Here is a 72089-nt window from a genome sequence, read left to right on the forward strand (position 1 = left end):
TGGACTTATTAGACAAAGACTTTAAATCAGATATTTTATAGATGTTCAAAGAAAATTTTAGGAAAGCATGTATGACTCATACTAAAGAAAAGGATGAGAATATTGTCACTAAATAAAGAATTTCAATAAAGAGATAGAATTTTAAAAAGAACAAAATAGAAACTCAAAAAGTTAAAATAATTGAAATGAAAAATTCATTAGAGAGGCTATAAAATAATTTTAAGCTGGCAGAATAAAGAAGTAAAAAGTTGTAGAACAGGTCAATTGAGATTATCTAATCAGAAGAATGGAAAGAAAAAGAATTATTTAAAATAAACAGTACCTCAGAGGCCTATGGGAAGTCATCATGTATACCAAAATATGCATAATAATGAGAGTCACAGAAGATGAAGAAAGAAAGTATCAGAAGGAATATTTGGAAAAAATGTTTCTAAAATTTGATGAAAAATATTAATCTATATTTCCAAGAAGCTAATGAATACCAAGTATAATAAACTCAAAGAGATCTTTACCTGGACATGCATAACTAATCTGTCAAAATCCATAGACAAAGAGAAACATTTTGAGCAGAAAAAAGAGAAGCTATGAATCATGTATAAGAACTCCTCATGAGATTAACAGCTGAAATTCATCAGAATCTATGGAGACTAGATGTAGATAGTGTGATGACATATTCAAAGTGCTGAAAGAAAAAAATTATCAACCAAGAATTCTATATCCAGAAAAACTATCTTTCAGAAATAAAGAATAAATAAGACATTCCTACATAAACAAAAACTTAATTTTTATTAACAGTATAAGAAATACTAAAGGGCATCCTTAAAACTGATATAACAGAATACAAATCAAATTCACATGAATAAACAAAGAGTACTAGAAAAGGTACTGCATGAGTAAGTATAAAAGACAGTATAAACACTTTTTGTTGTAATATTTTTTCTCCTATATTATTGAAAAGGCAACTACATTAAGCACTAATTATAAATGTGTTGAGGGCCACGCAATACATAAATATGCAATTTGAATGAAAATAATAGCATAAAAGAAAGGGAGAGAATGGAACTGTAAGGGGCAAAGTTTTATATAACATTGAAATTAAGTTGATATTAATTTGAATAAGATTGTTAAAAGTTAACGTGTTAATTGTAATGCTTGAAAAGAAAATAACCCAAAAGAATATAAGTAAAATAAATGGTAAGAGAATGAAAATGGAGTTGGATGAAGTTGGCAGTAATGGAGAAACAGAGGAACAAAAGTCATAAGACATAACAAAACAAAAAGTAAAAAGGCAAATATAAATCCAACTATATCAATAATAGCATTAAGTGCAAATGGACTAACAATCCAATCAAAAGTCAGAGACTGGAAAAATGTATTTAAAAATGATCCAACAATGTGTTGTATAAAAGAGACAAACTTTAGTTTCAAAGACACAAATGACTTAAAAGTAAATGAATGGAAAAAGATATAACCAACTGAAACCTGAGGTGGCAATACAAATACAAAGTGAAATAGACTTTAAGACAAGCACTGTTAATAGCGACAAAGAAGGACATTTTATGATGATAAAAGAGTCAATCATAACTTTGGGTGGTAAACAATACACATGTGACATATTATTGACTTATACACTTGAAACTTGTATAATTGTATTAACTAATGTCACCCCAATAAATTTAATTTAAAAACAGTCATATTTTTAAGCTCTAGCAAAAATAAACATATATTCACCTAATAACAAAGACCCAAAATACATGAAGCAAAAATGGAAAGAATTGAAGAAAAAATAGACAAATAAAAAACAATATTCAGAGACTTCAATACCTCATTTTCAATAATAGATATAACAAATAGGTGGAAGTTTAGTAAGGAAATAGAAGGCTTAAACAACACTATAAAGCAATTAAATTTAATATAATACTCTACCCCAAAACAGCACAATATAGATTCTCAAGTATGCATGAAACATTCTCCAAGATAGACCACCTACCAGTAATAAAATAAGTCTCAGTAATTTAAAGATATGGAAATCATACAATATATGTTCTCTGACCATAATGAAATAAAATTAGAAATTAATAATAGAAAAAAATCAAAAAATTTATAAATATGTGGAAATTAAAAAACACACTTCTAAAAAACAAATGGGTCAGATAATAAATAATCATAAGATAAATTGGAAATTACTTTGAGATAAATGAAATAAAAAACACAATATATTAAAACTTACAGGATGGTGCTAAGCAGTTTTAAAGAAAATTTTATAGCTATAAACATCTATAGTAAAAAAGAAGAAAGATATTCAATTGATTACCTTCCACTTTAAGAATACAAAAAATGTAAAGCTAAGTAAACTCAAGGAAGGCAGAAGGAAAAAAATACTAAAGCATAAGTAAATGAAATAGAGAATAGAAAATCAGTAGAGAAAAATCAGTGGAACAAAATATTGGCTCTTTGAGAAGATCAATGAAATTGACTTTTAGGTAAACCATCCAAGAAAAAAGAGGGGACTAAAATCACTAAAAATCAGAAATGAAACGGGATAGTACTACTAACTTCCCTGAAATTAGAAAGGATTAAAAGGAAGTACTATAAATAATTGTGTGCCAATATACTGAATAGTCTAAACAAAATGCACAAATTTCTAGAAGAACAAACTACTAAAAATGGTTCAAGAAGAAATGAAAATCTGAATAGATCTATAAAACATAAAGAGATTAAATTAGTAAACAAAAAATTTACAATGAAAAGCTCAGTACCAGTTTTCTTCATCGGTGAATTGTACCAAATATTTAAAGGAGAATTAACACCAATTCTTCACAAATTCTTCTAAAATATGTAAGAGGAGAGAATATTGCCCAACAACACATCCTTTAAGGTCATCATTACCTTGATTCCAAAGCCAGACAAAGATATCACACACACACACACACACACACACACACACACACACACACACCCACCCCTTATAGACCAACATGCTTTATGAATAAAGATGCAAAAATCTTCAACAAAACACTAGTAAAATAAATCCAGCAATATATTAAAAGAATTACATATCATGACCAATTGAGAATTATCCCAAGAAAACAAACATCAGTTAACCGAAGAAATTCAATCAGTGTAATACACCGTAATAACAGAATAAAGAACAAAATACTACATGATCATCTCAACAGATACAAAGAAAAAAAAAAAAACCTTTGAAAAATGCCAACACACTTTCTTAAAAAAAATACTCAACAAACTAGAAATAGAATGGAACTTCTCTACATGATATGGGTCAGCTCTTTAAAAAGCAAACATTTAACATCATATTTAAGATGAAAAACTAAAGGTTTCCCTTTAAGATCAAGAACTTGAGAAAGATGCCTGCTTTCACTACTTCTATTAAAAAATATGGTGGAGATTTTTACCAGGGAAATTGGGCAAGAAAAAGAAAAGACAATAATTTTGGAAAAGATGAAATAAAACTCTCTATTTCAAGATGACATGCTCTTATCTATAAAAATTCTAAGGAATTAACAAAAATACTGCTAGTGCAAACAAATGAGTTTAGCAAGCTTCCAATATAAGTCCAATATACAAAAATCAATTGTATTTCCATATAATTTTAGTGAACAATCTCAAAACAAAATTAAGAAAGCAATTCCTTTTTCAATAGCATCAAAAAGAATAAATATATTGAAAAAATTTAATAAAGAAAACTGCAAGACTTATACACTAAAAACTACAAAACATTGTTGAAGGAAAATAACAAGAACTAAATAAACGGTGCTGAGAAAACTGGAAAGCCATTTGCAAAAGAATGAAACCAGACTTATCTATTACCACACGCTAAAATAAACTCAAAATGGATTAAGGACCTGAATATAAGACCTGAAACAATAAAATGCATAGAAGAAAACATAGGCACTACTCAAGGACCTTGGATTTAAAGAGGATTTTATGGATTTGACCTCAAAGGTAAGGAAAGTAAAAGCTAAAATAAATGAATGGGACTACACCAAACTAAAAAGCCTCTGCTTAGCAAAAGAAATCGTCAACAAGGTAAAGAGACAAACAATCGAATGAGAAAATACATTTTCTAGCAAAGCCTCTGATAAGGGCCTAATATCCAAAATACACAAAGAACTTATACAACGCAATAATAACAAAAAACAAACGATCCAATCAAAAAATCGGCAGAAGACTTGAACAGACACTCCTCCCTAGAGGACATACATATGACCAACAAATATTTGAAAAGATGCTCACCATCACTAGCTATTAGGGAAATACAAATCAAAACCACAATGAGATACCATCTCACACCTGTTAGAATAGCTATAATCAACAGGACAAGTAATAACAAATGTTGGAGAGGATGTGGAGAAAAAGGAACCCTCATACACTGCTGGTGGGACTGCAAATTGGTACAACCACTACTCTACTGAGTATTTACCCCAAAGACTTGAAAACCCGTATCCTAAAAGACATTTGCACACCAATGTTCATAGCAGCATTATTCACAGTGGCCAGGACATAGAAGCAACCAAAGTGTCCTATGATAGATGATTGGATAAAGAAGCTGTGGTACATATATACAATGGAATATTACTCAGCCTTAAGAAGTTATCTAGATCTCTAATTGCTATGCTGTACAACTGAAACTAATATATTATTGTATGCCAACTGTAATTTAAAAAAACTCATTGAATTGTACAATGTAAATACAGGCAACTAATTGTCTATTACATTTCAATAAAGCTGGTAAAATAGAATTGAAAACAATGTGTACATAAATACTGGTACATTAATATTCATAGCAGCATTATTTATAATAGCCATTAGGTAGAAACAACTAAAATGTCCACAAACTGATAAATGGGTAAACAACATATTCATACAATAGAATATTATTCAGCAATAAAAGGGAATAAATTACTGATACATGCTAAAACATGAATGTACATTGAAAAAATATAGTATGTGAAAAAGTCTTTCAAATTTATTATTTTTTTCAAAAATTATGATAAAAAATTATAATAAGAGCCAGACACAGACAGCCATATATTGTAGGATTCCATTGATATGAAATGTTCAAAATAGGCAAAGTAGATTACCAGGGGTTGGGGGTAGGAGGAATAGGAAAAGATTGCTAATAGGCAAGGAGTTTCTTTGTTGAGTGATGGAAATGTTTTGAAATTAGATAGTAGTGATGGTCTCAAAATATAGTAAAAATCACTGAGTTTTTATTTTAAAACTATAAACATTATTGTATGTGAATTATATCTCAATACAAAACATCATGTTACAAAAGCTTCATGATCTTGCTATATACTAATCTTGACCCTCAACTGTAATCTTGCATTAAAAAGCAAGAGCTTTATGAGCTATTTTATGTTTCTTGTTTCTTAAATTCTACCCCAGTGCCCATAGTATGGGATCTAACAATTCATTCTCCCAGTAGATTCACTTCTCTTATACTATTGGAAGACCAATAGTAAGTGAAAAAGTCTTTCACTTTTTAAAGTCTTTCTATTCTTTTCACTAGACCACACATTCTGCACAAGGCAACCCAAAATACTCTGCCTTCTCATATCTTTCTGCTACCATATAACCTTAAAATCAAACAATTGGGTGTGAACCTCCATTTACGCAATCACTTGAAGCTCATGGTCAGAAGAAAACCATGCCTGTGATTTGCCTTGCACTGCTGGCACAGTCCCTGGGATACCAAGCTCCTCAACTTGCTTTCTAAATGCCACTGATCTCTTAAAAACTATCTTTTACAACAATGCTTTGGGCTCTCCTTTGAGGAGAATTCAAAGGGCCTGTTAACTGCTTTGCAGGCTTAATTGCAACCCATCCTCATTAGACAGGTAGGAGAATAAGGCATGAGATACCAGGTCAATCATTTTGGAATCAAAAAACTTTAGGTCTTGGGATAATATCTTGTCCTTTATCTTATTTTACAGATGACAAGACTGGCATATGAAAAGTCAAGGACCATGCAGGCAATTGTGTGCCCTACGACTCAGGGTAGAATCTCATTTTCTACCATGGCTTACCAGGTCCTGCACTAACTGCACCCTGGACACTTGTTCTGTCTCATTTTCCTCCACTATTCTTTGGTTCCTTCTATTTTAGCTCCACTGGTTTCATTGCTGGTCCTTGAACATGCAAAAGAGGCTTTCACTTCAGGACCTTTGCATATGCTGTTTTCTCTGCCTGAAATGCTCTCCACCCAAATATTCACATTATCTGGTCCCTGTTTCTATGTCACTTCATAAGGGGGACCTTAACCTAAAATTGCTCCCTCTAGTCCAATGTTCTACATCCCTTTAGCCTGCTTTATTCTTAGTCTTGGCTATTACCTAAGACCACACCCCCGCTTGGCTTCTTCTCCTTCCTTGTCTTGCTTCACACCCTCATGAATTCCCTTCTCCTGAGAGCCCTTTCCAAATAAATTCCAGGCATCTGAATGTCTCTCTCTGGCACTGTTTCTATGAGCTAACTTAAGATGCTGTGCATGAGGGAGGCAGAGTGTATATTTAACAGTATTACCTGGTAAAGCTCTGTACATATAGACTTGCCCATTGAGATTGAATGTTTGTGAAATAATACCCAATAAAACTGTTAAGAAGTAATAAGCAAACCCTTGAAAATAAAATCAGAGCCTTAGTTGGTCACTTTAGTAATTATACAATCTTTGGTTAGCAATGCCAAATGTCTAGTTCCGGAGAAATGTTGGGCATCTGTGCATCATGTTTACCTAACTAAATGTGCAAGGCGATGGTATCAAACTCGGGAGATCACATGGGCAACAGCAAACAGTCAGCAGATGCATGCTATTTATTTTGTTTTTTTAGTCTTTTCATATGTTTTCATAAACCACCAGTTATTTTGCTTATGATTATCCCAAATTGATCTTCACTGAGGCATGTTTCCTAAGTTGCTGACTATATCATCTTCAACTCAAGGTACACTTATTATAGGCAAGAATCTTAACTATGTCATGCCTTTTGATAGCAATGCACACTGATGTTCACAAGTTGTTGCTTACTACACTACACTATATCTCCAGGGCATTTTATTTGGTCTTCCCAGAAACTTCAAAATATGTTATTGCCAATTTCTTCTGAAATCTCTTTAGAAATGTAACTATTACTTAAAAAGTCAAACACAGTTATATTTAAAATCGCTTCTGTTTTTCTCTCCTCTCTGTTCAAAAGCCTAAGAAAGATATCTGATAAATCATAGAGTACATACACGATCTCAGAAAAGTAATTTAAAGAAAATTCCAAAAAGAAGCTTCTTTAGTGAAAAAGCTGATTTTCAGTTAAGTTGAGAGTTCCTCCATGTTAAGAATTTCTATCCACACATAGATCTATCATTTGAGATTCCACAGACCTGCAGCCACACAACTGAAACAGAATGCAATGTCTAGATCCTACCAATATTTCTGTGGAAATTTAGTTTTGAACTTAAGGATGACCATGACACACTAAACATGTGAAAATAAAAATGAAACAGATGTTACATCCTTCAAGGTAAGATTGCACTGTGGTCTAGAAATGCATACGCATTTATTTTCCCCAAAGCATGTTTTCTGCAATGGGAGTACCACAACAGGCTAGGTGGGGAAAGAGACATTAAAAATTATTTGGCCAATGTGTGTGGGGAATATTGTCACCCAAGACCCCCTTTTGTGTAGTCACAAGGAGTGTTAGCAGATTGCTGGTTCTGAGCAGTCATAGTGCAGGAAAGGAACCCTTTTCATCTTGTTTAACATCAAGAGCCCCAAGCTTACTCACCACAAAACTTTTTTTTTTTTAAGGAATAGGTTTTAGCATCTTGGGAATGAGTGTTCTAAAAATCATATTTTGGTATTCACAGTCATAGAGAGCTTAAGGATTTTGCCTTCATCTGTTTAAACAAAAACTCGACATGTTGGACAGCAGCAGCATACAGACAGATATTGAATTCATTTTCAGAACAGGACACTTTTCCACTTTTGCTACTTTTCCAGGAATAAATAATCATGTTCATTAAAAATGGAGAATGTTAAAAAACATCACTTTTGTCGGTACTTTTGAGTTGAGACTCAGTAACTTCAAGCAAAGCTGGATTTAACACATTTGTGGTACAGATGGTTCAAATACACTATTTGGCCTTTCTCACATTAAATAAAACTCTTTGAAAAAGAGGAGAAAATTATTCAAGAATTTATCAATGACTAAAGAGAAAAAACAGTGATATATATTCCTAAATTTCACATTTTCACCTTTAGGTGCCAAGAATATTGTTGATATTTTTCTCAACTTTTGTTGAAATGGCATATTATTATGTTAACAAAAATATACTTTATATAAAAAATGATTATTTAAGTCTACTTGGTATCTAGATCTCAAGAAGAATATGTGGATTTTTAATTGCTCATAGTCTCTAAATCAAATGTGGGAGATCTTTAGTAAGGCATGGACCTCGCAGCACATTCTCCTATTTGAAGTTTCATTTGGCTTCTTTGCATCTGAGTTATCAGGTCAACCGTTAACATGAATAGTGTCATGTAAACCTCAAATTTCCACAGCTCCAGCACTTAAGCCTCATCACGTAGCTTTTAGTTTTAATCCTCTCTGATAAAGGCCCTTTTGGTCAACCAAAGAAAATGAATACCACAGCATGAATTTTACTATGACTAAAAACTGAGCAAGGTTTACAGAAAAAGAGGGCAAAATCTGAGGAATCACACACTTAGTATTTTTTTCCTTTTCATTTCCTGTGTACTACTCGGCAAAACCTACTCCTAGACTTTTGTTGACTGTTTTACAAGATCAATAATATACATAAAATTACAGTGTTTATAGTGAGTTAAAAATGAATGTTTGAGAAACAAATATTTAAGAATATAGTCACAAAAGAAACATAATAACCAGATAAAACACCAAAACCTTCATGATGTCAAAGCATTTTACCAGACTGCATTTTCTCTTTAGCCACATCCAGTCACCCCCAAAGTTAGGAGTGACCCAAACAAACAGCAGCACCATGAGTGGCAGGTGGCAGGACCCATCTGGCCTTTCTGCAGTGTGTATATTCACACCCCAGCCCCTGCCAAATGTACCCGTGCTTTATTTGACTGTGCCATGCCAGCACTGATTTCAGCATGCAGAGCTGAGGGACAACAAATAATTACAATGAGGATTTGTGGGGAGAAGAGACAGAAACACAGCAGGCTGCCTTCTTGGGGATTTTACATTAAAGAGGACCCAGATTAAGACAGAAAACCCTTCCATAAACCCCAACTCCAAATGTAAATGTCATTTTATTTTTCTTCTATATCTTTACACAATTATATGTAAATTTATAGGATGAAAGAACATTTCCTAGATTAGTAATAAAATCTCAGAACAGGCTACCTTGACCTTCACTCTACAGCTATGTCTTAGTCATCTCAGACTGTTCAAGTGGCCAATCAGACCATCAAATGATGCTATTTGTTTATTTGTATATGGAACAAATGGTTAACTTATTATTTTAGTCATCCAGACAATAAGTTTATTTCAGTGTAGTACATTAAACTACATAGTGGAGGATGAGAGAAGTAATTTCTTATGATCAGGGAAAAAAACCTGAATTGGCCATCAGAATATTTAGCTCAATTGACTCTTAAATCACTGCCTATCAGCTAATATAACAATAAGCTAATCAATCCTAGAAATTAGAAAATAACAGATAGATATAGATATAAAAGATATGTACACACATATATACTTTATATAAAACAAACATGTAGATATATGTGTGTGTATCTCATTGGTAACTTTTCATCTTGGAGGGTTATTCAAATTGTTTGTGATGAAGGAAATATTTCCAGTCTAGCACCATTAACAACTACATTAGCATAAAAATGCCATGGGTGACACATTTTATAAATACATAAGAAGTGGGAAACTGATGATGTTTAGAAGGTCAAGACAGAAATATTTTATTAGTTCTAAAAGTGAAATAGGAAGCACATGACATCTACACATAAAATGAAACAATCAGGAAGGATCAAGGGAAAGAAGCGGGTGCAGCCACACCACCCATTTAGGACAACCTGTACATAGCATCTCCTTCCTGATAACCTCCGGACAAATGGAGAGAGGGAGCCCTGTGCTATTTTATAAAATTGGCACATTATTGATAAGTATAACTCAGTAATCTACCCATTCCATTGTTCCATCCTCTGACAAATGGAAAGTTGTTCTCTGTAAAAAGCTCTTTTGCTCTAATTAAAACTCATTTATCTAGACTCTTTTTTTTTTGATATATACACAAACTCTGTCTCCTCTACAGAGTATTAAAGTTTTATTAAATGCAGCAAAGAGACGATGGCTCATTTCCTCATAGGCCCTCTCCATCCAGCCCCTGGAGAGACAGCAACAAACAAGACACAACAAGCTGACCTCAGGGAGGCCGCAGTCTGTAGGAAGGCAGCAATTTTCTGCGCTTGTCTAAAATTCTCTGGTTCTTTATTCTTCCTCATAAGAACAAATAGAGGTAGGTTTTTAAAAGTTTAAGGAATAGAAAAGGGTAAAGAGGATCAAACACATGGCGGTGGAAAGAGATTTGACTTTGGGTAGTGAACACACAATGCAATATAAAGATGATGTATTATAAAATTGTACACTTGAAACCTATATAATTTTGTTAACCAATGTCACCCCAATAAATTTAATAAAAGTTTAAAGAAAATCCCATCTTAAATAAATAAAAATTTTATATATAATAATGCATCTCTTCTCTAGTCCTTCCCTTCCCTTTGTTTTTCTCCAGCAAACCCAATTAAAGGAAAATTATTTGGACTGGTGTAACTCCATGTAACTATAAAATAGTACATAATTTTTTTTCCCCCAAAATCATTTTCATAAAATGGAGTCCCTATGACTTGACAGGGCAGAAATACAAATGTCAAGGGTAGGTTCTGATTTGACAGGCCAAATGAGTTTTGGGTGATTCAAATCTCCCAGACCCTCCCCACTTGATTTTTGAGGAGTCATTTAAATGTGTGAGCAACACACTGCACTTGTGCTTTATCCAGATCATTAAATCCTCTGAAAATATTGTTCATGAATTAAGAATAGCTATTAGGTGGTGAATCTAATTAGCAAAGATTCAACTATAGAGTTCTTCAAATAGCTGAGTAAATATTTTCCAGTGTAATTGTGATAATTCCCTCTTATGCCTTCTCATACATGGTTAGTGTTGTGGAGATAACTTCACAGACCAGAGAAACTTCTGTTCAAAACAAAGAACATCATTTCTTTGAATACCATTTCCTGATGCTAGGCTGTGAGGAAGGTTGTCTGCTTACAACACAAATCTCCATTTGAGCTGTTTATGTTCATACATGTTGCACACACTTGTTGAAAATCTGAGTCCCCAAAATTCTTAAGCATTTATTTTGAAAGTTTATGTCCTTCTAAACAAGGCTTAAAGTTGCATGTTAATTGCTTTCCTATTTGTGTTTAATCAGAAACATTTAGAAGAGATTAAGTGATCCTTAGTTCTCTACTACTTTTTGATTTTATAGGTAGGGTTAAACTGAAGTCTTCTCTGAGATCATTTCTTAGGATGGAATAAAAAAATTTTTGAAATAAACTTTTCCTTTCTGTTTGTTTAGGTGAATCTTATATCAGCTCCATATTTTAGGATTTTAAAATTCATTTAAAATTTTAAAGCCAGTTCTTCAGGGTCAGCTTATTATCCAGGGGTTGTTCTTCTAGCCTTCCTCAACCACCTGGCCATTAACACCTCTATTAGCTCTGGAGTAGTAGGACAAGAAACAAGTAGAAGAGAATGCCACTCCCACCCCACAGCACTGGGTGCACATATGCTCTGTTACTGTGTTGCTGGGAAACAAACTTGAATCTGCAGGCTACCATAGCCTCCCTCGACCCCCTCAGTGGTCTCTTGTGGGTGAGGACTGGAATAGAGATCCCACCCTCATTCATGCTGCCTTCTGTCAGCAGAAACCCCCTCATGTTTCCAGGAAAGCAGTTGCACTGTCCTCACTCCCTGCTTTCCCTCTCCCTAAGGCAGAGAAATGTGGCTCCAGCATAACCTTTGGGTAACTGTACTCTGCCATGTAGATGAAGGATCAAAGGGTCAAGATCAGCCAAGAACACCCTGAAAAAGAGGTTCCAGCTTTTGAGACTTATGATACAGACAAAACAATTGAAATTCTAAGTATTGCCACAGGGTTAATAAAGGAGGCAAAAAGAGCTAATAGAGCCTAGATATTAAGCCACTCATATATGGAAACTTGACATGAGAAACAAGTGCAGCTATGAGATCTCAAAAGAATAGCAGTAAACACTAACTGAAGCACTTACTGTACTCCATGTGCTGGTCTAATGCTCTCCACATACTAACTCTTTGAATCCTCACAAAAAGCCTATGAACCTGTGTGGTAGACAGCATCTAAGGAGGCTCCCAATTATGCCAGCCTCCTTCTATTCACTTCCTTGTGGGATCACTTTTCCCTGAATGGGGACTGGACTTATTGAGGAAGAGATTATGGCCTTTAAGGAATAGAATATGGCAGAAGTAATAAGATGTCACTTCCAAGGTTAGGTTATAGAAGGACTGTAAGTGCCATCTGGGGTGACCTCTTTCACTCTCTTACTCACTTGCTTTGAAGGAAGCCACTGTGAGGTGACGTGTGGAGAGAGCTGGATGGCAAAGAAATGAGGGATGCTTCTTGCCAATAGGTAGAAAGGAATAGAAGCCTTTAGTCCAACTGCCCATTGAGGAACTATACACTGCCAACAACTACATGAGTGAGCTTGGACAAGGACCCTTCCCTAATGACCCTTCATTTGACACTGCAGTCCTCATCAATATACCTTGTTTGCAGTCGTGAAAGAGAACCTGAGCCAGAGCAACCAGATTCCTCATGCACAGAATCTATGAGAGAATAAATGCTGTTTTAAGCTACAAGATTTGGAGTAATTTGTTACATAGAAATAGATAACAAATATAGACAGGTCCTAGTATCATACTCATTTTACAGACAGTAAAACTGGTCACTCACCATTGGATTATTTAATAAATGGACTTAGAAAATTGTATATCAATTTAGGCAAAAAAAAAAAAAAGGTTTCCTACCACACACTACTCACAAAAATTAATTATAGCTGGATTAAATATCTAGATGAGAATAATAAAATTTTAAATTATTGAGAAGAAGCTATAAAAGAAGATATAACTACAAAATATGAGATTTCTGGAGCAAGGTACAAAAAGTATAAATCACTAAAAAAAGTTAGATGACTTCAAATACATTAAAGTTTAGTATTTCTCTGTATACCAAAATAACCTGCCAACTGAGAAAAGATATTTGCAACATATATAATTGACAGAGAAGAGTATCTAGAATATTTAAATTAATAAACTAAAACACAACTTAATAGAAAAAGAGGCCAAAGACATGAATAGACATCTCTGAAAAGAATAGAAAAAGCTAATAAGCATATTAAAGAAAAGATACTCAGGTTAATTAGTAATAAGAGAAGTAAAAGTTAAAACCATAATAAAATAAGATTTATGCCCAACCAATTGATAAAAATTTAAATTTCTGAGATTTCTGAGTCCTGGCAAGATGGAGAAGCAGTGGCTCTCTCCTACTCTGGTAGTGGGAATGTAAATCAGTGCAACACTCCAGAAGTTGGTTTGTCTAGTTCTCAGACCCTAAAAACCATTCGAAGAAGTTTATGCCCTAGATCCCAGTAAGTCCACTTTTAGTTAAATACCCTGAAAAAACTCATATAAGAATGTTTGCTGTGGCATTAGTAATAAAAGCAAAAAATATGGAAACCCAAAGGTCCATGGAATGGAGAATGGAGAATGAATTGAGGTAAATTCATACAATGTGATACTATACAGCAATGGAAATAAACAGAAATAGACACATCAATGTGAATGATTGAAGTATTAAACAAAGTGTTAAAGAATCACTTCTAGAAGGATATATATGGTATGATTGTGTTTTGATAAAGTCAAAACCAGCACAAAAGTAAGCTGTAGATGAACTACAATTTCTGTGGTGCTCTTCATGGGGAGGGGTGCAATGGATGGCAAAGAGTGGGGTCTCTAAAGTATCAATGATGCTCTGTTTCTTAACCTGTGTGGTGAGTAGATAGGACTTGGTATTGCTATTACATTTTTAATCACATATTTACATTACATACATTCTTTTGTATATATGACATCTTTGATTTAAAATGAATAAACCAAAAAGGGAAAAAGGAAGCTCTTCTATCTTCCTGCTGGATTTGATCCAAAGAGGAGGTTAGCCGAATAACATCTTACTTTCATAACCAGGATTGAAGGAGAGAGGACATAGAGGAAATACTGCTAAGAGATACAAAAGAATGTAGGGAGAGGAGAGGGAAAACAAAAGCGGAGGAAGAGAGAGCTGTGTTCTGGTTGCTGCATTCTCATTTCTGAATCGTGTCTTATCAACAGCCAGATCTACCTTTGTGGACATTTCGGTCACCTGAGCCATCATTTGCTTGAACTAAATTATGAGGAGAAAGTTACTTACACACACACAGAGGCCTAATTGATCCAGAATTTCATTTTTCCTGCTAAACTAGCTGTTATTAACCTTGGTAGTACCAGAGAATCATTTGTGGAACTTCAAAAACCCCAGTGCTAAGGTCGAATCCCAGACCTATGAAATCAGAGGCTCTGGGGGTAAGCCAAGCAAGAGTCTGTTTAAAGCTCACCAGTTTGTATCACGATGCAGCCATGTGAATCACCAGGCTCTATGCAATGCTCTCACCATGCAAATTTGATCTATGATGTGCCAGGAACTACTGTCTGTAAGATAGAAATCCCCATATTGTGAGTCCAAAATACCTACTAAAGAAGACATAAAGTGGAATTGCAGGCCGCTGTCACAAGGACTGCTATTATCAACCAAAATCCATTTGCTCTTTTTCCAACAGTAATGGAAGTGTGACTGGCATTGTGGATGCCTATCTGACTACATTTCCCAGCCTCCCTTGCAGCTATGTGTGGCCATGTTCAGAGTAAAATGTGAGTGGAGGAGTGCACCATTCTGGGTCTGGGCCTTAGGACCATGAGCTTTACCCCTCTAAACTTTTTCTTTTCCACTGTCTGAAACCTGACCATAGCTGCAGCAGAGCTTTGACCATGGAGCAGTTGACAGTGACCTTGGGGATGGCACAGAAACAAGATGGAAAAACCCTGGGCTCCCTCCTGCCACCTAGACAAATTCCATACAGACTGTTTTACGAGAGAGAAATGTACTTCTGTTCAGTTCTTAGCTAAGCTGCTATAACAAATACGCTCATAGAACTATGCAGTCCAAGATCATGGCCATTTCCAGGGAGACCCAGTGACAGATGGCCAAAGGGATTCAAAGGGCTAGCCCTCCTGAACCTAGATAATCTGAATGGTCATTCTATCCCAAGTAGTTGCCATAAGGTTGGCTGAGCCTGCATCATAGCTCAATCACTTCCTCTGCCTACTTCTGATTCCTCGCCTCCCTTTCACAGGTGGTCAGTCCTAAGGTGCTCCTTAATGAGCATCATGTGATAAACTCAGTCTCAGACTTGTTTCCTGAAAAAGCCAACCTACAACTCATGGAAAATGCTCAATACATACTTGCCCAATGAAAGAACATATAAATGAATGAAGCAAGCCTGGATTTTCATTGTGCCAAAGAGAAAGCTGAATGTAAAAAAGTAAAAATCACAACAAAAGGTTGCTGATTACTTATTTCTAACAGAAACTATTTTGAGGAAATTCTAGTATTAAATCCCTTTATAGGTTTGCATATGATAAATAAAATTCCAAGTTATTACTACTTCATATTAAGTATTAAATATCCCAAACTAGCAAAGTTAATAAACATAAAAAAGTATCTGTATGTTGGTTTTATTTTGGCAAAACTATTTCCAAGCATGTCTTTTTTTTTCTTGCCACTCTCGAGGTTCAAAGAGAGATAGAGAGAGAGCTCATAGGTCCCTGAGTTCTCAAACATCCAACTCAGGCTCTTCTGTCAGATGTCCCCAACCTATAGCTGTGGCTCCCTCTCCATTCTCTATGGGGCCTCCTACAACATGGGCATTAAAATAGTGAGACATGGAGCTGGAGCACCAGCATTCTTGATTATTCAATTAGTGGAGACTAGGAAAATAAATGCAAAGAGATTAAAATAAGGCTTTGAAATTTTTTGTATATTTCAATCAATAATTATTTTTAAATCAAATTTTCTGACAGGTGTCGAAAGTGAGTGATATTCCATCTCAAATTTTCTTATACTTTTGAATATCCAATAGAGAAGAGACAGCAGGTTGTCTTTCTAATATCCATTTCCTGGCCTTACTTAGTAAAGTATCCGTTTTTATCTGTGCACATTGGCACTCAGTCCAAAGCTACATGCCCAAAACTCCTTAACAGCCAGCAGTGACCATGCAAGTAATTTTAGTTTAATAAAGTATGAATAGATGTGTTACATGAGGGTTGAGTCTTTCTTTCCCCTTCTTGTTGCCTAGAATGGCAAGGGGGCACCATCCAGAATTGTGAGTACAAGACCACCCACCAGGGTTGGTGGAGAGCCCGCTGGTAGAAACCTGGGCCCAGGATGACATTATGAAATTCCCATACCACACTTGAATGGTCTGGATCTAGAAATTGTTTCACATGAGAAACTTACAACATTGATATCTAGGCCATTGTTTTGAAGAGTCTTTGCTACTCAAAATTTATGGCAATTACCAACTGGTACACCTCAGAACACAAAAATATAATATTTTTTATGTGAAAAGTGAATGAAAATTTACTTACAAAAGTAATACAAGATAATTTAGGTATCTTTGAAAAAGAATAAATTTATATTGTGGCATTTCATAATTTATCATAAAACTGAATTATTTTTAATATTGTTTAGTTAACACCAGTGTTTCTTGGAGCACAGTTTTAGAAATCTAAAAGCATTCTTTATATGTAGGAAAATACAGAAGTTCAAAGGGCCCATTAAAATTTGACAAATGGTTTCATGTTATGACATGTATATAAAATGGTCCTATATTGAATAATACAATTTTATTTATACGAAGAAACACACGCATAGGAAAAATGGATTGAGTGGACATTCATCAAAGTGAAAATGATGTCACTCTGGGTTAAGTGATTATTGGTGATATTTAATTATTTTTCTTTGGCCTAGTTCTGTTTTTAAATTTTTGAACAATCAACTCATATTTCTTGTGTCATTTGAAATGTTTCACAACATATAGTCCTTCTCTCTTAACCTCGCTCTTTCCTGTTATCCTGTGGAAAATGCAGAGTGTCCAGTAGTTTGACCAAAGTCCAGTGTCTATTCCACCTGAAGCAGGAAAACAGGTTGGGGAGGATAAACTCTCAGCTCTCCAAAAGCCACCTCCTCCTTTTCTTAGGTTAAAATGTTCAGATAATTTTGTCATTTTGCTCCTTTTCACTTAAGGTTAGCATTCTGCATCCTGCTTTTAACTACGTGGGCAGCTTCAGCGTCCTGAGCCCTAGAAAGAATATTTGTGGTTTGTCTGACCCAGACAGAATCTGCAGGGAAAAATCTCCAAGTTTGTATGTAGAGAGATTTGCTACATCTCTAAGTTAATAGAGGCAAATAAAAGCTGATGAGCCAGAATCAGACAGACCGGGTGCAGCCCTGAGCAGGCGAGTGTGTGGGAGTATTGCTGCCAGCCCCAGAGGTACATCTGGTGTATGGCGAAGACCAAGCTGGCTGGTGTCTGACAGTGATTTAATACACAGCTCTGTACACTAAGAGACTTCAATAAATGTTGTTGACTGACTGCCCAACTGGCTTTGACCTCTCCTGAAAAGGGAGTGGGGATGTTAAATAAACTCAAGGTATTATCATAATAATACCTGCTGACCAAGAATGTTGTCCAGATGAATGTGTTCCTTTGGAAGGGTGAAGTGTGCTTCTCTGAAGAATGACACTGGGTGAATACTAAATTCAACCTCATTCCAAAAGAACTTGATGTTGCTTCAACTCTGCCTTGATTACAATACCAGCTAGAGGTCTCTTGATAATGCAAACACTGTCTTGTTGATACAGTTCAGCCAAAATGTGGCCTATCTGGGCACTAGAGATTTGCTCTGTCTTTATTATCTTGGAAACCTAGGGTGAAATGGATCTTAGAGGATTGAAAACTTCATCATCCACTAAGGCAAGATTGCACTGAAAACATCTAGAGGTGAGTCCCCCTCTCTCTACCCCTCACCCCAAACCCAGCCCCAGGAAGAGAAATTCCCCAGCTCTCCTAGGTAACCGTTTCTAGTATTTGCACCATATCCACTATTAGGATGACCCCTGTGTGTTGAACATAATCCTCTGAGAAATGATTTGTCAATTATTGTTTTATCTTTAGTGGAAATAAAGAAAACTTGATACTCTGTGTTTCTGTTGAGATCCAGACAGACTTAAACCAGACACACAGACACACACACACACACTCTCATAATTCATCAAGTTGGGGCTTTAAAAAATTAATTTTGTCATTAATTCAAGATAAATGCTAGCTCTTCTCTGTGCATTTATCTTTTTCTAATCTCCCTTGTGCTCTTATTACCTACACAGTTTTCAACTCAAGCCAGAACCTGGTATTTATTGCAAAAAAACTAACACTTAAAAAAGTTACATATAACACAAAATAAATATCTTTTATGCAGTATTGGGGTCTTTCTCTTTTTGTTTGAGATTGCAGACATGAAGGAGAATTCTCCTGCCCTGTGATAGAGTTATTTGCTGAGTAAGTAGATTCTGTGTCACCTTTGCTGAGAAGTCCACAACTTTGTGGCTCTCTACAGAGCCCCAAGAAAACAGCTGAAAAAGGAAAATAAGTTAATCAAGTATTTTATATAACTGGAAGCCCAATATCTTTCATCGAATAAAAATTTTGTTTTGTATTAGAGTAGTTCAGTGTAAAAAGAGTGAAAATCTACCCAGACATCAGTGATTTTCCTTTGATTTCTATTTGCTTATACTTACCTCATCCGTCCTGTGTGTCATTGGTATGTTATATATGGAACAGAATCGACCAGCTAACATTATCTCTTGTAATGCCCTTAAAATCTAATCTAGAAAGAACGATTGAACACCTGGTCAACAGACAAAGATTGTGATGATTTAAAGAGACTTAGGCAAAACTGAGTTTGCTTCATTTTTTTTTTTTAATGGCTTTCTGGAAGAAGCTTGTCTTGAAGTATGTAAGCAATATTGTATTAAATTACAGAAAGCTAATTTTATTTGCATGACGAATATGCTTGGGATTATGTCAGGGAAAGAATAATTTTTTTAACATCCTGATTCACAACTCTCAAACGTTGATGTGTGTGAGTGATGAACAAGAAGACCCTTTTCTTCTCCCAGCTCAGTGTGCCACTGAGCAAAGGTTCCCTGGGACATTTTAATGACTAGGTTATAGAAGTAAAAACAAAAATATATCAACAACTCAATGGTTTCCCTTACTTGCAAGAGACTTCCACAGAGAGTAAAAATTAGTCGTTTGTGTGATTTTTTACTAAATTGTCCTGCTAAGCATTTCTGGAACTTTCTATTAGTATCTTCTGCTTTCTGTACTCTTCATAGTCTTTTCAGAAGAATTTAAAATGTTTCTTTTATAGCTCTTAAATCAGTCTGGTTTATGCATTCAGGTTCTTTATTGAAATATATCTTCTCAAATGTGGATTGAAAGAGCTGCACATCCCAACTCCTATAGCAGCTCCCTCCAGACCAGGAATTCAGATCATTTGTGCTTTCCTAAATGCATTCTGAACTAAAAAGAAAAGAAGATGAGGAAGGAGAAAAAAAGCTATACATACAACAATGAAAATGTAAGTTATTTCCACATAGCCCCAATGCTTGTTTTTTGGAAACTGTGCAGCCACCCAGATCATGAGTGCAGTCTCAGAGAAATTGTCTGGGTTCATATTCTAATCCCAGCTGGCCTCCCACTAATTCAATATAAACTCTAGCAAGCTATCTACCCTTTCCGAGCTTCATCTGTCAAATGGGGATAATACTAATAGTCTTGAGAATTAAATGAGTTAATGAATGCAAAGCACTTAGTACAATCATGGGACTAGAGTATATGCCTTCAGGGGGTTCATGGTTTGTAGAGAATTTAAAAGCTACAACAACCTAAAATTATCATCACCATTCATTGGCAATTCTAAACATTGTTTGGAATAAAATATACCTCCCTGAAAAAAAAATGCTGGTCTGAAATATGTTCTAAACAATTGCTGTGTTACTGTTGAGTTTTAACATGATCATACATATATAAGCTTCAAATTGCACATATTTATTACCCAGTCTTTCTTAAATGGCTTATTTTACATGGAAATTATACAGTCGGCCAATTATACCATTGACCCTGGACATAGACAGACTCAGCTACATGTACTCATTTCTAGAGGAAGATCATTAGGGTTCAGAATTATTTGAGCTTAGTTTACTCACAATATTGCATTTGTATAGTGGATGGGCGGGAGATTATTGATAACAAATTGTATAACTGAAAGCTTTGTGTATAAATCATTCCCTGAAACTTACAGAATTTATTTGTTTGTATTTTTCCTAGAATACGGTAATGTAATTAAAAAATATTAATTGATTTCTTGTTTCCTTTTTTGAATTTAATTGTTTTTATTTTTGTTATTATTATTTTGGCTGGCATGATTATATATACAAAGTTTAATAAAAAGTGTTCAATGTCTGTTTCTTTTCTGATCATTAGTATTACTTGTTTTATTTCAAGATTATACCAAAAATAATTGCATCATAATGAGTTATTAAAAAATGACCTGCTTGTGGTGTCAAATCCACCATGTATTCCACTGCCTGGAATAGACTAAGCTTTCAATAACTGCTAGTTACTATTATGATTAATATTGTTAGTGTACAGTACTGCATGATGATATCCAGGAAAGGTTTTATTCATAAGAGCCCAGGGTAGGTATCAAAAATATGTCACCATCTACCTTCTTATCAAGGCTTCACCTTTGGTTTAAACTCCCCACCAGATACCATTCAGCACACCACGTTTGTCAAGTACTTTACCAACAGCTATGAGCTCTGCCAAGAAGCAGCCCTGGGAAGGAAGGCCAATTTGGTGGTGCCTGTTGTAGAGATAAGGAAACAGAACTCTACAGGGAGAAGGTCAGTAGCTTGCCAGGTATCAACTATGTGGCCCAGGAACAGACATCAGCTTCCTGGTGCAAATTATTTGTGTACACTTGGCATCTGATACCTTCAGAGACATCAATCCAAATTTACATTTGGGGAAACAGAGGCACAAAAGGATTAATGGATTTAACCTAAAGCAAAAGAAACCGTAGAGGAACAACAACAAAAACAGTCAATAGTATGAATTATTGGGCTGCAATTTCCTTGAAGATATTATTTAGTGCATATTTAGAGTAACCGCCTCTTGGCTTTTACCTCATTTTGTCCTCGTAACAAGCCTACAAGGTAAGTCGTAATAGTATTAACTCCATTTTACATAGGAAGAAGGACAGCCTGCTAAGGAGTGAAAGAACTAGGTTTTAAACCCTAGTTTATTTTATTGAAGTCACTGCCTTCCAAATACCACACGCTAATATCAGGGAGCCATTTAGAGTATGAAAGCTAATTTCTTTAGCTTGGATTTCCATGTTTTTAATAGACTAGCATATTGTACCTCTAAGCCAGGTGTTTTCACAAGATGCAGGGAAATAAACCAACACTGATGTGCAATCACCGTGTTCTGGGGACTGTGCTCTCTACTTCGTTCAGTTTTGAAGTTGTATGTCTACAAATTTCTTTTGTCCTGTTCTTTCTCCAGGTCTGAAGCACCTTCTGTCACAAGCATCCCATAAACTCTAAATCTTATGAACTCCTAATATTTGTATTTATTGGTGTTTCAATTCAAACTTATTTTTGCATTATCTTTTCTCCTCAGTGACATTTCCCTGTTTTCTGATTATCTGCTCAAATCTAGAACATATCAATTATGTATCTTATAAAATGCCTAAAACATTGTGATTGACATTAAGATTACAAAAGAGAACAGTAAGAACAATCACTATTTCCAATCTTAGTGTTTTATTCATGTTGGAATGTGCAACACAGTAATATTTATCACATCTCAAAATATGTAAGGTATTATTTTTAATCACCTGTTCTTCTAACATTTTTAGCTATAAAACACATGCTTACTTTAAAATTTCTGAATTTTTAAAATTCAGAGCACCATAAAGAATCCACCAAAATTCTACAAAACTAAACAACCAGTATTATAGGTTGGTAAACACCATCTAAGACATCCATCTCTGCATATAGACAGACAGAAAAATAGACAATCAGAAATATAGATAGACAAACAGGCAGAGAGACAGACAAATAGATAGGGAGAAAGACAAAGAGATAGCCAGACAGAGAGAAATAGATGATTTTATAAAAACTGTGTCATATTATTTATGACATTTTAATTGGATTAAGTAAAGTATTTTTACTTTAACCAGAGAAAAAGATAGTAAAGTAAAATTTGAGGAATCGCTAAAATTCAAATATTTTCCCACTGCAGAAAGTGATAATTTCTAAATAATCCTCCTAAAAGTTAGAATAAAATTAATATAAGAATACTACTGAGATTATAGAAATTATTTTTGTAATTACATTTCAACTTTGGGCACTGACTACTATTATGAAAGATGAAGAAATTAGCAAAGTTTTATATATGTTTTTGTCCTCTACATCTATAATGTTTCTATTAATGAGAGGATAGTTAAGAGAGGAGAGGAGCACTGCCTTGCATTGTTCTCCATTTCCTGCCTTTTAATGTCCTGCAAGGATATGATGCTTTGACCTCCTGCAGTAATTGAAGAATCCCAATCTGGATTCTTCATCTCACCTGTACTCTTGCATGTTGAGGAGACAGAATGTCCTGCAAGGATATTATGCTTTGACCTCCTGCAGTAATTTTGCAATCATGAGGGAAAAGCTGAGAGAATTTCAGAGATGTTGACCCAGAGCCTTGATGTCAGGGAGCCCTAAAGTAAGCCAAGTAGCTACCTACCTCCAGACTTTTTATATGAGCAAATTTGTTTAAGGTATCCTTAGCCAAATGTTTTGATAATTGCAGTTGGACATATCCTAGTAGACGGAGTATGCTATATCTCTTTATTTTTCTTTTATGTTCAAGTTTATTTGTATAGTTGCTTTGACACTATTCATCTTGCTCATGCTTACAGTATTTCTAGCCAGACATTTTACTTTCCCTGACCTAATATAACTAAATTTTTCTTGACCTCTTTGCCACTCTTATTTGAATTCTGAGTGTCCTCCCCTTTGAATTATAATTTAAAAGCTGAGAAAGTCAATCTACATTTCTGCAGAGATTCTATTCTGAATTCAATGGGAAGTCATTGGAGGGATTCAAGATGGAAGAGATATGATCAGATTTAAACATTTCAAGAATTCCTCTGTTTGTTGTGAGTTGGGGAGAAGCATAGAAGGAGAATGCCCACTAAGCAGTTCCTGAAGTAGTCCAGAGAACTAACAAAGATATCATGGTGATTTGGACCAGGGGGTCAACAGTGGAGGTGATAAGGGGTGTTTGAAGGTAGAAACAAAGGGTCTTGAATGTGTTGGAAGGTAAGAAAGCAAGGACAAGACTTGGTTCGGAGTCTGAGCACCTACATGAATGGAGATTACTCTTAGTAAAAATAAACCCTGAGGAAGAAGGAAAATTGGACAAAGGAAGGGTGGAATGGGAAAGCAAGAATTTCTTAAGCAAAAATGAGAGAGAAGTATAACATGAAGGACTCACAATAGAGAATTCTTTTCTTTGAATTAGGCTTTTTCCCAATCTGGATTCTTCATCTCACCTGTACTCTTGCATGTTGAGGAGACACTGTGGTTGTCTACACACTGGGCAACATCCTTACTTGTTTTCCTTACTGGCAGAACTTCAGCTGTATTTGAGTCATAAGGAGCAGCACTGGTCTACATTAGAAGTTTGTGGGAGGTCATGAAGACAGGACAGGAAGGACCGCACTTCACTTACTTTGTGCCAAGGAGTGGTGTTATGTATGAATTTGTTCAGTAAATATTAAGCCTCAAAGACCTAGTGAGATCGCCATTTTATTTTATCCTCAATTTATAGGCAAGGTTATTGGTGTTCAAGAAGTTAAAAAAACAGCCCTTTCTTATATGGCCCAGAAATGCAAGTCTGTCCCACCTCACTCCAGAGTCTATATTGTTCTAACATGCATCACTCACTTCCTCTAAGGACCTACCAAGTCTATGGAAATGTTTCAGTTAAGTTACCTGAAGCAGGGTCTAATTACCCCATCTGCATGACCATCTGAGATGTCCCGGTAAAGTAGCAAAAATATTCCTTCTGTATACTTGCCATACCTGTGTCCAGGACAAGTCTCTTTGGGAATGGTGTTGGGCAATGACATTCTCTTCTTCATTAGAAGGACATGTAAGATTCACCCCCCACTTCCTCTGCTCTCACCTTCCTGCCTACAATAGTCCAGAGCAGGAACACAAATATTAAAAGAGAGCATTGATTTTTCAGAGTAGACTCTGGAGAGGAGACCAATGAAAAGGTACAATAGAAAAACAGACCTTAAAATTTGATGTAAAATGTTCATTCCTATGAATGGGAAAGAAGTTGATCAAAGGCAAAAAGCACCGACCAGCTCAAAGGAAACCTGTAAGTGTGAACTTTTAACAAGTCCCAAGTACTCTGAAATGCCTTTGTTTGAATGTGTCTTCTTATTACAGTAATAAGAAAGGTGTTGCCTTAATGACTAATCTAATGCAAAAATTAGTGGTAAAATTAAATTTTGAATAAACACTATGAAAAATCAAATATTAGAAATCCATTTCTTAAAAGCTTATAATAGTGACTTGTCAGTGTACTATGTGAGCTTAAGTAAGATCATTTCAGATTATGTGTACAGTGTTGAGCTATTTCAGTCTAATTAGGGTAAAATCATGTTTTCATTAAGCTTTATTCCTAATGCAAGAATGCTATTAAAATTATTTTCATTGACATTCTCCTAATAAACTGGTTTAGAAACTGCATTTACATTTGAACAGGCAGTTGTTTTTAGAAGTGCTGAGGCCGTAGCGGGAAAGAATACTCTCTCACTTTTTTGTTTTCAGTTTTGCTACATTTTAGTAGTAGGTTTTTTGAGGGATAAGTTTTTAGGTCTTGTCAGCAACAGCAAACAAAAGTCATCAGGTACTTTAAGTCTATTCTTGTATATGGTGTAAGAAGGTGGTCCTTTTTTTTTTTGCATGTATCTGTCCAATTTTCCCAGCACCATTTATTGAAGAGACAGTCTTTACCCCATTGTATATGCTTGCCTCCTTTGTTATATATTATGTGATAGTATAGGTGTGGATTTATTTCTGGGCTCTCTATTCTGTTCCATTGATCAATGTATCTGTTTTTATGCCAGTACCATGCTGTTTTGATTGCTGTAGGCTTGTAGTATAGTTTGATATCAAGTAGTGTGACACCTCCAACTTTATTCTTTCTTAAGATTGTCGTTGTTATTCAGGGTCTTTTATGGTTCCATATAAATTTTAGGATTATTTGTTCTAGCTCTCTGAAAAATGCCATTGGTATTTTGATAGGGATTGCATTGAATCTATAGATTGCTTTGGGTAGTGTAGCCATTTTAATGATGTTGATTCTTCAACGACTTACAATTTTCTGAGAACAGTGAGTACTTTGCAGTACACAGAGTGCTGCCAAGAACCTTAGAAATTTTACGTAACATGGAGAAAATATGGCTCTTGACCCTTGAGAAGCTTACAGTCTGGGGGGCTGACAACTCACAGTCTAAGAGTTGAGGGAACAACACAGTAGTTAAAGGCAAAGTCCTCATCCTCTTGTGCTATTGTGGATTGAATCATTTTGGAATTAATGTAATCGAAATGAAAGACAAGATTAGGTTTGATTGAGAATTCTTTCAGGCTCATATAGTTTTTAACATCCATCTTGGTAAAAAGAATTGATCTAATGAACAAGTGAAAGTAAAGACTAGATCTCCTTAAGTACAAGGCAAAAATAACTTAATCGTGGTTACTTATTTTTTTTGATCTTCCTCATTCATTTTAATGATTGCCTTGAATCCAAGTGTATGTGTATAATTTATTTAACCAGTTCTTATTGATTGACTTTAGATTCTTTCCTCTTTTTGTTTTTTGTTTTTTGGTTTTTTTACCTTTTTTTTCCTTTTCACTATTCTAAACAAGGTTGCAATGAATAGGATATTTCCTAGTTTAAGCAATACCTTATTTCTTTTTTTCTTTTTTTTTAAATTAAGTTTATTGGAGTAACATCAGGACAAGTAATAACAAATGATAGAGAGGATGTGGAGAAAAAAACCCCTCATACACTGCTGGTGGGACTGAAAATTGGTACAGCCACTATGGAAAACAGTACGGAGGTTCCTCAAAAAACTATGAATTGATCTACCACATGATCCAGCAATCTCTCTACTGGTATTTACACCAAAGACTTGAAAAATCATATCCATAAAGATATTTGCACACCAATGTTCATAGCCTCATTATTCACAGTGGCCAGGACATGGAAGCAACTGAAATGTCCTATGATAGATGATTGGCTAAAGAAGCTGTGGTAAATATATACAACGGAATTACTCAGCCATAAGAAGAGATGAAATACCGCCATTTGCAACAACATGGATGGACCTTGAAATAATCATACTAAGCGAAATTTTCTTTTTTTTTAAATTAAGTTTATTGGAGTAACATCAGGACAAGTAATAACAAATGATAGAGAGGATGTGGAGAAAAAAACCCCTCATACACTGCTGGTGGGACTGAAAATTGGTACAGCCACTATGGAAAACAGTACGGAGGTTCCTCAAAAAACTATGAATTGATCTACCACATGATCCAGCAATCTCTCTACTGGTATTTACACCAAAGACTTGAAAAATCATATCCATAAAGATATTTGCACACCAATGTTCATAGCCTCATTATTCACAGTGGCCAGAATATGGAAGCATGGTGGTTACTTATTTTAAAAAGCAAGCATTGAACAGTATTACACTAGTTTAAAAATAGGCCAAGTACTGGCTCTGAATTCCACTCATACTAGCATTGGTCATTTAAAATAGTGAATGTTAAATATGTGGGCTCTACATCTAACCCCTAGAAATCCCACCCCAGATTTTAATGTTCTGTGTATCAGATAGACATCTTGTATGTACTATAAAAGTTTTATTTATGCCCCAGTAAATCAAAAGTAATGTAAATAGTCAAATTATAATAAGCTAATGACCTGCAGATTTCCATGCGGATGAATGTTGATATATCTAATAAATGGCAATTTTATCTGCCTATGTAAAAAAAAAAATAGAACATCTTCAAATTTTGAATACTCATCACTTTAAGAAGTACACGTTTTCAGGTTTTACAGTCAGTTATCAGAAAAGCAGCAGGTATTCCTGTAGTATCTCATTAGCATCTAACTCAAAATTATTTTAGATTACATGATTTAGAATACATTATAAACCCATCTAAAAATTTTCAATTATTCTGAAATGGTTCCACATTAACCCTAGAATCACTATTGGAAAGACTAACAAAGTAAAGTAGAAGAATAGTGAATCGACATGACTAAAAATATGCTCACTTTAAGAAAAACAATCTGGTCATCAGGAAAAATCACTACTACAACCTGGAAACACTCCCAAATGGATACTGATTCAGCCAAGGCACACACTTAGCAGGAAAACTACGAGATCAAGGTGAATTAAGGCCATCCCTGAGAAACAGCCTATAAATTTCTAGACTGACCATCTTGGACAGTGTAATTGGTCCAATCTCTCTCAAAGCAATTTCATACTATTCTACCCATATTGACCCAAAGTTTGATATTAACTCAAACCAACAAAAGAGCATAGTGGAGCAGAAATTAACAGATGTGTAAACTCTAGCACATTCTTATTGCCGCATTAATTTTGAAGATGAGCACATTCTACCCACAACAGTGTTGTTCCAGGAAGCAGGGCTGGAGTAGTGGTAAATTGGAAGAGACTATTAATTGCACAATCGATAGAAAAGTAAAAATATGTTTAAAAACCTACAATAAACCTGTATCCAAAGGAGTCTTACATGCTAGTAATGTTCTGGACTTTGAATTCTGTGCTACAGGTTTGCAATAGACACACTTTGGCGTGGGTGTGTCTTGCTTCCTATCTGTCAAATGGTGAATATGCTTCACAGAGCTATGATGGTTTCTAGTGAGTGGTAAAATTCACAGAAGTTCCAGGTTACTCATGTAAGGGTCATTCCTTGTGCAAAGTTTGATATAGATAAAGTGGTTTCTTGGTCAATAATTGTAATTTCCTTCTTTTAAAGTCAGTGGGTTTCTTGTATAGTTCTGCTACAATTAGCTCAGGTTTAATTTCATCCATTTCCGTGAAAGCAACACTTTGTACTGGTAAACCTTTTTTAAGCTTGTAGCATTTGAATTCAAAGAAGATAGCTGCAACTTTTGTTAATTTTACAGACTACCTCTGGAAATTAATGTCCACATTAAAATAAGCATATGTATCTTCTTTTCATGAAGCCACAGGAGTATCTTGCACAGGAGTTAAATTTATGCCATTCAGATCCTTTACACCAACTGTGATATAGGGATCAAAGCACTGCCCAGCATCTTTCAGACCAACGTTCTTAATTCTGATAGAGAATAACATTATTCCTGGCTCTGATGACAACCTTGGTAATAATGTACCAAGAACTCTAGCAGGAGAGAAACCAGGAGACCCTACTCCAGCACCACCCTCTTCTTCATCTTCTTCACCAGGTGCTACAATTCTTCTTAAGTGAACAGGCTGAACGTCTAATGGGAATTCTTTATTATAGAATATTATTAAGAATGTTCTTTAGGATTGGTTCTAGCTTCTCCAAGTCTTCCAGCTTAAATTTATGGGACTACGTGGACTATAAAGATGCACTTCATAAGTCTAAGCATGTTGCAATTTTGCCTATGGTTTTATTTTGTCCTTCTGTGAACTTAGAATTATTGTGTTGAGCTTGGGCCTTGTTTTGTAGATGTCTTGCTAATATCTGATACTTGTATATTGCCTCCACCAGCTGGCCCTAAAAGTCAAAGTTGGAGCTTCTCCTAAAACTGGATCGCCAACACTGCAGCAGACTCTAAGTTACCAACAAAATGGCTGGTCCCCTTCCTGTGCCCTCTCTCCCTTACCCAAGTAAGTCTTGGCTCTAGAGCACCATCCTCCTCGGGGTTGGCCCCGACATTAACAGGGCCAAGAGGGACTGCTAAGGCCACCACCTCCACCTGCCGAGGACATCATCTCCCATTTTTGATGGGGCTGCTGTGATGATTAAAGGAGACACTACTACAGATAAAGCACACAGCTGAGAGTCTGAGGTACATCAAGCACTTTAAAAAAGTTAACTCTTATTATTGTTGCCATTATCATCTTCCATCTATAATTATGTCATCTGCTGCAACAATAATGCAGGTAAAGAGCAGCAGTTGTTGAGCCCCAAATTTTGCAAGTATTTCTTATCATGGATCAACATCTGGCAGCCACTGACCAACAAAAATACGAGAAGCACCTTCCAGATGCCGCCTACCCTGTGGGCTGAGTTACTGGAGTATGTTTTAATCCAGACATTGTAGTGCTCAATGATTGCTGAGGAGAGAGTGAGGATGAGGAATGCTTATATATTACCAGGATGGCAAAGTTCAGGTTCACAGGCATTGAGCACCTAGAAAAACCAAGAGAAATGACCATTTAAGCCAGGGCAGCAGTGGTGCTTCCTCCACATAGAGGATTCATAGGCCACATTGATTATGCACTGACTAATCTAATTTTTAATTTCACACATACTTGTTAAATGCTTCTCTTGTGCCAGGAGCCATCCCGTGTCCTGGAGATACTTCACTGAACAAGGGAAAATAAGAATCCTGTACCCCAGCATCTAACCTTCTTGGGGAGAAGCAGATAATAAACAAGAAAAAAAATAATCCAGAGAGCTTCCAATGGTGATTACCCTTATGAAGAAAATAAAGGAGAAAATGTGACATGTAGTGAGTAGCAGAGCAGGGCCACAGTAGGCTAACTGCTGGTGGGTAGTAAAAAGGTGGTACTTGAGCTCGGAACCAGAGCCCAGAAGAGTCAGGATTACTTAATTGTTATATAGTCCTATCCCTAGGGCTCCTAAGTCACTTCTCCACAACTCTCAGGACTAGAAGTGAGAGACACAAATAAGGAAAGAATGGAATTGATCTTTAAATACAGATTGACATTATCATACAAAACCCAGATGGAAAGAAGATATTGGAATGGGCACAGGATGGGAAGAAGTTGTTCTGGAAAGAGCTCAGGGAAGTTGTAAGTAACCGGAAAGATAAGGAGACTGTTAGGAAAAATTATCTATGGTTATAAGACCTTCCTTATGGAATTCCTTTTAAGCTACCCAAATGTCAATCAGACAAGTTTATGACTATGCTGGCTCTTAGGTGGTCTCCTACGACCCCAACTCCTGGTATTTGTGCCCTTGTATATCCATCTTCCCTTGAATGTGGGCAGGACTTTTGACTTGTTTCTAACCAATAGATGAGTGATGAGCTATCACTGCCATGATTACATTACAAGAGAAGTAGACACTCTCTTCACTGGCTTTAGTGAAGAAAGGGAACTGAGACAGCCTCCAGCCAAGAATCAGCTAGAAACTGAGGCCCTCAATCCGATAGGTTGCAAGGAACCAAATTCTGCCAACAACATCATGAGCTTAGAAGGTAATCCTTTCCTGATTGAGCCTTGAGATTAGATCACAGCCCCAAACAACACCTTGAATTCAGTCTTGTGAGACATCCTAAAGGATCAGGTAAGCTGTACCAGGACTCTTGACCACAGACATTGTGAGGTAATAAATGTATGTTGTATTAAGCCACCAAGTTTGTGATATTTTATTATACAGCAATAGAAAACCAATACACTGACATTAATGAAAATGGACAGGACTGCTAAAGTGTTTATAGAACCCACAAAAAAATCACTTGGAAATGAAGAAGTCAGGAGTATAATCATTCCCTTAATGTTCCACAGAACACTTATGTGACAGGTAAGACCTGAGCACAGGAACACTGAGAGTTAAGACTTGTCCTCCGTGCTTAAGGAACTCGGCCAAAAAGAGGTTGTCAGACAAATTGAGATGAGGGTGGGGAACATCCATGGTGGTAAACAGAAAGTAGTCTGCATTAATTTAGGAGATGTAGAATTATGGTCACAGCTGGACTTTTTTGCTTATCAAAAAATTAAATAAACTTGATTATAATTTTAAAAAATCAATACATAATGATTGTTTTTAAAATGAAAGTAATACAGAAGGGTATAAAATAAAAAGTAAGTTCTCCCTCTTCTCCTCTCAGATCCCCATTTCCATACCTAAAAAAGTACCAGTCATTACAGTCATTACAATTTCTTATTTGTCCTTTGAGAAATTGTCTGCAAATGTACAATGCACAGGTATACTCTTTACTATAAATTAGATTAAACTATGCATACTATTCTGTCTCTTACTTTTTTCAAGCCAATAATTTGTCATTCTTTCAATATCTGCACATTCCAATTAGCTTGTCTTTTTACATGGCTGCATAATATTCCTTTGTATAAATATACCTTAGTTTACGTAAAGAGTCCCCTGTTGCTTAGCATAGAAGTTGTTTCTATGTTTTTGCTATCATAATAGATACAATATGTGGATCTTTGCTCACTTCTATAGCTGTAGGAAAAATAACTAGTTGTGGGGTAGAATGTGCTGCCAATCTATCCTCAGAAATTACCCCCATTTTACTTTCACACTCAATCTAAATAGCCCTTTTAGCCATACTTTGGTCAATGCTACATCTTAAGAATTTTTAAAATATTTTCCAATTGAATGGGTTAAAATTGTATCTAGTTTTCTTTATATTGTTTACATCTGAATTTTTACAAACTCTGCAGGTTGAATCTACTTAAAGAATGTAGGGTCATAAATAGAGGTTAGACATGAGGAATGAAACAGAGATGGTTGGGAAAAAAAAGTTGTTGTCATGTAAGAACATTTACTATAGGGCATTGTACCCAAAACCCCACACATGGTCATGATCTTGGCACCCAGCCATCAAAGTTTAGAGCCTACCTTTTTTTCTCTAAATTTCCACATAGTTTGTTTAGGGTAAAATTAGGACATTATAAAAAAAGCAATATGAATCAGGCACAATTAAAATGTATATTGAGTAGTTAATGAACATCAGAAATTACTGGTGACTGGAATGTCCTTCTACAGAAATCTTCAAGAAAGGAGAGCTTAAGTTTCTGGGGAAATTGTTATCCTATGTGTGGTCATGCTTAAAGATTGCAAGAGCTCACACATTTTCTCTCTACTTTCTAGTTCTTGAAAGCTAAAGAAAATTACTTAACAGGAACCTCCCTACAAACGAATAGATATTATTAGGAGAATAAACCTCATAGATTTATAAGAGGAAAAAAAAAGAAATGCTTAGTTAACATGTATTAATATTCTGTTTCAACTGTATTCAACAGCTTTGAAGTACCTATGAGCTCACTAGGCTATGGGCTCGCTGCAATGGCAAACACACTGAAAGTAAAGAGGCTACTCAGGTCGCTCCATCTTGGAAGAGACTTTGCCAAAGACTGGATTATTTTTTAAGTCTATTTTTGCAGCGAAAGGAAGCCACAGGCATCTGAACGCTGGCTCCCCAGTTCAACACCTAATTTCTGCCAGGACATGAAGAGCACCTTCTGAAACTGCACCTCTGGAATTTGGGTGGATTTAATTTGAGATTGGAGCATTTGGGTGGCTTTTGTGTTTGCTTCCTACCCAGTTCTCCTTCATCCTGGTCTTTCTTTCCTCTGAAGGACACTGTGTGCTCACCACACTTACTCCTGATCATCCCAAAACACAAATTCAAATTCATTTTTTAAAGGCTAATGACTGAGGGCTTGTCCTGTATTTTTGTTTTCCCCCAGCTATAGTCTACCTATGCCAACAAAAATGAGGGTATTCATTTATTTTTAAAAACCTCTACAAATCTTCAGTGACTCTTTGAGTATAAAATATTCATACCGTGACTCCAAATTACAGCTGGGAGCATAACCACTCAACAAGTACTTTTAGTTCAGATTCATTTTAGATTCAGACAAGCAAGGGAAGGAAATACGGGAAACACAAAGTCTCCTTTGAACGAACGAAATCCTGAATGGAGAAATTAGTGGGAAAATCCTGCCATTTCAAACCAACCCTAATGCCTCTGCCACAAGTTCAGTTATTTAGGGTTGAGGAGTCAGCTATGAAAACTATAGAAGGTAGATGCAGGGTGAGAACTGAATTGAGGAGCTTCTTAGGTAATAAACTGATTTAGAGAATTAAAGTAAGTCAATTAAATATGACTGTGTCCTAGCTGCATCTACTTTTATCACAATTATTCAGCACTTTCAGGAGAGCTATTCTGAGCATTTAGGCTTATCTATTCCAGACAGCTAGAAAGTTGATTTTATTATGGATTTGGATGCCACGGGGGGAAAATGGCCTAGATATTCAAAACCCACTTCTTGATTTCCATGAAGTGCTACCTGGAAGGTCTGGTTGCAAATCATTTTGCAAATGCAAATCTCAATCCCAAAAGGATTTTTTTTATTTCAGTAATCCTTATAATTGTTGTAATCCTGGTACAGATATTTTTAGAAGAAAAATGTTGCTTTTCTCTAAGCCTCCCAGATTTTTCAAATGGAGACATTTTGCAAATTGGAAGTGAACATTTTATTTGATGATGGTTTGAGGGAAATTTGCCAGCATTTGTGAGGTCTGCTGGGCTATGAGATCTTTGAAAGGTGCAAACGTAGAATTATTAAAGGTGATTCTTTTTGCCAGTGAGGTTCTACTTTTCTAACATTTCAGCTAACCCAACTAAGCCCTTTCTGGGAAAGGCCACACCCAAGCTCATACCAGAATGGCTTCAGGGATCACATCACTGGAGGTCCAGAGGGAGGGAAGTTTTCAAGTTAGTAAGTATAGTAGCATCATTAAAGATCTGGATTTCATCATATTTTTCTCATCTTTCTCTGTGTGGTCAGTTTCATATGGAGTGGCAAATTATTCCCAGCAACTCTCACGACTGAAAGCTTCTTTAGCTACATCCAGGAAGAAGAGTGGCGATCTCTTCAAAAGAGCAAAGCACTTTTTAAATCCAGACACCCCCAGCACATGTTCACTGAGGCTCTTATGGAGTGTAAAGCCAACCCCAAACTGGTACCTATGGCCAGGGGGTTAAGTTGAGCTAACCAGCGTAGGCCTGAGCCCCAGACACTTGCAACAGCCAGAGTGGGGCATTAGCATCCCCCAAACGCAAGGACCAAATGGAAAAGATATGGATACCTAAGATATAGAGTTACCAAGAACTGACCAGGAAAAGAAGAGATGGATGTTGTAGAGCCTGCTTATTTAGAAAGGAGAGACCTGAGTAGTCATAGAGCGGCTAGGACTCCTAATCTCCCAAAGCCAGGCAGATCCCAAAGTGGCCAGATGACTTCTCAGGCTGCTGGCAAGGTTATGACCACTTTAGCAGGAGGCCTTCCTGAACTCTCTCTCTTTCCCATGTCCACCCCTGGAGCAAATGTAGAACTGTGTCAGCCACCCTGTATCTAGCTTAGACAAAAGCTGTCCCCAGGAACCAGTGGGGAGCTGATGTTGGAAAGTTGTGGTTTGTAGGCCCTTGCCACATGGCCCACTTCATAGGCTACTTCACTACATGGCAGCTTACTTCTTCAGTCTAGCCATCTTTTAAGAGCTCACCTGATGAAGTCAGGCTCATCTTGGATCATTTCCCTTTGATTAATGCCAAGTCAGCTGCTTTGAGACCTTAATGACATTTACAATTTTTTTCCCTTTGCCATATTCTTTTGGCTAAAGCAAGTCACAGGTTCCATCCTGGAGGGGACTCTATAGGACACAAATACCAGTAGGTGGGAGTCATGGGGAAGATCTTAGAATTCTGCCTCCCTCAGGCTGCACTTCTCTTTCTCCATCCACCCCCTCCCCGAATACAGTGCACCTGTTAAATTTTTCACAAGCACTACCAGCGTCATATGCCAAATCAGCGATGTGCTGACCTGTATCTATAAAAATGAGAATCTAGAGGATAACTACCTTCCACCCACCTTGATCCATAACCTTTAGATATTTGTGTTCTACCCTGTAGACTCTTACAGTGTGCTTGCAAACCTATGTTACAAGGACAGCAGAGCCAACTGAAGATTTTTGGCCACATCTTTCTTTAAAACATATGCCTAAAGCAGTGGAGATAGTAGAGCTTATGAAGTTACCCAATGACAGCCCTGCTTTGTGTTTCTAACTTCTCACCCGAAGGCACTCTAGCAGACCTGAATCAATTGGCATTGCAATAGGAGTCAAATATAGCCCAATAAGTAACTTTTGAGTGGCTCAAATTGAATACACTATGTGGCATTAAGGACTGGGATGTTTTATGGGATTATTAGGAAAAACAAAATTGGACAAAACAAAGTTTTTCAAATTTTGTGCCCCAAGTGTAGTACTATCAACAATCAACATAGCTCGTAGGCCTATGGGTTTCTGCTTATGTGACCCATAGCTGAAAAACAAAAATAATCTTGAAACTCCCAATGAGTTCTGATGGCTTAAACACCATTGAGAGAAAATAAAGAGGGCCCTCATCCCCCAGTTTTTCCCAGTCAAACTTCTGTGTTGTTGACTTGGACAAGCCTCTGGAGAAAGCAGGCACTGCTATGGTGGGCACCTCAATCCCACGGTGGCTCCAGAGAGAAGGCTTAAGGCAGAGCCTTCTTCTGAATGAACACCAGAGGTGGAGTTGAACTGGAAAATCCAAACAGGTACAGCCATCACAGGGCCCAGAGATAAAACCGAGATAAAATTTTTAGGGGTCAAACCTAGGCAACAAAATTTTTTTTAAAGTTTCAGAAAAAGGAACAGAGAAATCAAAGACTGCCAAGAAAGAATACCTGGGGGCCCTCTCTGAAACGGTCAATATGGTATAGATGTGTCCATCTCAAGGAGCTAGCACGGGAGGACACCATGTCAAAGGCCTCACGCCAGTCTCTTCTTAACATCTCAGTTCTTGTTCCTCATAAAGGACATTCACTTCTCAATAAGAAGACACAAAGCACCATCTCTTCACAGTGGAACTTTAACCAGTAGGACAATAAAATATTTCAGTGCAAATTAATTTTGCCTATCCCTGCACCCAACTGTACCAATGCTAATAACCAGCAAGATGGTTGTCACTCACTATTTTATTTCCTTCACTGACCAACAAATTTCCTACCAATAATAACACTCTCTGTATTGATTCTCAAGTTCTGCTATCTGAACCTGACTTCTATTATAAGTGTGCTAATTACTTACAGTTAGCAGAACCAATGAAGTTCATCTAAGCCAGCCTCAGAAAAGGCAGAGACCTCCAGCTTTTCACACTTCCAAATTTGGCAGGTGGCAGCACAATGAAGGATGCCAAACCATGTAAAATTATTTTATTTACCTATAGATAGAGAAAAAAGCAAGCTGCCAAATCCTGAGCATCTTCTCTTCTCAGGCTCCATCTTGCCCTCTTCTCAGTTGCTTTGTTCCTGGACTGTTGCAATGTTAGTCTATTTTCCCTCTCCTAGTACATCTCTCTACGTCTTGGATGTTTCTATCAGATTAATCTACTACTTTAATCATGTGATTTCTCAGCTTAAAAACATCAATTACTCCCCATTCCCTATTCAATAAAATCTGGGGTTCTGTGCCTGGCATTTAGGCCCAGCACACTCTAAACAGAGTCTGACCTTCTTGCTCCACCTCCCTATGCCCTGCTCATATTCCTGCCCTACTGTCTATTTCTAGAACATATCTTAACCTTTCTGCCTCTACCTTACTGCTCACACATTCCACCCACATATAATATCCTCCCACCTCTCTCATCAAAACCCAGTTTAATCACCACTTTCCGGACCTTCCACTCTGAACCATTTCAGCAATATTTATGCTTCTCCTCTGGCTTCCCCAATTGCCCCGAAATAGGGTAATTTATATGTGTGCCCAGCCCTTAGGACAAGGACTGGATCACCCGTCATAGTCACCACATTATCTGTCATGCCCCATACACAGAAGGCACTCAGTAAATATTTGTTGGATGGAAGAGCAAGAACAATTTACAATTCTAAAGTTATTTCTAACTTATTAGATTACTGTTTGGATTCATCATTTACTATAAAAGGAAGATTTACATATACATCTAATATATAGACAGTCACGTGCTGCATAATGATGTTTTGGTCAAGAATGGACTGCGTATATATGTGGTCCCATAAGACTATGACAGAGTTGAAAATTTCCTATTGCCTAGGGACATCTTAGCCACTTTAACATCATAGTGTAAGGCATTATTCACAGGTTTTTGGTGATGCTGGTGTAAATAAACCTACTGTGCTGCCAGTCATATAGAAGTATAACACATACAATTATGTACATAATACTTGATAATGATAAAAATGACTCTTACTAGTTTATGTATTCACTATACTATACTTTTATCATTGCTTTTGAATATATTCTGTCTACTTATTAAAAACAAAGTTTGATGTAAAACAATATGCCATGGTACACCAACAGCCTCATACATCTCATGTTTACTAAGTCTCTTAATCGCATCATTTTATCTTGTGTTTGATTTAGTCTCATGTTGTTTTGTACAGTAACGTGCTAGACAGGCTTGTAGCTTAGGAGCAACAGGCTATCCTATATAGCTTAGGTGTGTAGTAGGCTAACCGTCTAGGTTTGTGTAAGTGCACTCTATGATGTTTGCACAATGATAAAATATCTAATGGCGCGAATCTCTCAGAATATATCCTCATCGACAAGCGACACATGACTGTGTTTGTATATATAGGCATATCTCAGAGATATTTCCGGTTTGGTTCAGACCACTGCAATAAAGTGAGTCAAATCTTTTTGCTGAAGGAGAGTCTTGTCTTCCATTTGCAACAAATAAATAAATGCAACATATTTAAAGTGTAATAAAATGAAGTGCAATAAAATGAGGAATACTTATATGTTACATTTATATTTACTAAAGTTTATCTATACACATATTTGCCATTTTTCTCAATAAATGGTAGCAAGGTTGAATATATAAAAATAAAGATAAAGAAGTTTAGGCAAGCATAAAAGTACATATAATGCAATGTCCAATTTTAAAAGAGAATGAAATATCAGGCATACTATTGTAATTAGGTAAAATACATATGAATAAGTCACCATCTAAAAGAAAAAATATATAAATTAAATGTTTTTGTGTTGGAGTGGTGAGATTTAGTTTATTGTTAAATCAATTAGACGATAATGTAGCAGGAGTGGCATTACACAGTACTGTTCCCATGTCCCAAGGAAAAACTGGTTTATTTCCTGTAATTGAACTCAACTTCGAGGTCCCTCCCACCTGCATTCCTTCTAAAGACTAGGAAAGGTGGAGAAAGCCTGAGCAAGCCTGCTAATTAAAAGTCACACCATCTCCTCTATTTAATCAGTCTCTGTCAGCTAATTATTACATTTATTCAAAAGTCACCTTCCCATCAGAACAATTTATCCCTTCCCTTCTGTCTCATCAAGAAGACTCCAGTTTCAAGAAATACTTACATATCCTCAGGTGTTGGGAGAGGCCCCTGGTCAGACGAGGAACTTTTCTAGGTCTGACTAATCCCACGTGAGGAATTGCTCCCCTTACTTGGTCTAGACATTAACCTTGGGTGTCATCATGAAGTGCTGACCCTGCCTGGTTCTTCTGGGAGACCATGGAGTTCCCTGTGCTGGAGTGTCTGCAAAACATGTACCTGGATCAGGGCTGGGGGGGAGGGGGCTACACACAAAACTGACTCTCATGTTTTGGAGCTGCAGATCCTGAGTCCCAAACATGTTCACCTTCAGTTCCCGCTTGAATTCCCCACCGAACAGACTTGACTCCGGGGATTTCTGTACCCTTCACCCTAAAACATACAGCAGGCAAGATGGACCTCATCCCTCAATGATTGTATGCACTTGCCCCTGGGAATGCCTGGCTCTCTTCCTCCCATAGGGGCAGAGGAGGAAGACAGAAATACCAGGTCAAGACCTTCCACCCCAACTCCACTTCCTTTCATCATGTTCTACAGCTGCTCTCCCTTATTGGAAAAAGGAACATACAGCCAGATTTCTTCAGAGTCTCAGAAAACATAATCTACACGTTTTCATACCCCTCCCTCATCCAGGGATTTGACCTGAGGAGGAATAGTCAGGGCCCACCTATTACTCCTATCCCTCTGACCCTTTCAGGAACCAGGAGGCTTTCCCTCCTCCTTGCTGTTTGCTGGGCAATGGTTCTACATCATACCCTGCAATCTTCCTTTGTCATAGTTATGGAAAGCTTTAGGGTCAGAATCTATCTGTCCTCATTCTTGACATATAAAGAAATACTTGAAGTTTAAAATATATTTTTCTCTTTCCCAAAAATTCACCTTTCAAATTATTTCCTTGCTATGTACTTAACAAAAAGAACTTTGAGCCTCAAAGCTGGTTAATGACCATTTTATTCTGGACTTTTGATCTTCAAAGTCTGGTCCTCAGAACGTGGATTGGCGTTGCCTGGAAGCTTGTCAAAATGCAGAATCTCATGCCTCCACAGACCTTCTGCATCAGAATCTGCCTTTGAAAAAGATTCCTTAGGTGACTCATGTACACCATAAAGTTCAAGTAGCATGGGTTTAGAAAAATCTACCTACCCCTCATGGGCTCACATTCATAGTAGACAGATTGAAAGAGAATATGGTTTACAAAATGACCAAGAAAGCACTGGTTAAATATTTTCAATAATAAGGGTTTGCTCTTAGTCGTCACTAATAGGTATGTACCCTTGTTAAAAAAAAAAAAAAAAAAAAAGATCTTGGGAAGAATCGAACCTTTCCTATGCCCTGAAAAACTGAAACTGGTTTATGAGAGGAGTTCTCAGAGCCTTTCAGCTTGCACCCCCTATATCTCTGAGCACCAGGTTTTGGGCCAAAGCCTCTGTCCTCTTACAATATCATATCACAATCTGATCATGAGGGTGTCCTCACCCTCTTTAAAGGTTAAGCTTCTGAAGCTCAGTGAAATTAACAACTCACTCAGGGTCACCCAGCTCCCAAAAGACAAAGTTGGGAATAAAGCCTGGTCATTCAAATCTTTTGCCAATGTCTTTCCCAAGCTGCTGAGGAGAGTGCTAGTAAAAAGCTTGTTTCTCTGGTTTTAGAAATAACCACAAAAAGAATAGAAATGCTTGCCTTAAGTCAAAGCAATTGGATCTTCAGTGTAACCTTCTGTAGGAGAATAGTATGTGCCTCCAAGATATCAACTTCAAACATTAGGATTCCTGCCTCCCTATAATGGTGATGAGGAAGAAGGAGAGGGAGAGGGAAAATAACGACTAGTTAAGTATCCAGTTTTATTGGAGAAAGCATTAACTATCCTCAAAATAAATATATCCTTGCCACCCTTTTTCCTCCTGGAGCAGGCACCTGGCTGAACAGGTGGGCAGTGTGAGAGATGCAAGGCAAGACCTGCAGCTGCCCTGGATAACATCACCTCCCAGAGCTCTTCAAAGGGAGTTTCTGGGGCACCACAAAGCCTGTGTTGTGAGTCAGACCACTTCTAAATTTAATGACAATTCATTCAGCTGTTTCCACAACCTGCGATAGCCATTATAGAGAGAAATCTTGTACTTTTAAGGTTATAATTAATACCTTTAGTGGGCTTACTGTGAGCCATCACTAGGTGCATGACAGGTATGAGCTCCACAATGCTTAGAAGAAGGAATAACCATTATCTCCTTCGAGAGATGAAGAAAGCAAAGTCTTAGGAAGGCTAAATAACCTAGCCAAGGGCACCCAGTTTATAAGTGGCAGAATCAGAGACTCAAGTCAAGGTCTTGATTCTGAATCTCATGCTCTTTACCACTGACACTCATCAGTTTATCTCCTCAATCTATGAAAACCTTTGGTCTGGACCACCTGTTAGAGTTGATGATAAGCCTCAGGGAGGAGCAACCCTGGCAGAGCCCTGAAGGAAAAAAAAAAAAAACTCCCAGCAGGGGGCTGAAGAGGGACTTGTGGGGATAGAGGGGCAGGAATTGCCAGACATCAAAGATAATGACTAGCAGAGAAGGTCCTGCCCACCATGTTGACACAGTTGCAAAGAAGAGGTGGTGCTGTTGAGTAAGGCTAAAGCAAAGCTGAGGTTTTCCCAGCCCCCGTTCCAGCTCCTTTTCACACAACCCTCTGAGAAACAGTGGTTTCAATATGCACTAGTAGTGTGCCTTCATCTTTTCTTGTAAAATTTTAAATGAACTCAGCCATAGCTATTCCTGGTACTGGGGATATGCTACAGTTTTAGCGCAGGCCATGAAACATTTTAATGTAGAATTTCCTATCAATCTGATGACCAACCGTTCCTTTCCCAGTTAATCTTCCGGCACATTTTCCCAGAAGAAAAAGAAGTGATCCATGCAATTGCCTACATAAAACCAAGAAAAGGATACCTCTGGGGTTTCAAACTCTGGGAAAGAGGGTGTTCTCTAATAAAGAGATTATTTAAGGGAAAAAACCAGGCCCACTACCTACCCCTCAACAACTGCATACACACCTCCTTTCAACCAGTTACTGCTGGTCACTCAACTCATCCCTTCCTGCCTTCCCAAGTCCAGTCAAAATGGAAGCCTCCATTCTGACACTTTATGATTGGCTGCTGCTGAGCACTGATGTCCAATCAGTATGCTCAGAGAATACAGATCCTGCAGCAGACACCATCCTTTGGGATGAATACCAATTCTTCTTCAAAGACCACTGGAGAATTCATTACGAGGGTTGTTCCGAACATTCCTTCAAACATGCAAATTCTTTTAGCACTGTTATACTGGTGATTGAATAAAATTAAAGGCTCAGCTCTTTATTTTTATGCTCAGATCATAAAGTATGTAATATCTCGTGTGTGTGTGTGTGTGTGTGTGTGTGTGTGTGTGTGTGTGTGGAATTTTTAACCACAGGAAGTTAAAACTTTACTTATTATTCAGTACTGTCCAAAACGAGATTAGAAAAAGGGAAGTAGTCCTTCAGATGTTATCTAGGTTCAAAAATTAAAATGGTTAATATCTAGAACATAGAACTCAATTATAGAAAGGACCACTGGGATGGTAATAAAAAAAAGAAAAGAAAGGGCGGAATTTACAGATGATTCTGAAGGGTCTTGTGACTGATTTAAGGTCCCATTAACTTCATGGGGATCTAATCAAAGGCTTTCTGTTGAAAGTAAATCTGAGACTCAAGAAGTGAGAGTTCTTACAAGGACCGGAGAAATTCCATCACTACTTTGTAGAAACGATCCTGGAAATCGGATGTCTTTCCTCACACATGGTGGGAATTCTACAGTCCTGGTTTTTGCACCAAAGTGCTTAGAGTTAAATTATAAGAGCTTTCTTCTATGATCTATACCCTATTTGAGCCCCCAGGATATTATGCTTTCTGGCCTCTAGAGTTTAAGGAGTAGCTAGAGAGTCAGCCTTTATATGAGGATTTTCCTTGGTGATATAATTTTATCACAAGTCCCCTTTCACTACAAGTGAATCATCTCACCAGGAAGCAAGGCAAGAGTTTACTTTCTATTTAAAAGAGAACAAAGTTCACCATTACTCAGTACTTCAACTGACTCTTTCACACTGTTGGAACTGCATAGTTTTAAAGGTTTCTGCTCAGACTGGACATTTACACCAGCCTTCCTTCAAGTAATGAAAAAGTCTTATGGTTCAGTGAGTATTGTGGTGGAGACAGAAAAACTCTAAATGCTGTCAGCCCTCTTATTGACATTGGCCTCACTGTTCCTAGATGTTATCCCTAAAAGGTGGGGAAATATTACTAAATTCTGAGGCATTTTCCTGAGCAGCTCATTTAATAGTTCTAGAGGTAGTTGGCAAAATGTAACTTTTGGTGGATGCAGATGATTCACTACACATAAATCTGAAAATTCAAATTTGGAAGATTGATTCTCTCTTGAAGATGTTGGAATCATGCCCTCTCCATACCTGGGAATGCAATCCTGGGTTCAGGGAATGTGATAATCATTAATATCATTATACATCTACTTGTCCCTTCCCTCCATGTCACCCATGCTGAATGATATTATTTGAGAACTAAAGCAATTTAAACCTCACACCATTAGGAGACACTTATCATCATTATCCTCGTTTTATGATTGAGTTGCTAAAGCTCATAGGGAATGAGGCCTCTGATCTCTTGCCATTAAGAAATGGAGATGCTAGAACTTAAATGAATGATGTCAGGGCCCTGAATATATCCCATAAGCCCAGCTTTCATTTTCCAGCATCTGTAACTTTATGTCTGAGAGTGTTTTCTGGCAATAGAATCCTACTCTTCCCCCACCGAACTAGAAGTGCTGGAAAAGTAAGTAGTAGCTGTCCTCAGTAGTAGCTGTCAATCAAGGACTGACAGGATTTGGTGGATATATACCTTAGCTCCCTCCACACTTGGTAGGAATATCTCTGAAGTGTAAGTTCCAGAGGCCCCGGCAGTTTAAGCCTCAGTTGTCCAGAGTAATATAGCTCAATCACCTATCCTTTAGTGGCCGCCTTCCCTTCGTGGACTCACTTCCCAACTTCTTTTTAGTGTTTCCTATGCCAAACACACTGTTTGCATTCAGATCCTTGGATCTACTTCTGGGGGAGCCAAGATTAAGAAACAGACCTTTTGACCACCAGTTCTATATTTTCATTTTACCTGATGCTTTCCTGTGTGTATCAGGTTGGAGTTTTCTGGAGAAACCACCAGAAGCCAAAGGTAGATCTCTTCTTCCATAACTAGTCTATCTCCATTACTGCATAGTGAAACCAGAAAATGTTGGCTCCAGATAAGCAGTCCCCAACTTAGATCAGTTCCAGTGTCTCAGCAGGGTTTCCTGAAGGCAGGGTCTAAGTCGATCACATGTCAGGTTTATAAAGAATCAATGGGGCCAATGCCTGGGAGAGAGGGTTGAGTGTGGAGGGAGAAAGTGGGAATGTACAGAGGGAGAAATTGAAGCCCCAAACCAGTCTCAGAGACCCCATGGGGAGCTCTGAGCCAGTGTAGCCCACAGTTATGTCTAGAGTTGGGCTGAAATGGCTGGGCCTTTGTATACTCTCATGCATTGATATTAGATGTTGGCTACCCAAGAATTGCTGTGACTCTAGAGCCAAGTTGACTCCGAAGAGGCTCACAGTTTTGAGCGACCTGTGGATGGCACTATCAGCAACCAGCCAAGAAGCCCTTCCTTGACAAGGTGCAGCTGAGTGGTGATCTTGAGTCCAACCTTACTTCCCTCCACACTGCCAGGAAAACAAACCTTTGGTGGCTCCCCATCCTCAAGAAAAAAAGGCCAAACTCCTTAGCCTACAGATCCTCTGGCAACTCTCCCCTCTTCCAGCAGCGGGCTGCCTCTCCTGGATGTTCTTTACCCAGCCCTGCTGCTGAGTCAGGCCCCTGCTGTTAGGTCAGACCACACAGTTTGGATACACCCACAATGTTGGACATGCTCATTCATTCCCTTGCACTGGCATTTCCCTCCACCAGAGGAGGCTTTGGTCCCTTTGAGCCTTACAAACACTTCCTCTTCTTCCAGGGTTTGACTTGTCAATAGCCTCTAGGGCAAGAGGCACTGTATCTTTCTATTCAAGGAAGATTGTATCACTGCTATCTTGAGGGTGTATTACTTGCCGCATAGTATCACAATGCATTGTGTTTATTTCTGGTCAGCTCCCAACTCCTTGAAGGTACCTACAGCAAACCCAATGGGCATATTTGGAATTCAATAAATATTTGTCAAATGCATATTGGCTGAGCTACTCCAAGAACATGAATAACTGTGCCTTTAAATGAGAGCTAAGACCAGGATTAATTTACACCCTCTGTCGCAACTGTTGCAGAAATTGAAAAGAATGAGAGCCACATCAGGAGCTTGAGGATCACAGAATTCTAAATTCTTGAAGCAGTAAGCAAGGTAGAATCATGTCCTATCACTGCTAGTACTGGTTGCAGCCCAAAGGAAGAAGCTCTGAGCAGAAGCAGCTAGACTTGCTTCTTGACTAGAACCACCAGTATTTGAATTGGTTGATGCTCTTGGAAATGTTTTAGCATGACACTTAAATGCACAACCAACATGTGGGTACATTCTCTTTAAAGAAAATTAGGACATTACAGATAAGGGCAAAGTTTCTTTTAACACCCCTCACCTCAGTGTGCCTCCTTTCCTCCCTGGAGGTAACCATTTCAGGGTATGGTGTGGATCTTGCCAGAACTTCCATGCACTCAAGAAACACAGTAATATCCATACACAGACATGCACACAAATATTCATTGCAGTACTCTTTATAATAGGAAAATTTGCAATCCTCCTGTAACATATAATGTTGACACACCACCCATCTTCCCTCTGCTCCATTTTTGCCATTTGGTGTGGGACTTTCAGTAAGCTTTTGCATCCACTGCTCTATCAGAGCCTACCCTTGGACTCCGGAGGCCACTTGGTTTTCTCCCACAAAGAGTTCCAAGTGCCTGGGAATGTATGACCCAAAACAAGGAAAGCACAAGAGTGAGACCTCACTTAAACCAGAGTCTCCTGTGGGATCAAGCTGCAGTTCCTCTCTGCAGGGCTTTGCCTGAGATGTGTCTTGCTTGAATCCTCCACCTTCCCTCACCCCCTTACTGACTTCTCTTGAGACTACTACCTTAATAAATTATAGGCACATGACATTCCTGCCCCCCTTTAAGGCTCTGCCTCTGGAGAAGTCACCTGAGACACTGACAACAGTCGATTGGCAAAAGAAAAATGGAATATTCATGTTACACATCAATGAAAAATAATGTCATTCTATATGTGTCAACATGGGAAGATCCCAAAAGCAAATTAAAATATAATATGGATATATGTGCTAAAATAGCATTGAAGGAAAAGAATATCACTGAGCAATGCTATTAGAAATTTAAGAAGTGCATACTCCTCTCCAACCACCCCGAGATGCTCCTGCCTTGCTTTCTGATTCTGTTGTCTTTTACCAGCCTGATTTCTGTTTTTCCAAGCAATGAGCAAAGCAGCTGCTGATCATGAGGACCTCTCTTCTCACCAACTAACCAGGTCCCATGGGAAAAGAATTTTGTATAACTAACAGCAAGGTTTCTATTCTTTTATGGAACAGGTGGCTACGTTAGTCAGCCTAAGAGTATGAGACCTTCAAGTTACCTAAAATAAATCCAGGCAGAAATCTAGGGTTTTTGTTTGTTTGTTTATCTAATGATTGAAACTTGGGAAATGTTCCACCCCAGAGCAGTTCCCCCAAGCCGATCTGAAGCAGCCAATGGAAGAACGGTGGCAGGCTGGCTCTTGCAGCCTACGGTCCTTCTGTGAAGATGAACGAAGGAGGCTTCTGCCAGATTCGGATCAACTGGAGAACATCATTTGGGTGGAAGATGGCTTTATGCGTGGAGTAAAGGGCTGTTAAGAGAACAGAAGACAATCAGAAAGAGGAATGGTGAGCAACATATTGCTGGGAAAGGTAAAGAGGGGAGTTGCAAAAACACTTGGAAGCTGAGGCTTTCTGGAACAAATGACTTCAGGAAGAGGACAGGAAAAAGAGGGATAGTTTTAGCATGTAGTAAAGGGCTCAGAAAGAATTAGAAGCAGGAAAAGGTTGGGGGTTATTGTCAGCACAAAATTAAATGCTGAATTTAGCATTCAAAGCCATGGAGTTGAAGCCAAGGTCTAGCTCTTGGCTAAGAAGAGTCACAAGTGGGTAGAACACAGTTGCTAATCATGGAACAGTTGTTGGCCTAGAGATCAGCACAACTCTTATATCACTCAGAGATGAGAATGATCTTTTCTAATATGTAGTGCCATTTTGAGCAAGTTATTTATCTTTTAAGTGGGTTCTTTTTGGTTAGAGTTGAGAGGACATATTGTAAAATATAGGACTATAATGCATCTCTCTGTGTAAGCATTAAGATCTTTCTTCAGTGTAATGCTGAAAACTGCTCAGGACGCAAGAGAGGAAAAGCAACATCGATCAGCTATTCTCAATATGCCAGATGCCAGACTAAGCCATTATTATGTGCCTCAATCCATTTTGTTTTCACCTAGTCCATGAAGGTGTCTCCCTGCTATTATCCCATGTAGTAGCTGAGAAACCTGAAGCTATGTTGCAGAGGGTGCTAACGAGTCCTCACCTGCCAGTGTACCCTGTGTTTCAGGCTTTTTAGATGAGAATCCACAGTAAGAAATGTATATTCACCTCCTGATTCAGATAACACACACGTTTATAATGGAAACAAAGGTTTTTCAACACTACTCATAGCTTTACTATGTGACATACACTTATTTTATTCTATTCCTTTCCTTTATTTAATGATAATTTCAATGAAGTAAACTGATGTCACAATATATAAATGAGCCATCAGTTGAAGTTTAAAAAGCATTCACCTAGGATTTGTCGTAATCTGATTTGTCCCTCCCAAACCAGTCCTCACAGGTAAACTATGAGTTTAAAAATCAGTCACATAACATTTATACTCTATTTTTCCATCTACTCATCTATCTAGCAGCCATCTAGCCAGCCATCTAGCCAGCTATTCATTCAATAAACATCTATTTGCATGTAGAAGTTGAACCAAATGGTCTGGGTTCTCCATTACAGGAATTAATGCTATCTTATCAATTCCCAGCTCACAAGATGGAGACATTCAAAGCATCAAAGCGTGAAAAGAATCAGTAAATGGCAGATACACACCCTAGAAATGCCCAACAGAACAATTATAGGTGGTTCCAGAACTAACATCTTTGGGAATAAACCATTCCCCCTCAAAAAAAAAAAAGAAAAAAAAAGAATATCTTCCTTTAGATAGTTGCAAAGACAAAGAGAATAGTGCAAAAAAGATAAGTGAAACAATCAGTCACTGTAGCATTCCAAGATGTCAGTGATGGAGGTCTCATGCAGCATAAAAATGAATGGGGAAATGAAAAAACTGAAACCACATCATCCCCGCAGCACTTTCACTTCTCACTTCTGAATTTGTTGTGAGTCCTGCTAACCATGACCACAAGCTGTTTAAAATTACACCGTTTGCCTTATTTAATTTTCTTCTGCAGTCATAAATATTAATTAAGCTCAACCACAGAGAGGCTGCATTTCAATCCATTCACTTCCTGAGGACCATAAGCAATTAAGACCCACAGCAATTTAAGTACTAGCTAGTTCTTTAAGTCTGCACTGTGGCATTCACTTTTTTATTTTTAAAATTAGGTCAGATTTATTAAAACTTAGTGGTTTCTTTTTCCTACCTAACTTCTGGCCTGTGGGTGTTCCCAATTGATTCTCTTCTTGCAAATATGATCTATGCTCCTGGAGTGAACTTGCTCATTTTATCTAAAACAAGATGCAGAAAAGTGTATGTTTTGATTAATAAGGGCCAGAAATATTTATGTGCAGCCTGTGAGCTATCCAGTAGCAAAGACCATGCGTTTCAATGTTTGTTTATTTAATATTATTTAATGACAAAACATTAGATACAATTGTAATAAATGAAGAATATATAAAGTAGAAAGTGAAAGTCTTCTCCCAACAGCTCCCAGTCCCAGCTTCTGGGGATGTCATTGTGAACAGTTTTGTATGTGACCTTCAAATTTTTTCTATGCATAGATAAACAGTCAAAGTTCATTTTTATAAAAATTAAATCAAATTACCCATATTTGTAACTATTTAACCCTTCATCATAAAACAGATATAATTTCCATATGATTTCATAGATATTTATATCATTCTTTATAATGACTGTACAATATCATACAATAAAATTGGGTTATTGTTTATGTAATCATATTCTTCTTGAATTATGATCTTAGGCATATTGTAGAACAACTATATGCATGTGCGTGTGCACACATTACAATAGCTGAAAACTATCTGAGAGAATTTTCGTTTCTCCCATGCTTCTGATATCTTCTCCATCTTACTAAAGGAATGTTTATTCAGAAGGAAGAAAACATTATAAGGTGGAAATAGGTCAAGATTTGGGTCAGAGAGCCTGGGCTGGGATTGAAGAGCTGGGTGACCTGAGACATCTCTCACTCCCATTCCCAGGGCAACCCACATGGGAAAGGCTTGCTTGAAACATCTAGCCTGAGGCAGATATTAGCCCCTTCCACAGGATCTCTTCATTCTCCAAGATCCAAGTCACTTGGGGTACACAGGACTTGAAAAGTGAACATAAAGAAAAACTTCTGTATTTCTAAATCCAACACGTTAAAAGGGAGAAAAGAATGAAAGAAACAGGGAAATATGGATAAATCTTCCCTTTCCAGTTTCTATGTAACTCTAAGGATTGGGGAGTGAATCTCAGGTCTAAGATGCAGAACTCCCACCAGGACCAGATGTTCCTCTTCATTAGCATTTAGTTAGCACTTTATTTTGAAGACTTAGAGGAATGAATTTACCAGGTTTCACTCTTAAAAGGAAGAGCTAAACTCAGGATTTTGAAAGCTATAGACCTATTATGTAGACTACTCTGGAGAATATTATGCAGCACTTATAATTTTTCATTGTGAACAATACATTCAAAGTCAGCTGTATCTATTTCAATCCTTTAGTCTGGCAGAGGCAACGTATAGGGAGATTTAATAGCTGGGTGCCAAAGGAAGAACTGCAAAATAAAGTCATACTTTATATCCATTCCATCCAGGGATCTCAAAGCAGCTTAACACAATCTTCTCACCAGCTTTCTTACCCACAGTTCACACTGCTTTAACATCAAACATAGATTAAGTACTTGGTCTGAAATTCTTAGTGTGTTTACATTAATCCTTCATGTGCTTTTATTAATATGGTAGAAATAAGAAGGATTTGCCTACAGAAAAAAACTTTCCCTCCCTTTTAGCAGTTCTTACCTAGAAGGAAGAAGCCCCTTTCAGAATGAATGCCTTATTTAAATTCCCACTACGGGAAAGATGGTCTTAGCACTAATTATGAGTGCATATTGCAAATAGAATAAACATTAAGGAAACATCCTGATTTTTCAAATTCTGCTCACTGTTGAGACTCAGATTTTAATTCCTAAATATTTCTTAATATGTATGTTAGAAGTTAATTGGGTGACAAAGCAAGGGAAACTGTGTTTCTTAACAGGGAGGTTAATTTGGGTGTTGTCTGTGAGTTCAGTTTTCATTACTCCAGGTCATGTTCTGTTTCTCATGCAGGCAGTGTCAGTTCAGCATCAGGTTAAATTCTGTGGAAGAAAATCCCCATTCCCAGTTGCTGTCACAAGAGGCCCAGGTCCTTTCCAGGAGGAGGACATGCAAATCCCACTGGAAACTCAAAAAACAGGAATCTTCTCATCACTTCCTCTTCCTTTTGATCTTACTCTTTTACTTCTTTAAAATGTGTATTGGGATCTACAGGCTGGGGAATGTTTGGGACAGGATCAGGGCAGGCTCAGTGCCTTGATTTGAATCAAGGCAGGATAAACCTGGGATCCCTGGGGCCTCTTCCTTAAGGAGAACGAGTTAAGGGACCTCGGTAGGTCTTAGCTGGTGCAGTGTGATTGCGGCTGAAACTTTGCTTAGGCTGTTTTTCCAAGCTTGAAAAATGACAGTTCCCATGTTGCGAACTGATAATTGCTGCATACCCCTTCTCTTCCCCAGTCAATTAGGGAGATTCCTCTTTCCGGAAAACTTGGCCCACGAAAGAAGGTGCGGGAGGTGTGTTGGGGGAGCTAACAATGTGTGATAGGGGGCTCTGCTTGGAGTGTGTTTATTTCAGGCTGCAGAGTTCTTAGTTCTGCGGGCTGGGAAGGTGAATCCTGGTGGTGAGGAAGGCCAATGTGGCTAGAGAAGAGTGGGAGGGGAAAACTGACAGACGGTGAAGATGGACTTAACACTGCTCATTTTATCAAATCACATCTCAACATCCAGCTTGGGACAGACTGAAAGATGAGTGAGAGAATAAGGCCTTTAAGGCCTGTAGTCAGAAACCGGCAGCAGCAACATCACCTGAAAGCTTGTTAGAATGCAAACTCCCAAGCACTTCCCCAAGATCTGCAGAATCTGAATCTGCATTTTAACAAGATCCCCAGGGGTTTCCTATGCACATAAAGATTTGAGGGGTGGTCCCAGGCCTTGTTAACTACCCCAGTCCCAGTTGGTCACTATTAAGCTACCCCTCCCTGTAAAATGAAGTTCCCTCCTTTTCAGGATGCTTCATGATCCTTCTTCTGGAATTACTTTGGAAGTAAAATTGACAGAGAGAATACGGACACATACCTTACAGACACCTGAAGGCTGAGCACTCCCTATGTGCCAATCTCCGTGTTCTCACACACACAGGCCAGGGTTCTAAAGCCAGGACCCACTGCTAGTAGGAGCACTTTCCTGCCACCCTCCTCTGTCTTTTCAAAGCTAGAATCCCCCAGTACCTGTTTGATGGAAAACCAGTACTCTAGAGAGATTATAAATGTGGGACAGGATTGGTCTACCACAGTGCTCCTGTGTGGCTGCACTCTGGTCAGATGTATTCTGCTGATGTCATGCTGACTGCTTTAAAGGACTGAGACGTTGGTTTTCCTATCAATTCTGGGTCAACACAGGCAGAACTCTTAGTGTACCCTCCCAGCAGATACACTATTTCTGAAGGGTGAAATGTGGATTCATTTTGGAATGGGATTTTAGCACTTGTAAATTCCTGGATCATGGTTGAAAGGAGACTTGAAAACATAGGGAAAACAAATTCTGCTGGAAGCTCTCACAGAAGAAGGGAGAAGTAGAAGAAAATAATCTTTCTAAGCACATGGCTTTGCCTACCTTGTTCAGGGCCGTATCTCTACCATCTGGAATATAGTAAGTACTCATTAAAATAGTTGATTAATGGACCAAAAATATATAAACTTGTCTTCATTGTCACTGTTTGATATTAGAGCAAGTTGTATGTTATTCTTTTATGTTTACACAGAGCGCCCCAACCCATATCACTTTGAGATGGAAACAAGAAGCAAAACAACTGCTTCGTAAGCATGAGACTAAAATCCAAGCCTGGCTAAACTCTGATCTCCACATCTGTCAGATGCTTCATCCTTTCATACTTATTGGAAGTGTGTTTGTTTATCCAAGTAAGTAATCAGTAACTCATAGATCTAATGGGGCCACTTCTGAATTACCTCTCTGTGTAAGGCAAAGAGTTCTTAAGAAGGAATGCTAAGGGGCTGATTCTCCAGGTCTGTGACTGACTCTCCACCACTCCTGTTCTTGATGAGGTTTACTGCTTGCCTTTTCTGCAGGAATTTCCTCCAAGAATAATATCCAAATGTATGAAATAGCTCGAAGGGTCACAAATGCAGATGCATCTAATTTAGGCATCCCTCAAAGGGCAGTTTATTCTCACTCCCATTGACATGTTATTATTGCTACTAAAAGTTGCTTTTTCTTTATTTTTATCTCTTTCAATTACTTTAATTACCTTCTATAATAGTCCCACATACCAGAAATGTGCTTAAAAACTCAAGAATGGCAGACAGGATGCCAAGTATATACCAGAAATATCTGTCAAAACTTGGACCTGAGTGGGCAGAGAACTGGCCTCCCCACAGACCCACACAGATGGGAGTGGAGTCAACTCAACCATGAGAAAGCCCATAAAAGATGAACAATCCATAACTACACTCAGCCTTCCAAATAGCTCTCCAATTCTATGTGCACGGAGAAAGATCTGAGTGCTAAATTATTCCTAACAGTATCCTGAGGACAGAGTCTTTTTCTCCTGTACCATGTTAGGTGTCAGGAAATCACCATCTGTGGTTGGTATGAATATCACTTCCTGTCGTCCCTCAGCTCAAGAAAGAGTACAGTCCACCTTCCAACACAGGTAAGAAAAAAAAGCTAATTTGTTTTTCAGAAGTCAAACCCTTCGTCTGTTGAATGATGGCTTCGCTGATCTCCTTTAAGTGTGAGAACTGATTGAATATCTGTACAAGTTATTTTGCTAAAGTTTCTATGACACTGGATCTAATATTCTTATTACATATTTCACCATAAAATAATAAAAAGTGTAATAATAAAATAATAATGATACAAAATGATACCACTATACTGCAGGAAAAAAAATGTAGATTGAAGATATAATTCTACCACCCAAACACAATTGGGGTTATTAACATTGTATTTATTTTACTTTATCATTATTTATTATTACTCATTTCCCATCTTTTTTTCTGTGAATCTTGACCAGGAGAGGTAGATTGTATGCAAGTGCACCGTGTATTAAACTTACAATGTTGTGTCTTGTTCCCCCCCCCCCCCCCACCCCCCACTTTTGTCAGCACTTCCCGGAGTTTTGCAGAAGAATGGGACATGCTGAATCTTTCCCGCAATCTTTCCCATAAATCTCTTTTGAGAATATACTCTTAGCTTACCTTTTCAATTGTGCTCTCCATAAACAACTTGTGTTTTGGCCATCCAAGAACTATGAAAGCCAGCAAAAGAGTATCTGAAGGTATGCTGAGTGCCAAATAGACTACTTTTAATAGTCTGATTTTTCAAATGGAATCTCAGAAATAACAACCCACACAGAGAAAGTGAAATGTTGACACAGCTATATGCCTTTTCTTTATTAAGACTTGGGATGCACCCTGCAAATTACAAGTTGTGAATAGGGAGGTGTGGGCCTTTGATTTCTGCCAACCTAAACGCATATTTGAAAGCGAAATGCATATTTTCACAAGATTTTGCCAAATCACCTGTCTCCTCTATCTTAATTTCACCTTAGACCTGCCCGATTATGCCTTAAAGCAAACCTTGTCCTGGATATGTATTCTCTGAAGGGCTACAGGAATTGATCAGCAGAATGAGGCTTCCCCTACTTTTGGTATTTGACGGGTTATCGCTTAGTGAAGTTGAGTTCTGTTTATCAATGTCGCTTTCCCCAGACTAGTTTCAGATGACAGAGGGCTCTGGGAGGAAGTTATGCTAGGGGATGCGCGATCTTAGCATCTTCTTCCCAGGAAGAGTAAAGGAGGCCCAGGTTTGAGCCCAAATCATATTCACTGGGGTAGCATCCAGAATAAAAACAACGTGCTAACCCCAAGCTCAGTTGTCGATTATAAGACGGCTTTATATGGAACAGAGGTAGCACCTAACGAAAAGGAAGAGGAGGGCATGGGCCAAGGAAAGCTTTGTGAATCTTAGTACTAGGTGGGTTTAAACTAAAGGGGAATTAGGGGAAATATCTGTTTTCAGCCCGAGTTATGCGCGAACTTTTTCCTGGAGAGAAGTTCCCGGAGCAATTTACAGCATTCCAGCCTGAGGCTGTCTTGCCAGACGCTCTGAATAAACCTTTAGAAACCGAAGCCGCCGGGTAGGACCGGGAGTGTGTAGGGGAGGTAGCGCCTCCGAAGACGTCCCCGCTGGAGAAGGAAAGCGAACCTCAAGCTGGGTGAACGTCCCTGCTTCCTTCACAGCCCCTGGTCCCGGGTTTCCCCCTACTCTCCAGAGTCCAGGACTCCTGGCTGTGTCGCACGTAGCCCAACCCTACCCGAGCCCTAGGTGCCTCCAGTGGCGGGAGGGGAGGTCGGTTTGAGTTTACGGAGAACTTCGGGGGACTCCAAAGAAATTCCAACCACTCGTAGGCGTTTTCAGAGAGTCTCGGAGAGGCGGAGAGAAGGTGCCGGATCTCCTGGGTTGCGGCGTGAAGAACGCAGGGGTAAAAGAGGGCTCGAGTCGGTCCCCGGGGCCGCGTGGTCGACAGGGGGCGCCCGGTCACTTCGGAAGCTGCAGATTAGTGCTCCCGGGTGCCGGCAGATGCTGGCTACCGAGAATAGGGGAACTTGCAAGGTCCGCTCCTTAGGAAGGTAGTGTCCCTTCCTCCAGCTCAAGGAATAATTTCTAGAACCATATTTCGACCAGGAGCTAAAAGAGAAGAGGGAGTGGACATTCACATACACACATTCACAAGCCAGAATATTCTTTTGAGTTTTCATTCCATACACACCAGGAAGCTGTCTGTCGTTTTTTCGTCCAGTTTGTCTATTTGTTTGGCATCTCTTTTCTACTGAATATAAGAAACACCCCGTGGGGAGGAGAAAGGGCTTTGGTGGTGGTGGTGGTGGCGGCGGCGGCGGCGGCAGACGTGTGTGCCTTTCTGTCCTAGGCTTGCACAGAAAGCTTTGAAAACAGGCAACTCCACTCTTGAGCGCCAGTGTTCACCCCTCTTTCCCAAGCCTTCGGGACCTTGCGATAGATGCTGATGATCTGGTCCATTTGGCTCCCCTGTGCACACTCCCCACGACACGCTTCCCGGATGCACGGGGTCGGTTTGCCCCTCTTGGGAGCCCTCGGTGGTACACAGGTCTTGGGGCATCGCAGATCTTGGCTTTGGGGATCCTGCCTTGGCACTTGCTTAGCGGGTTCATGAACACTCTCAGTATGAATTGGTCGAACCATTTCAGCGCAGAGGGCAATGCCAGCAGCTGCATCTTTGGTTCAAAGCGATGCAGGGCCCGAGAGACCTGAGGTAGAAATAAGAGGTGGGAGTCCCCTGCATCCACTGCTCTTCTTGGCTTTTCTTCTAGCCTGAACCACACCCAGTACTTCTGTTCCCAATGCCCAACTCCCTGCCTGACACCTCGCCTGTCTTCGGCCACCATTACGCACAACTCTGGAGAGGTGGGACAGGTGCCCACGATTTCCTAGTTTTTCTCGATCTCTTAAATGTAGGCAGCAAGTCTGGATCCTCATAGTCGAGCTGGGTTTTTAGAACCTAGAGAGGGTGTCCACATCCAAACAGCTATAATACAATCCGCGGCCCCTCAATCTAGGCTCACTGGGGTCTTAGGGCTGGCTCAGGACAGATAATTTGAACCCAGAAGCTGGAACAAAAATAAAAAGAAGCATATGGTTGCTGAAGTTTCTAATTCTTATGAAAACAGCCCCCTCAGGGAAGCAGAGAAGAGAGACCCTCCTGAAGTGATTTCATGTGCCCGATATTGATTCCTTTATTCCTCTCTCCTCCCGCCTCACCCTCCCCCCACCTCCTGCCCTGTTTGTTTTAGTTACGAAATGCTGTGGGCACCTCGGTCGTGACTGAAAAGTAACCTTGAAACACGCCGTCCTGAATGTCAGAGACAAATTGCAGTCTCTCAATCGTCGGTTGCAGCTGGCGGGGCCGCGTAAGCCCTGAGCCTGGCGCCGGGACAGCGCTCCTCCCCGCCGGTCGCCCCGCTGTGGGTAGCAGGAGGCCAGGCTCCGAGATAGCAAAAAGCCAAGGCGGCCGGACCAGGCGTGCCCCGCGCTTTCTGGAGCCGCTCCGTGTCTTAACTGTAACAGGGAGGGGCCTCTCAGGAGCAGCAGCGGGCGAGTTAAAGGTGTGTACATAATTTTTCTAAATACGACAGAGCTTTGCAAATTGGCTCTGTCACTGTCGTTGTTTTGACAGGGTTGAGCACTGAGAGTGAAGAAGCCGGGATAAATAATTGAGGCTTTTATAAGGCTCTGCAGAGGGAACGCGCCCTCGGACAGGCGCACCAGGCGCCCGGCGCTACGGGACAGGAAGGGGTTCAGAGCCCTGGGCTGCTCCCGGGGTGGCTTCCTCCCAGGGCCCTCTTTCCATGGGTGCTCCCTGTGGACACTGAAGGAAAGAGGGGCGTACCGGGTAGCCTGCGCACCCACTCGCTGGGATTGCGGATCCCTGCACCGCATGCGGGCGCGGCGGGCAGCAGGAGCCGAAGGGCAGGTGCGGGGCGCCGGCCGCTGCTTCCTCTCACCTAGGTGTGAGCTGATTATTCAAATGGGCTGCCCGGGGTTTGGGGATTGGAGGCCCGCGCCCGCACGCCGCGCTATATCACCGGCCGCCCACGTCACTGCGGCACTTGTCTGCTCCGCGGTCCACACCTCCTCCTCTTCCTCCTCCTTCTCTCCACCCCCTCCCCCACCCACCCCCGCGCCGCGCGCCTCCCGCGGTCTCCCAGCAGCTCAGCACTGCCAACCTCGGCCTCCACCCGGCAGCCCGTGAGCGCGGCGGCAGCGGGCCACAGGCGCTGGGGGCACCTGGACTCCGGTCTGGGCTACCCCCCCATCCTTGGTCCCCTCCTCCCGCGACTCACCCCTTCCGCCCACTTCCAACTACCGCCTCCGGCCAGCCTAGGGAGAGGGAGTGAAGCGGGGAGAGAGAGAGAGAGAGAGAGAGAGAGAGCGAGCGAGCGCGAGCGCGAGAGAAGAGGAGAGACGGTGCCTTAGTTGACTTTTTTTTTTTTTAAGAGGGGGGGGGGGGGGGGGATTGCTGGTCGTTTGTTGTGGCTGTTAAATTTTAAACTGCCATGCACTCGGCTTCCAGTATGCTGGGAGCGGTGAAGATGGAAGGGCACGAGCCGTCTGACTGGAGCAGCTACTATGCCGAGCCAGAGGTAGGCACTCGCCTTTTCCGGGGGGATGTTGGGTGGCGGCGTCCACTCTTTTCCCAACATCGGGACTGCTTTCCTTGCCGGCACCCGCCCCCAACCCCCAGCCGGTCTGGGCAGCCGCCTTTTTCACCCTCCTTGGACTCAAATGGGTCTCTTTTTTATACGACACACTGTTAGCCTTGAGATAATATTAACTTTGTGATCAAATATTGACTTGCGGCGCCTCCAAATCCTCTTCGTGGCCGAGCCACGCACTATCCTAACAGAGTTATGTTTGGCAGCGCGCGGCTGGGGAGGGGTGGGAGGTCGGCGGCGAGGGGGTGGGGAGCTGGAGAGGAAAAGGTGGGCAGGAGCTGGGGGCTGAGGTAGAGGCAAAGAGTCAAAGACTAGGGGACAAAGAGAAAGTTTGTGGCTGCAAAACCCAGCCGCGTGTAGTTCAGTTCGCGGTCCCCTCCCTACGCCTCCATTCAGTGTCTCCGGCTGGCCACGGACTCGGAGCAGGCACAGAGTTTCGGTTTTCCTGGGGCCAAGGCTGGGGTCCCGGAAGGAAAACTGAACAGAGAAGACCCTGAGACAGTCTTCTCTTGAGGCCTCCCGGGGCTCCCTAGCGGGGTCCCACAAGTTGCTCGCTAAGATCGAGGTGGCGTCTGGGGCCGCAGCGCCGACTCGGTATACTGGCCGGAGAGTTGGGTTGACTCTGAGGTGTACAGGTGCATTTAGGGTGCCTGGCTTGAGGGTGCTCCAGGGGACCCTTGTTTTAGAATCAGAGCCAGCCACAGAAGGGCTAGGAACCAGTCACACGCACAGAGCAGTAGCCAGCTCGTCACCTCTTCAAGGGCGATCACGGCGCACTCTGGGTGAAATGGTCCCGGTGTCGGGGGCGGAGGGCCGGGCGAGGAAAGGCCTTCCCGGAGACAGGGGCCTGGGTGGCTGGGTGGCTGGGTGGCTGGGTGGCTGGGAAATCAGAGCGCATTCAAACCGCTGTGCTAACTCTGTGCGCCTCCGTCCCCGGGCTCTGTCCGCAGGGCTACTCCTCGGTGAGCAACATGAACGCCGGCCTGGGGATGAACGGCATGAACACGTACATGAGCATGTCGGCGGCCGCCATGGGCAGCGGCTCGGGTAATATGGGCGCCGGCTCCATGAATATGTCATCGTATGTGGGAGCGGGCATGAGCCCGTCTCTGGCCGGCATGTCCCCCGGGGCGGGCGCCATGGCGAGCATGGGAGGCTCGGCCGGGGCGGCCGGCGTGGCAGGCATGGGGCCGCACCTGAGTCCGAGCCTGAGCCCCCTCGGGGGTCAAGCGGCCGGGGCCATGGGCGGCTTGGCCTCCTATGCCAACATGAACTCTATGAGCCCCATGTACGGGCAGGCGGGCCTGAGCCGCGCGCGCGACCCCAAGACGTACCGGCGCAGCTACACGCACGCCAAGCCGCCGTATTCATACATCTCACTCATCACCATGGCCATACAGCAGAGCCCCAACAAGATGCTAACGCTGAGCGAGATCTACCAGTGGATCATGGACCTCTTCCCCTTCTATCGGCAGAACCAGCAGCGCTGGCAGAACTCTATCCGCCACTCGCTCTCCTTCAATGACTGTTTCCTCAAGGTGCCCCGCTCGCCTGATAAGCCCGGCAAGGGCTCCTTCTGGACCCTGCACCCCGACTCCGGCAACATGTTCGAGAACGGCTGCTATTTGCGCCGCCAGAAGCGCTTCAAGTGCGAGAAGCAGCTGGCCCTGAAAGAAACCGTGGGCGCCACGGGCAGTGGAAAGAAGGCGATTGCTGGGGCTCAGGCCTCGCAGGGTCAGCTCGGGGAGGCCTCTGGGCCGGCCTCTGAGACAACGGCGGGTACTGAGTCACCCCATTCGAACGCCTCTCCGTGCCAGGAGCACAAGCGAGGGGGCCTTGGGGAGCTGAAAGGGACGCCAGCCGCAGCCCTAAGTCCCCCGGAGCCGGCACCCTCACCCGGGCAGCAGCAACAGGCCGCGGCCCACCTACTGGGCCCCCCCCATCACCCAGGCCTGCCGCCCGAGGCCCACCTTAAGCCGGAGCACCACTACGCCTTCAACCACCCCTTTTCCATCAACAACCTTATGTCCTCGGAGCAGCAGCACCACCACAGCCACCACCACCACCAGCCTCACAAAATGGACCTCAAGGCCTACGAACAGGTGATGCACTATCCTGGCTACGGTTCCCCCATGCCGGGAAGCCTGGCCATGGGCCCGATCACGAACAAAGCAGGCCTGGACGCCTCGCCCCTGGCCGCGGACGGCTCCTACTACCAGGGGGTATACTCCCGGCCCATTATGAACTCCTCTTAAGATGGCTGCAACCCGGCTAGCCCAGACAAGGACAAAAGACAGAGGAAGTGAGGTGGAGACTTTGAAGTAAGGGTGTTGGAGAGATACAAGGGAGAAGAAAACCATTACACCCCCATCCCCACGACAGTAGTTTCCCCTCATTCTTTATAGCTCTTCCCTCCCAAACAAATGGGCCACACTGATATGTATCATTCTATATAAGGAGAGAAATGGGGGTGGGAAAGATTAACAGTAAAAAAGGAAAAAAGAGAAAAAAGCCCCCAGTTTCCACTACTGTGTAGACGCCTGCTTCTTGAAGCATCTGGGAATTCTGATTTTTTGTTGTTGTTCTCCATTGCTGTGGTTGCAGGGAAGTCTTACTTTATATATAAAAAGTTTCACAAACTTTTGTGACTCAGTGTAAAACCATGTAGTTTTAACAGAGAACCAGAGAGTTGTACTATTGTAAAAAAGAAGGGAAAATGATGTAAAGGTCTGTTGTAAGTGACCAAGAAAAAGAAAAAAATGCATTCCCATTCTTGACACAGTGAAATCCGGGTCTTGGGTCTGATTAATTTATGGTTTCTGCGTGCTTTATTTATGGCTTATAAATGTTTTCTGGCTGCAAGGGCCAGAGTTCCACAAATCTATATTAAAGTGTTATTGCCGGTTTTATTCCTTGAATTGTCAAGATTTTTTTTTCCTTTGCCTGACTTAAAAAATAAACAAGTCTGAAAATTATTTAAAAGAGGAGGGAGGGAAGGAAATCCTGGCTAGTTGCAGGTTTTATTTTTGGGTGGTGGGGTGTGCTTTTTTTATTTAAATTTTCAGACATACTTAAATTGAACAGGTTTTACAGAAAACACACATGTACCCATTTCCCAGACCCTACAATTATCATTTCACTGTACTTATTATATTGCATATCTGTCCATCTATATATTTCCATTGGTCAATTTATCTTATATTTTAAGGGCATTTCAAAGTAAATTTCAGACATCAATACACTTCTCCCCTAACACTTGAGCAAGTGCATCATTAAATCGAACTCAATATTGTTTATGGTTACTTTTTGAGTTTGTCTTTACACACAGTGAAATAGAGATCTCAGATAACCATTCCATGGTTTGATGCAGGTTTATCTTTCAAGCTGGAAGCAAACCACATATCTTATTTTTCCGCCCAGGCCTTTTGAAGGTGCAATGTCCTTGGCATCTCTTGATCCCTAGGGTAGACTTATCTGGGGAGAAGCCTGGATTTTACATGTTTTGCAATATTTCCCATTTTAGCCTCCCTTCCAGTTAGGGAGCCCAGATTGAATTTGCAAATTCCTGGTGCAGCACTTTTGCCTTTTTATTAATGACTGTGGAACCTCTTTACCCTCCTGTGGAATTTGAATTCCGCTTGGGTCTTACAGCCTCGGGCCTCTGACTCTGTGACCCTATCCCAGCCTCCTCCTTCACTTAGGTGCTCTGAAAAACCTTGGGAGACCTAGATGCGGCCCGGGAGTACTGAGGTGTCTAGGACCATCCCTGGGACAGCCGGTCTGGAGAAAGAGAAGACTTTCTCCTGGAATTGGTTAGAAGAAGATTGCTCAGGGTGATGTTCCAAATCTCCTTTAAAAAATAAGGTATATTTGGGGTGCGGTGGAGGTAAGGGGGTATCTTGCGCAGCTTGCCAAGTAACCGTAGCCAGTGGAGAGATCCCAGAGTCTGCAGATTTACTTCTCCTCCCCGTCCCGCCCCCCCCCGCCCCCCGCAAACGCCGACGCCCTTGAGCGGCGTCCTGATAACCTGGCTGGGTTGGCAAGCCAGGATTGGGGGCCAAGGGAATGAGGGGTATTTTGTAAGCCTCAAAGGAAAATCCAAACGTATAAAGAAACCCGGAATAAATTCTTAAAATCGTGCTGTCTCTCCCCACAGAAGGCCTAGCCACCCTAAATCGGCAGCCAACCACAGTGGAAACGCCGGAGGTGCAGCCAGGCCAGGGTACGCAAAGGGGGCCGGCTTTGGCTTTCTACGGGGCACCTGAGGGCCTGAAAGCTGGCCGGGGGAAGTCAGGAGTCAGAGTTGTCGCGGGCCTCCCAGACTTGGGGCCATCCTGCGCACAGCTAGCTTGCGGTGGGTAAGAACTTTCCGCAGGCCTCCGAGGCCAGCACTATTTTTGCCTAAATTTCTAAGCCCAGGCTCCTGTTATCGGGGCTAATCTTTGGTTTTCTCGACCATCCAAACCTGGAGTGTTCCAGCTGAGCCTCAATCCTGGAGACCGTCTCTCCGTGAGCCCTCTGCTACCTCGTGGGATCCCTGCCCCCTCAAGCCCTGGCCTTCCCACGCGCTTGAGGGTGTTTGCCCTCGCCTCCGCCACCCCCTCCACCTCTAAATCCTTTTTTAACTCACTACATTGTCCCGAGTAACACAAGGAAGAGAAACTGGGGCGGGGATGGGGGAATCCGGAGGCCGCATCCAGTTATCAGAGCTGTCTCTCTCCTGGCAAGGACACACACGTCGTGAGCCCGGCCTGAAATGTGTTTCATTACCACATAAAAGGCTCCTGTGGCGAAGAAGCCGAGAGGCAGGGCCGGGGGCCGAGTGCGGGACAATGGAGGCTGAAAGCGCTGCCCTAACCTGCTATGTTTCGTATCGCATGCCTATTGTGCGAGGGTAGTTTTAAACTACTTAAGCGCGCCCCCCTCCACTGATCCGGGCCGATAAGATATAGTTCTGTCCGAATACATAAAAAGGATGTCGGGAGTGGGCGCTTTCGGAGGTTTCTGCGCTTCTTGTGTCTTTTACACACCCCTCCACCCTCCGGCCACCGCCCCCTCCCCCAGCCCGAGCTCCAAGCTTGCTAACTTGCAGATCACCCCCCGCCCGCTTTCCCCAACCCTAAGTATTGTGGGTGCAGCGTTTCTTTTTTTTCCTCTCTCTCATTTTTTTTTTCTTCCTTTTCCCCACGCCGTCCGCGCGCCAGTTTAAGCAACCGTGATCTGTGAATAAACAAAGTCAGTAAACAACCGAAAAAAAAAATTCTAGATCCGAATTCCAGGAGGGTAAACTTTCCATGCCACGTCACACTTCAGCAAATTTGCACAGATATTATATTGCCTCCCCCCTCCTTTATAATTCTTTTTTTTTCCAGGATCCCATTGTACTTAACTGAATTTTATAACGCTGATCGATATCTAGGTAAAATATTCATTTTTAAACTAGCGGGCAGTGAAATCTTTGCTTTGTGTGCTAAAGTCAACAGTCGCTGGGTTTGAGCTCAAATAAATGCGGGGATGGATGCCTGGGCTGGGAGCAGTCGGCCGCCTCCCTCCGCGCGCTGGACGCTTCGCCGCCTGCCAGCGGAACACCGCAGGTAGGGAGCGCGCCCGTTCAGGGGCCGCGCCCGGGGCCCCTCCGCGGCGTCTGCGGCCCACCCGTGTCCGCGCGCCTTCCCTTCCAAGGGCTCCGAGGCCGGGGGGCGGGGGTTAGAGTGGCGAAGGAGGGAGTGAGAAGCTAAATCAGTGAAGACTTGGGGGTTTGGAAGGTATCCTTTTTTGCGGGGTATTTCTAAGAATGTACAGTGTGAGGGGATGAGGGGTCGAAGAGTTACAAACTCGCAATAAATCTGGGCTCTGAGCACAACTTGGTGGGGCTCCGAAGCTTCAGAAAACCACTGGCGGCCCCTGCAGCCCCTCCGGGCTGGGGGATTCGATCCGAGGGCCGTCCGTTTCCCAAGGACAGTGTGGAGGTGGGATGGGGGGACGCCTTTGGTCTCAGAATCAGGGATGGAGGTCAGCGGGAACTGGCATGCGGGTAGCAGTTGGTTGCAGAGGCAGAGGCCCGAGAGCGGCGACGCCCTACCCAGTGCGCATGGGTTCGAGTCCAGCCTAGGCATTTTCCCCCGCAACCATTGGACCCGGGCGGCGGCTGGGGTAGGCGGCCCACGAGATCAGCGGAGAGGCAGTGCCTCTCCGAGAAGCGAGTGAACTTTTCGTTCTGGCGACAATAAGCGTTTGGTGGCCTTTAAGCACAGGTGCACTTGGCTGCAGGCACGTTTGGGAGCATCGGGGTTAAGAGTCGGGTCTGGGAGAGAAAAGGCAGAAACCAGCATCAGGGCCATTTATCACTCCACTCTGCCCGCTCGCGGCCCTGCAGGGGCGCTCCGCGGTGCCTGAGGGCGTGAGTTTGGAGGCTCGAGCAGAACCGACCTCATTTTTGCGGGAAGGAGCAGGCTCAGAAAACTAGTTCCGATGCTGCCAGTTGAAAATATGAGACCCTCGGGTTTCGAGGACAGGGTACAGAAAAGGTGTCTTTCCCCGGGGTCTACCAGGTACTCCCCTGAAATCTGCATCCCCCCTGGGGTTTTCCGTTGAACTGTTGGGTATTGGGCCTCGTGAGAAGTCTATGCCGGCTCTGTTGTTATTTCGCCAGGCAGTGAGACGCGCTAGTACCCAGCCCATCGATATTGCCCGCCACTCCAACTGGAAAGCTCTTCCTATCTGCGCCAGAGTCCCAAGATCCGGAACCCAAATGGGCAGAATCATATCCGATAATTGGCAAGGTCAATTATGTGGGCGCCTCCACCACGCCCCTGTGGAGACCCTGGGCCCCCTCCACTCCTTCCCTGGTGCCCAAGTCTTTGCGCCTTTGTCCATTGCCCCAGAGGCCGGCTAGGGAGCGCTCCCGTCGCCCTCTAAGCCCGGTCCCTAGCTCGCGTAGCTGGTTATCTTTCCTGAACAAGATGAAACGCCTGCAGGACACACGGCCAGGCTAATCGTTTTTAAATAATTAATGCTTCCCGGTTCTGCTGGTAATGCGCGGCCTCGAATAGGTCAATTACTTGTCATTAGACGTGTGTCGCCCCACGAACTTCCCTCGGGCCTTTGATGGCGCCAGGTCACCTAGCCCAGCCCACTCCAAAGCCGAATGAAAAGGTGTCCGGCCTTTGAGAGCCGGTGCAAAGTAGCTGTGGCCCTTAATTCAGTGCTTTGAAAGAAAGCCCCTCGATGAAGAGATATAATCTTCCAGATGGTCAATTTAAATGCCTGATCTTTATCGCCCTCCTTCTTTTGGCTTTATAAAGAGAAACCGTTCCTCAGTGCTTCGGAGGCCTTTTAATGCGGGGGTGGGGAGGGGAGAAGTAGAGGTATGGCTTAATCCAGCAGTCGGGGAGGTGTTTGCTCGTGAGGTACCTGGAGGTACCTCGGGGTAGCTGGTTTGATCAGCGGCAGCGCATCCGTCTAAGCAGGGGTGGGGGAGGGGACTGGAGGTCTTCCTGGCTTGGGACTGGGAGGTGGGTCACCGAGACAATATCTTCTGGAATGTGTAGACCAGAACTGTCCAGGGAGAGCGGCGGGGCATTTTCTGATAGTGAACCTTCAGCTTTCAAGAGGCCATAGAAAAGGAAACGTTCTCTGAGTCCCTATCCACCATGGACTTGGCATTGCAGAACAGTCGGTGCCAGCTATTGCCACCAAGTCTTGCTGCACAGATGAGACACTCACCTCCCACCCCCAGCCCCTCCTTATACACACCTTAGAGCCACCAGCCCTAATCTGCTGTAGAAGAAGAGCACAATTTCAGACCCTAAATGCCTTTGCTGGATCAGGGACACCCTGGGCATCAGTCCTGCCCCAGCACCAGAGTAACCCAGGGCAGCCAAGGATTGAAATTAAAAAAACAAAACACAAGAAAAGACTTACCAAAAGTTTGCAACTCGTTTTAATTACACTTCTGCTGCTTCCTTCCCCCACCAAATGTTCTTTTTGTAGTAAATAAATATCTGAGGCCGTCAGAAACTTACATGTCTCTTTTTGAGCGAAAATAATGTGCAGAATCTACAGCGCTACTTGACTTTAAAGACACCTCCCCTTCCAGTTTCACAGCAGACTTCAAATCACAAGTTTCTTACAGCCTCTACCCCCAGGACTGGCTTTCCTCTGAGAGAAGGAGACAAGATGTAGGGGATGGATAAAAAGATCTTGAGGCAGTGAGATAAACTGTTTTTAAAATTAATGGAGAGAGGCTGACTGGTACCTGCCTGTGTGCCTGGCCGGCCTCTCCAGTTTCCGCTGCTCTTTAGGCCTTTGGCTTCAGACTCATCCTTTCTAGGGCACGACACAATGATTGGGATTTTTTTTTTTTAATCCTTTTTGATGAGATGCATCGGATATGGACATCACCTCCAGAGATGAGCAAACAAAAATTGCATGGAATTGATATATGTCCCCAGTGGCACCCAGCAGGATCTCAGCTCCTGGAGGTCTTCTTCTTTTGACAAAGGTCCTAGGGAGTGCCCTACCCCTGAGCGCTTCAGGGGTTGCCTCGGAAGCCTAAATCCTGGGGCATCTCCCTTATTCTGTTCACAGCCTTCCTGCCCACTCTCTTATCCTTTTTCTCCTTTATTCTTTAAAACAATCATGTGTGTCCCCCCTCACCCCCTCCCACCATTGTATTTGTTGATGACCTAACACGCTCACACCAAAAGCCACACACAGAAAACCAACAACGTGGGATGGGAGGAGAGACCAATTATGATTGAGGCTAACAAGCAGGGAACACCCAAGTTGAGGCCGGCTGTCTCCTGGGAGACTGATGGAGGCTTATTTTACAAGCTGTCATTCCTCCGTAGTCCCTATTGCCAGACTGGAGGTGATTCCTATTCTCCCCTCCCCCTCAGCCCCTGCACCCTCGGGGCTTATTCCAGATTCTTTATATATTCTTTGTAGAAGCAGCTGCTACCAAAATCCCTCTCAAGCACAGGTAGAGAGGACAAGATTGTTTTATAAGTACGTCTTTACAACATTATGCTTATTTTTCACATTAATGGCTTTTCCTCAGAACTCTGAGCTTACTGCCAAGACATAGACCGGTCAAATGTCACTGTCATTCATGCTCCCCCTCCCTTCCAGGTTTCATTAGAAGGCACTGACATACACATTACACTATTCTCATTCTCTCTCTCTCTTTCTCTCTCAAACACACACACATACACACACACACACACACACACACACAGGTTTTACTATTAGAAACAACTGATAGCTGAGAATACTGAAAGAAGCAAAACAGGTTAAGTTGTATTCATTCATTCATACAAAACTGAAGGTCTCATATTCTCATTAAGGCAAGTGCCTGGGGTTTACTCTCTTCTGAAGCTAATTGGAGGCAGCAATAGTTCCTGCAATGTCAGGACACCATGTCAGCAATGCCATATATTTTTTAAAAACTTAAATATGTCAAATTAACGGAGAAGGAACATATACATGTAATGAAAATATACTGGCATATTATACACATTAAAACTTTGGAATGAGAATTGTTTGTCGTGTTTTAGTTCTACTTGCTCAAGCAGTTTCACTTCTACTTGCTAAAATGGTTAAAGACTAGACTTTTTCATAGCCGAATTAGCTTTTCCTTTGTTTCATTTGTTTGAAAAGAATAAAACACAGGTTTCAGGAATGTTTTTGGACCAGGGTTGGTAATGACCTCAGCAAATCAAAATAGGATTGTATATGTGTCAATTTCAACTTGCCATTTCATTAGAAATATGATCTCAATCCATTATTCCTTCTCTTTTTGCAACACAGACATAATTTTGCTGGGAAGTTTTTGCTCAAGTAATGAAAAGCATATAGTTCTAATTTGAAGTCATGAATGTTAAAAGTGCATTACTTGAAAGTACAAAATGTCATCTTGGGAAGTGTTTGGGGCAGAGGGCTATGGGAAGCTAAGTCATGAAGTGGGTGGCTGGAGAACTGGGAAGGGTAGATAATTGTTATATGACATTTTCTGTGAAGGAACAGGGTGAAGTGTCAGCGAAGGCAGGACTTGGGTCATAGGGGAGTTCTGTATGGAGGCGAGAGGCATCTTTAGCAAAGAAATCAGGAAGTCATTGTGTATACACTCTAATATAAAATATACAGCCCTGTGCTTAAGCTTTCCGGTTCCTTATGTTCTAAAACCCAACCTAAGAAATTCAAAATAAAAGAAACCAATTCCACTATATATTTTCTATTTAGTCTGAAATTCTGAGCTACATTAAACTGAGTCTTTCACACACAGAAAGAAGTTCTAATTTTGATGACCTACTTGAGGAAATTCACCCTCTACCCAGAAAAATAAGTCTATTTTCTTGGCAAAACTTCTGCCCTTCATTCTGCCATCTTAGTGTTTCTACTCTCTTTTCCTCTCTCTCTTTTTGTCATAACTATATTCAATCCAACCAAAATAGAGTGGGGGCTCCTGTGCACCATGCAGGGTGTCTCATGAATATGACTTCATTTAAGCTTCTCCACACCCCACAGGTAGATGTCAGAATTTATGGCTGATGGGCTTGGGGCAGAGAGAAATTAGAGAACCTGCTTCAAATTCAGAGCTCAGCACTGAATTCAAGTCTTTCAAGTCTATGTTCTTTTAACTTCTCTTGGTTTCATATGATCCCAAGCACAGACCTCTTTGATTCAGACCCTGCCTCCACCTGAACCCCCAGGTTTCTATGTGAGCTGCTGCTGGTAGGGAGTGAAGCCTGGAATGTTAGAAGAAGGCTGGAAAGAACCAGGACAATATCAAGAAGAGCGAGGCCTGGATACTCCTTCGAAGGATGGCAGAGATCCCACCCATTTCCCTAAAAGGGAATAGGGTGGATTACGTCTGGAATCAGGCTGGATTCTTATTTTCTATTTTGCAGCAACACAGTCAGATTCCCATGTGACCATGGGCCCTCAAAGCCAGCTGGAGGTTCAGTCAGGCCTGGGCCACTCTTCCCCATTGAGGCTCCCAGGACCAACTGGCAAGTGCTGGAAGGAGACAGATTTTGCATTGTGATTAGAAAGAGAAAATGCCAGAGAAGAGAAAAATGTCAGGGGCAGAAACAATGGCCTGACCTGTGGGCTTAAAACAATACACATAGCCAAATTATTTCTTGAGAAGCGGCCTGTCAGCCTTATTTCTAACTGGGGACTCTGAAGCAGGTCCAGGAATGTCTTGAGAGACTCTTGCCTCTGACCTCCCCCTGACCCGCACCTGGTGGCCTGATAGCACAGGTGACAGCACAGCTGGAACGCTTTAGCATGTCCTCACTCCAGCCCCAGCTTCAAGAACAGTAAGACCCTAGCCCCCACAGCATGCCTCCCTCTCACATTATATAAATGCAGATTTGTATAAACACCTGCCTTGGAAGTTTGCTCCTGAATAGGAGGCTGGCCTAGGCATGCTGGTCTGCTTCCATCACAGAGGGAAGGTGTGTCCCAGCACTCAGTAGATCTGCAGTCTGGGAGAATAGTACCACCCCAGAAGAATGCTCCCGCTATGCTGTGCATGGGCACGTGAGTGTGCAAGCCAAGGATAGCTGACACCTGCTTGTGCCAGGCCCTGGGGTCGTGATGCTACCTAGCACTAGCCCTCCTAACAACAGGGATGCAGGCTAGACGTGGAAGGCTCCTTTTCTTTTCAACATATTGGAGACTAAATTCCCTGGACTTCTTTTTTAGTGGCGTGGCATCTTCTTCAGACTTAGCATCTTCCATTCTGGGATTTCAGGGGACAACTGGATTCTAAGGCCAGCTCCACAGACAGCGATGTCCAGGGCATGGGGATTGCCAGCTCTTGAAAGTGAATGGAGTTATAAGTTAAATCAAACTGCCCACTCCAAACTGGATAATTGAGGCGTTAGACTAAGGCAGGGAAAAGGCATTGAGAATGACTCAGTTACCCGAACTCAGGTTAAGCGCGGAGCCTTCTAAACACTGCAAAAGAAGGGGGGAATGCAATCTTAGTACTGTTTAGGGGGAAAGAGGCAGGAGATGGGTATCCAATTTGTATTTTGTCCACTCTCTATTTTAATTACCACTCCCCTCCCACCAGCGGAGTTTGCCAATTAAAGGCCAATCTCTCTTGATTTCTTTGCTTTAAAAGGACATTTTGATTCACCCAGACAGACAATTAAATCCCCCTCTCGCCTCTCCCTTCCCAGAGCTCACGAATAAGATGCCTCTCTATCTTGCCAGCTTCAGGCAGTGGGAAGGAGTTGATCTCAGGTGCTAACCTGCAGTTATCAGAATGCCAGACTCATTTAGGGAGCTCAACTCTGGAACCCAAGGTGATCTTTTCATTGATTGTGGAAAGCGCTGTTTAGATTTTGCCTTCGCTCAGTAAACAACTAGAAGTAACTACGGGATTTCTTTCTTGCATTCATTGGTTGGTCTCAGTCTCTCTCTGTCTCTCTCTCTGTCTCTCTCTCTCTCTCTCTCCCCGCCCCCCTCTCATTCTCTCTCTCTCTCCCCCCTAAACCCCACCCCCACCCCGCACCCGCATGCGCGCGCACGCACACACATATACACACACGCCCTTTCTCTTCTTCAGGCTCCTAGTAATCAGAAGAAACAACCAGACCATGGTCCTTTTATAACACTCTAAGCTAACCCCGACCTCCAGCAGCTGAGTCTTTTGAGGGGTTCTACATCTTCTGAAAACTCAAGTCTCTCCCAAAGGTCATAGCCTCCCAAGTTCCTAAATCCGTGGGGAAAGCTCCTGAGAAAGGGTTGTCCCTTTGGGGCCCCATACATGGCCACCTCTGAAAGTCCCCACCTGGCTAAAATTCTTGCCAAGGATTTCTCTGGGCCGTCCCTCCCTTGCCTCCCTTCCCCAACCCCAGCCGTCGCAGAGTTCCTGGTGGGTGTTAGATAAGTTCGTTGCAGTTCAGACCCAGATCAACAAAGTTGGGGGTTGGGGCGGGTTCGCGGTCTGCAATGCAGGAGCGCAGCTTCTGCACCTAGACGCTTGGTCCTGGATACAGATCTCTTTGTAGATAAAAAGCGAATTTAATTGGTAAACTCACTCTGATGGTCAAACTTTCAAGGTTCCTAGCAAGATCCCCATTTATTCATCAATTACGAATAGAAAAAGAGAAAGCTGTTCCCTATAGTGCACAATTTGCGATGCTCTTAATAGACCATTTGTTTTAATTGGGCCCCTTCAATTAGCTCTATCTCTAGGAATAGGTATGTTCTGAAGGGATCGTCTGGAACATGCACACTTTGTTATTTATTTGTGTAAAATAAATAGACATAATTGTCAGTCATCCACAACAATATAAAACGTTAGTACAATTCCTAAGCAATGATAATTTAAAATTCAGTAATTATTTAAAAAAAAAAAAAAAGAATGATAAAGAACAGTTTTCCTGAAGGAATTTGACACAATTAGTCTGTAACAAGTGTTTTCGGAAAATTAAGTAACTTCTTTTTTAAAAGTTGGTACTATTTCAAATGGAATTCTTTTCTTGTTTGCTTAAATGCTTTTCACATGATAGTAAAAATATTTTTCAAATTAGATCACCTCAACTTAAAATATAGTTCTCTAATATCAGCCAGCCTCAAGCAAAAAAGCTTTTAAAAAGTCTCACAAAGCTAATTTCTGGATCTGTTCTTTCCAAGATGCCAAAACTCTAATATCTTTTAATTTTTAAAAATCACTGTCTTGTCCATGAGCTATCCAATAGAAAAAAAATCCTAAAATATAAAAAAAAACTGTGATGTGTAAATTCTTAGGATTTAAAATAGATATAGCTTCTACAGTATCATGTTTCATAGTAATGAACATTAAGCAAATACATATTTGGATAGTTCCTGAAATTAGATTGCTATTTTATTATATTAGTTACTCCTGGACAAACCAATAGCGTCATTTCTTTGCTCCTTATCTTTTCTAGCGTAATTTTGTGAAGTATAACATGCATTTGGGGGCTTGATATATTTATTATGAACCATTTATCTACGTATTTGATGAGGCTTACATATTTCTTTGTACTATGTATGGTCCGTGGCATGTCCTGAGGAATCGAAAGAATGACAGATGGCTGTCCAAGTGAGTTACACAGCTGTTCACAGCATCCTAGCTCAGTTGTTACTGACAATGCTATCTTGTTAAATAGCAGTTTTGATATGGCTAAAGCGAATTATCCAATTTCACTTCTTATTTTCCTCTAAATTTTATGTTTGATAAAATAGCTTAATGATGCTAATTAAACCTCTCCTTACAAAGACTATTTCTTTTTATTTCTCAATGTTCATTTTTCTAGCTATAATATGTACCAGAAAAACATTTTTAGGGGAAGCAAATATGTCGA

The 72089-nt window shown here is 40.8% G+C and overlaps 1 protein-coding gene and 1 pseudogene across 2 annotated transcripts; one reads left to right on the forward strand and one right to left on the reverse strand.

Annotated features, from left to right (window-relative positions):
- Positions 1 to 28401: 28401 nt before the first annotated feature.
- Positions 28402 to 55914, reverse strand: LOC102897861 (annotated as a pseudogene).
- A 560-nt stretch (positions 55915 to 56474) lies between these two features.
- On the forward strand, positions 56475 to 60493 carry FOXA2 (forkhead box A2). Of its 2 annotated transcripts, XM_006921544.1 has the most exons (3): positions 56475 to 56631; positions 57600 to 57669; positions 58692 to 60358. In XM_006921544.1, the coding sequence occupies exons 2-3, from the start codon at positions 57601 to 57603 to the stop codon at positions 59994 to 59996; spliced, it is 1374 nt and encodes a 457-aa protein (XP_006921606.1). In that variant the 5' UTR covers positions 56475 to 56631; position 57600; the 3' UTR covers positions 59997 to 60358. The 2 variants fall into 2 exon arrangements, with proteins under 2 accessions (XP_006921606.1, XP_006921605.1); XM_006921543.1 differs by lacking the exon at positions 56475 to 56631 and having other exon boundaries at positions 57559 to 57669; positions 58692 to 60493.
- Positions 60494 to 72089: the final 11596 nt, after the last annotated feature.

The sequence above is a fragment of the Pteropus alecto genome, unplaced genomic scaffold (genome assembly GCF_000325575.1).
Source record: "Pteropus alecto unplaced genomic scaffold, ASM32557v1 scaffold45, whole genome shotgun sequence".
Lineage (NCBI taxonomy): Eukaryota > Metazoa > Chordata > Mammalia > Chiroptera > Pteropodidae > Pteropus > Pteropus alecto.

Coding starts and splice junctions, on each gene's coding strand:
- FOXA2 (XM_006921543.1), top strand. CDS start 57,583: ATGCACTCGGCTTCCAGTATGCTGGGAGCGGTGAAGATGGAAGGGCAC. Junction 57,670..58,691: donor GCTACTATGCCGAGCCAGAG/GTAGGCACTCGC, acceptor CTCTGTCCGCAG/GGCTACTCCTCGGTGAGCAA.